Genomic DNA, 71,348 nt, shown 5'->3' with positions numbered 1-71,348 from the left:
TCACTTTCAATACACACTCAAGCAAGGATCAAGCTCTCTACAAAGTTAGTTTAGTAGTGTTAGTGGAGTAGAGTTAGAATAGTTCCAAGTCCGCGGAGGCTTCGGGGAGTTCGGTAAAGGTTTTATAGCTTTTCCTTTCTTCTTTGTAAGACTTCCATTTATCAATATAATATTTTTCTTTATACAAGTTCGGTGCTTTATTCCAATCATAGAATATGAGTACCAGTCTTAGTTTATTCATGAGTAGTATAATTTGTGTAGTTAAACCTTCTGGGATTTGCATTGATGCTGGTATAATGTCTAACTACTGGGTCATTAGTCTGCTTAGGCTAAGCCAAGAGCTATGGCTTCAGGACTTAGTTGCTCTATACTGATTGCAAGGCTGTAGAATAGTAAGTCGTAATTTAAGCATGGAGCTTAGGTTACAGCTTATCATTATTTGGGGGTATATTTTCTGGGTGATTTGCAGGCCGCTAATGGTGAAAGCTCAGTACGGGCGTCTCCTCCACAGTTTATATCCCTACATACAATTTCCTGGGGTTGGATACTCCTCCGTATCCTACTTCGGTTGGAGGGTTATGACCGGTATGCTGAGTTCCGGCATAGCTATGCTGCATTGTTAAAGGGGTTATACTACATAGTGTATACTAGTTAGAATATACTAAGATGTTGTACACTAGAAGTACAGGAATAGAACATATCTAAACTACTACCACTTAGGTATAATTAGGAGATATATGAGTTAGCTAAATCCTTAGCTGTGTGTCACTCTACCCTTAAGCTTGACTTACCCCTGCATAGACCTTGATGTATACAAGTAATATATAAACTGTTAGCATAGTACACTCTTATCATATCTTCCCTTGGGATAAAATAAAGAGTAAAGTCCATCACCAGCCCCTAAACTTATACCGCCGTGTCATTTCGGTCCCTAAACTCGCAAATCGACCGTTCAGGTCCTCAAACTTGTTCGACTGTGTCATCCCGGTCCCTAAACTTGCAGATCACTCGTTTAGGTCTTCCAACTTGTTCAGTTGTGTCACCCCGGTCTCTAAACTTGAATTTGAATATCATCTGAGTCAAATAGGACGGTCTAAAGACTTTATATTTAAAACTAATTCATAACTTTTTCATGTGAACTCTAATGAAGACAAACTTTATATTAAACTTGTAGCCCTCGACGCGATCCACAACTTTGTAGTTGGTTTTTTTTATTTTAAGTTATTTTTTTGTCCCAAAATGTAATTTTAAAATTAAAATTTCAAAATCTATAAACATGCAACAATATTTTGGGACCCTAAACAGTTTTAATTCAAAAACTTTTCAACTACAAAGTTGTAGGTCACGTCGAGGGCTACAATTTTGATATAAAATTTGTCTTCATCAGAGTTCACATGAAAAAGTTATGAATTATTTTTTGATATAAAGTTTTTTGAACGTCCTGTTTAGGGACCGGAGTGACACAACTGAACAAGTTGGAGGACCTAAACGAGTGATCTGCAAGTTTAGGGACCGAGATGACACAATCGAACAAGTTTGAGGACTTGAACGGTCGATTTGCGAGTTTAGGGACCGGGATGACACAGCGGTACAAGTATAGGGACCGGTAATGGACTTTACTCTAAAATAAATACGATACCTTGGAATACTCCAGGGTGAAATGCTACAATGGTATATCCGTGCGCTTGCGGATCACATCTGTAACTGTTGTAACAGGGAGACAACGCCCTCCCTCCTATCCGATCGAAACATCTAAGATGGTTTATGGAAAGTTCCTAAGTGTAAAACAAGGAAAACACTCTCAAGTGGGAAAACACTCTCGAGTTGGAAAACACTCTCGGGTGGCTTCTTAACACTTATATGTAACTCATCTTGATTGGAGATGATTTCTGACTACATGGCAGGTGAATCTGGTGATCGGGAAGTTGATGAAGGATGTGCGAACCCTTAATCATAGAAGACATTCGGCTAAGAGAGCTCGAAGGAAAAACCTACTCGAGTAAAGATCCGGTCGAATGGAAGATTCTGTGGGGGGCCACTTCTCAACCACCCTTGCCAGCTGGAGCCAAAAGACTATCATGACCCTAAGAATGTACTGTAGTACCCCTAGGGTTGCTGACATGGTAAGGGCATTATAGGAACTTCACTAAAGCCCATGAGAGTAGAAATGTAACGTCACATGTGAGACCGTAGGCTATAAAAGCCGGTCAAATCCCTGTAGCAAGACAAGACATTTTTTAATACAAAAGTAATCCTCAAAGGTTGTGTTTGCTGTTTGAGCTCATTTCTAAGGATAGGCGGGAAGACACTTCTTTCCGGCCTATCCCCGATCTTATTCGTGACCTAAGGTCACAACAGTAACCATAATATACCAGGACTATTTCTTGTGCTATTGCTGGGAATTATATTTCTAGTAGTGTCGCTAAGAAATACCAACAGTGTTAACAGCAAAATTTTGGCAACATAGACTTGGATTTGGAGTTGGATATCGAAGCAGAATCAAAGGAGATTGAATCTTACAAAAACAGATTGTGCATCGGCTGGATAGCACATCGGCTGGAAACAGAGTCAGATTCTGATTGAGCCAATACGGCAAGTAGCCGGTATAGCTTCACTTGGGCTAGGTGTGAGCCTAGATTGAGATAACCGTCATTGTCATTTAGAGATTGAGCTCATTTAAGGCAATTGTATCTACTAATTAGGATATTTAATATCGGTTTGAATTAGAGATATGGTAAGAGTCTGCCATGTGGACTTATTTGTTTCTATCTTTAGGAAAGTTTGAGAGGTGTCCATAATGGACTAAGTTTTGTACTCGGGGTATAAATATAAACCTCATATCATTATAATAAGGGACGACAATCCAATCAATACAAGTTTCGGTGCATCGCCACCCTTTTCTTTTACTTTTCGACGAGTTCTTCCTTCAAGTCGGGGCATCGGCTGCGATCTCTCGATAAGAGGTAACTTGTCTCGATGGCTTGCGTTATCGGGGCTATTATGTCGCTTTAGATGTATTAGTCCTTTTATTGTGACCATTGTTATCATATATCTTGATTAATCTAAGTCTTAGTATCTCGATTTAGTCATATCAGCCGATTCTCATTTTAGGGTTTATGCTTGTATCGGATAAATTGGACCTTAGAACTAAATTTGTACATGTTTTGAAAGACGACGAGAGATGTGTTGTAACTGATTTGGGGACTAGCCATGCATGGTTACCAGGCATGGTTGTATGGTGCTCACCTTAATTACCCGTGTCATTAGGTCCATTTATTTATTTGCAGAGCTCAAAGAAGACTTGCAGTCAAGGTCTCCTCACAGAGAAGTCGTCTCTCCCAGCGGGAAGCCTGTCCAAGTGGTACCACCGTACCAGGATGTCTGGAGGACTGGTTCAAACTGGAGAGTACAACAGTAATATGCAAACAACTAATTCTTGATGTACTTACATTTTCCTTGATTTTTCGGATATCCCGTGTCAATCTATCTTGTCATTTATGTTTAGATTATAGTCTAAATGAACCGTACCAATAATATTTAGTAGAGTAATATGCTAAATTTTGGCATACTTTGGTGTTACAGAATCTATTAACTTATTAAAGGAATAGAAAAATGAGTCTCCACGTTCGCTCTCACGGCTTAGAAATTCTCGTATTAATCGGAGAAAAAGAAAAACAAAGTCCATATAGAAATACAATCTAGAAATAGTTAAAATTCGGCATTCAAAAATAAGAAATATTTGAAGAAGAGACTAGAGTCCATATAGTAATACAATTAAGAGATAATAGAAATTAGAAATTAAAATAAGAAATATTAAAAGTAGAGTATAGAGTCCATATAAAAATACAATTAAGAGATAATAGAAATTCGGAATTAAAAATAAGGAATATCAGAAGTGGAGTATAGAGTCCATATAGAAATACAATTAAGAAATATTAGAAATTCGGAATTAAAAATAAGAAATATTGGAAGAGGAGACTAGAGTCCATATAGAAATACAATTAAGAGATAATAGAAATTCGGAATTAAAAATAAGAAATATTAGGAGTAAAGTATAGAGTCCATATAGAAATAAAATTAAGAAATAATAGAAATTTGGAATTAAAAATAAGGAATATTAGGAGTAGAGTATAGAGTCCATATAGAAATAAAATTAAGAAATAATAGAAATTCGTCATTAAAAATAAGGAATATTAGAAGTAGAGTATATAGTCCATATAGAAATTTAAAACTAACTAAAATTCAGAATAAATATAATAAAAGTAAAAGTAGAGTTTAGAGTTCGTCTAAAATACAGTTTACAAATAACTAAAATTCGAATTAGAAAAACATGGGAAGAAGAGTCTAAAGTCAATATAGGAATACAATTAGAAATAACTGAAATTCGAAATTATAAATTAAAGAATATTGAAAGATGAGTTTAGAGTCCACATAGAAATAAAATTAGAAATAATAAAAATTCAGAATTAAAAATAAATAATATTGGAAGAAGAGCCTAGAGCTTATATAGACGTACAATTTACAGATAACGAAAATTCGGAATTAAAAAAGAAAAATATTGAAAGACAAGTCTATAGTCCATATAGGAATATAATTTACAAATAAGTAAAATTTGATATTAAAATAATTAATAAGTAACACGTATATAAAATACAATATGAATATCACACATTGGTAGTTTTGTAAAGTTAGTACAAAATTTAAAATTATGTTGTCATTTTAATATATTTAAATAATACATTGAGAAAACATACATGTTATTATGCGAGAGAAAATATAATGATGCTAGCCGCACAATCTGTGCGGGCCACCATGCTAGTTTTGGTAAATTCAGGTATATTTGGTTTAAAACCTTTTTAAGTAGCATTTGGTAAAGCTTTCGGAATTACCAAATCTATGTAGAGCAGTACTGGCTAAAGAATGTTATAGTCGAATGTGGCAACGATCTGAGAATAGGCCTATAGTATTAAACCATACTTTACTTTATGTTTGGCAAATTCGTTGGGATATAACTTTGAAAAAGCCTGTCTTAGAAAAGGACTTAATGCATATACATTGTTATTCGTATGATTTATCTCCACGACTTATGAAACACTTTTTAAGCACTTGATGGACATCCGTCCATCAACCCATTTATTGCATATCAACTAAATAGTCATAAAAAATTCAAAACAAAATAAAAAGAAAGATAAATGTGTAATATATTGCTCCACAAGTACAAATTTAACTTTTACAAGTTATAAAAAAATAACTATGAAAATATGTATACTATTTAGAGTTTAATTTGTTATTTTTTCACAATTTGTGGAGGTTGAATTTGAACATGTTTGCAAAGTAATAAATTACATATTAATCTATCTTGATAGTTTTTTAAAAAATATTCATAACCATTAAGTTTCCCTTGTTAAGTGGCTATTTACATGTTATTTCTCAAAATGTAGATAGCTTGCGTAAGAGTGAGTGGTCGCCACTAGAGACGCAAGTTGGTAGTCTCGCTACCCGCATAAAAACTCGTTTGCTAGTTTATTTCTCATATGGTAGTACAAAATTTTATTTAAAAAATGAGAAGTGAGATAAGAGGACTAAAAAAACTCACTTGCCCGCCCCACTTGCATCACTAGTTGCCACCGTGGCTAACACTCCATACTGAGGATGAGTGAGTTGTGTGGGCTCTCACCAGCGACTTGCTGACTCGTTGACTGCTCCACTTCATTTTCCCCGTCACACTTAATTAACTGCTGAGCTCCCGTTTGCAGTCGCACACGTTCACACATCGGCTCAGCCCAAAAAACATGTCGAACACTTGCCTCCTCCCTGTTGTAATCGGCGGCGTCCTCCTCCTGCTCGCCGGCGAATGCAGCTCCCAGCTTTCCGCCGGCGAATGCAGCTCCCAGCTCGCCGCCGGCGACCGCGACACGCTCGTGGCTATCAGGAAAGGGTGGGGGAACCCCAGCCTCCTCACGTCGTGGGATCCCGCCTCCGCCAGTGACCACTGTAGCTGGGACGGGGTGACGTGCTCTGATGCTACCAGCGGCGGCGGCGGGAGGGTGGTGACGGAGCTGTCCTTGTATGACATGAACCTCAACGGGACGGTGCCCGCGGCGGTGTGCGACCTCGCGAACCTGACGCGGCTCGACCTCTCCAACAACGACCTCTCCGGCGCCTTCCCCGCCGCGACGCTCTACCGATGCTCCCGGCTCCGGTTCCTCAACCTCGCCTACAACGCCCTCGACGGCGCCCTCCCGCGCGACATCGGCAACCTGTCCCTGGCGATGGAGCACCTCAACCTGTCATGGAACAGCTTCTCCGGCACCGTGCCGACCGCGGTGGCGGCGCTCCCGGCGCTCAGGTCGCTAATCCTCGATACCAACCGGTTCACGGGGGTGTACCCCGCCGCCGAGATAGGAGAGCTCGTCGGCCTCGAGTGCCTCACGCTGGCCGACAATGCGTTCGCGCCAGCGCCCGTGCCGGTGGCGTTCGCCAGGCTGACCAAGCTCACCTATCTTTGGATGTCAGAAATGAATATTATTGGTGAGATTCCGAAGGCACTCTCCAGCCTCACGGAGCTTACGCAGCTCGACCTGTCATCGAACAACCTCACCGGTGCAATTCCGGCGTGGGTGTGGCGGCATGAGAAGCTCGAGTACCTCTACCTGAACAAGAACACCCTCATCGGCGAGCTCCCACGAACCGTCACGGCGGTGAATCTGATTGAGATTGACTTGTCTACAAACCAGCTAAGAGGAGAAATGTCGGAAGATTTTGGTAACCTCAGGAACCTCACTTTCCTTTCTCTTAACCGGAACAATCTCTCCGGCGAGCTGCCACCAGACCTCGGGAAGCACTCACCGCTCAGCAGCATCGATATCTCCAACAACAACATTTCCGGTTCGCTCCCGAAGACGCTATGCGCCAACGGGAAGCTCAAGTACGTTATCGCCAACAACAACAACTTCTCTGGCAATCTCCCGGCTAACCTTGGGGACTGTGTTATGCTGATCTACCTCGTGCTCGACAACAACCGGTTCTCCGGCGACTTCCCGGAGAAGATATGGTTGCTCCCGAAGCTGAACACGGTGATGATCCAGATCAACGACTTCACCGGAGCCCTGCCAGCCGTGATATCACCCAATATCCAGTGGATTGAGATGGGGAACAACAAGTTCTCCGGCTCTATCCCGAGGACAGCGATCAAGCTGCTTGTGTTCAGCGCGGAGAACAACCAGCTGGACGGCGAGCTCCCGGCCGACATGAGCAAGCTCGCCAACCTAATTGAATTGAAAGTGCCTGATAATCGTATAACTGGTCCGATACCTGCATCCATCAAGCTGTTGCTGAATCTAAAAAGTCTTAACTTGTCTGGTAACCAACTGATTGGTGCCATATCTTAGTGTTCCTATGTGAGCCATAACAAAGTGGGTCCACATGTTAGCCAACTGATTGGTGCCATATCTTAGCTGTTGCTGCACAGTTTGCATTTGTGTCACTGATATGTGAGCCATAACAAAGTGGGTCCATATGTTAGTGACTCAACTGCAAAATGTATAAAGTCAGAGGATCCACTTCCGAGTCCAGATTTATACTTTGTATACTAGGTCATCAACGAGGGCAATATATATGATGATTATGTTTTCAACTTTTTCTCAAGCTTCCAAATGATTGTACTATCAAATTCAAAATAATAAAAATACAAGTTAATTTTTACTTCGAGCCATGCCTTCTAAGGGTCCGATCATAGCTGAGATACTCTGGACTCTAGCTTTCGCGAGTGGATGGACTCAAAGTCTGCCATCTTTACTTTGAACTCAAAGTCCAATCCCGATGAGGTTTAGTCCATGAATATTGTTATTTAGTCCCACGTGGCAGAGTCCAACTAAAGCAATTATTCAGTTAAAAAGCTTATTAAGAAGGACGACGGTGCGTTGCAACGAGAAGAAAAGACGCAAGAAATTGAGGAAAGGTGGAGAAAGATTTACATTATCTAATTAATTGAAATAAAAACATTCCGGAATATTAGGGTATTTTTTTAAGTAGGAAGGTATATAATTAAATTAATTTACAAGTAAAGTAAGTGTGAGAAATAAAATAACATGGTTGGATTTAACTTTTATTAAATTCTCCATATTAATTACACTCTTTGAATTTTTCTTAAATTTCTAGAGCTTAATTGCTAATTTTTCATAATGCAAACATCATTTCAGTATTTATTTAAATAAAAATCCTCCTTTCTCTACGGGCCATTTTCAACCCATTTTCTTCTTCAGCCCGCAACAGAGCCGACCCTCTTTCCTCATGCCACAAGCAAGTGTTCGGCCCAGGAAGCAACCAAAGTCTAATTGACCTCCCTCTACTCCTCCTCTCACTTGCCGTTTGGGCCGTAATCGAAAATCTAACCATAAACATGTTGGACCGCTGGCCAGCGCATGGCCCAGCAATGCTGTAGTCCGACGATGGAGGTCGGCCCGATGCTCGATCGATCTAAGCCGTTCGTTTTGATAGACGGCTTAGATCAGTTCTGAATCAATTAGAACCCCGGTGCCAAAAAAAAAACCCTAACCTTATATTCATTCCCACCACCGGCCACCTCCCCCACCGGTGGCGCCTCTCCCCCTCCCCTCCCCTAACCTCTCCCCACCGGCGGCGGCGCTCCCTCTCGCCCTCTCCCTCCCGTCTCGCCGACACAGCTGTTACTATGAAAACATGGCCGGTCTGGGAGATCTGCTTAACTCCAGTGCAAGTCCAAGGCTTGCCTCGAGTGTGCTAAGGGCGTGCCAGCTGGTTTGATCCTGCAACCAGCAAGGAAACAACAAATAGAATCAGTCAGCCGATAGCCGATCGGCCGATAGCAGATCGTTTGTGGTCTCAGCTGATGGAGTTAGACCAAATCGGCTATGGACTGAACAGATCAAAGAATGTAAAACCCTCAATATGACTGATCAGCAGTAATCCTGTCTATTAGGATTAATAAAGAGGTTTAAGACAATATTATGAAAATAGCCGATGCAACAATATTTAGAGCAAGAAAGCTAATGTACAGGACTAGCTAATACTCTAGGACAGACTTATACAAGCAGATCAATCTATATAAATATATTGAACTGTGATCGGTTAGTAGTTTAGATAGCCCAGCCGATACCGATCTAACTTGATATAACTATATAGGGTGATCTGTCTATATAAGTGGCAAATATACATGAAACAAATAAAGAAACATGTATATTAGGTAAGATCACCTGCTCTATCTTTGCCTTTTGTTCTTCAAACATATCTTCAACCTTGGCGGGTATGACGTTGTCTTTAACAATGTCAGTTACTGAAGGTGACGACATGGTTGAATAATGAAACTCGGTCCCATCGGACATGCCAAAAGTGTGTTGATGTGAAAACACGATAGCCTAGGAGATCTGCTTAACTCCAGTGCGGGTCCAAGGCTAGGCTCGAGTATGTCAAGGGCGTGCCAGCTGATTTGATCCTACAATCAATAAGAAGGAATAAAAGTAGAATTAGTCGACCGATAGCCGATCGGCTGATAGGCCGATAGTGTATCGTTGGTGATCTCGGCCAATGGAGTTAGAACAAATCGGTTATGGACTGGATATATCAAAGAATAATAAACCCTAAACACGCCTAATCGGTTGTAATATTGTCTATCAAGTTTAATAGATTGGTTTAAGACAATATTCTGAAAGTAGCAGATGTGACAGTGTTTACAATAGGAAAGATAACGTACTAGCTAATACTCTAGTACAAACCTACAAAAATAGATCGATCCATATAAACATATCAAACAAAAATCAGGCATGAAGATGTAGGAATCTAGCCGATACTAACTAAAGCTTGATATGCTTGTATAAAACGATCTATCTAAATAAGTAGCGAATATACGTGAAACATGTAGTAAACACATGCATATTAGGTAAGATCGGTTAAAACCCGATTACTATCCTTATTATGTCTAATTGTAGGCTAGTTTGCATGGTTCTAAGCATGACTAGGGATGATGCATCTCAAAATGACATTACTAAAATTATGTTGAATGTATTTTCATGTGTCATGTGTTTTCTCTATTCATATATTATTAGAAAATGAAAGATCAAATATATTTTTATACCATGTCGATGTCCTTTATCTTCTACTTAGGCTTCGTTCTATCTAGCTCATTGGTTGAGCTTGTCTAGGGCACATCAAATCATGTAGGTCATTAGTGTAAGATTAATCAAGTATTAAATATTATATACTTGAAGATGGATTTATTTGATTTAAAAAACTTTTATATCGAAAATGAATCATATGAAACTTTATATAGATTGATTAATTATCAAATATTCTAAACTCGAAAATATGCACCATTTAGCAATTTGACAAACATGCTCACGAATAAAAAGGAAGTAGCCAATCCGATAAGCACTTTAAAACTTAACCATAAATTTATTACTTATGTATAAAACGCTTAATATGTAGTATATAATATACTTGGTCGATAAGGAATAACCTAATATATGAATTGGTCTTGAATCGATCATTTCATTAGCCCCCTCCTTTTTTATTAGCATGTCCTAAATTTCACTTCAAAAGCTAGGTCTAAAGTGAAGTTGTGGAGCAGCTGTGACATCTTGGCCCAATTAGAATGAGGCATGTGTGGTCTATGTGAGCTATGTATGCTTGTTTAGTACCACATTGCTAGTTTAGCAAGAGTAGAGCCAACTTATAAGGCCTCTTCCCTCCAACCATACCACTTCTGGGTTAATTCTTTTACACGAAGTGAGAACGAAGTGTAAATGGAGTGATATATGTAAGTGGGCCCACCCGTCGGGTGGGCTGACTATGCAGTTCTGGAGGGAGGTCCGTTACAAATGGTATTAGAGCCGACCCTCGCGGTTGCGCATACCGATCAGCGTGCGGGCATGTGGTGCATGCACTGGACGTACAGATGTGCGCTAAGGGGGGTGTGTTCGTGGACATTTGCCTATATGCCTATATGACTACATGGATAAGTTGGACCGATGTGGACGTCGGGTCCTCCAACCATACCACTTCCAAGTTAACCCTTTTACACGAAGCGAGGACAAAAGTGTAATTGGAGTGATACGTGTAAGTGGGCTCACCCGGATGGGCTCTTCCCTCCAACCATACCACTCCCGGGTTAACCCTTTTACACGAAGCGAGGACGAAAGTGTAAGTGGAGTGATACGTGTAAGTGGGCCTGCCTGTCGGATGGGCTGGCTACGCGGTTCTGGAGGGAGGGCTGTTACAGCAGTGAAAACACAACTCCACCTCCCACGTCGTTTTGTGAGAGTATTTCAGCCAGTTTCACTCTCTTAGGGCAATAACAGTGCAGGCCATGCACTATTGGAACTTCATGCGCTGAATAGGCCTAGTGAAGATTTGGGAAAAATTCACAGATGACGTGACGGCCGCCGACTTGGGGCCCGATTGAGATATGTAATGTTAACTCGATCGGGCCTAAACTACGGCCCGCCACTGAAAGGTGTCATCCGTGACGGGCCTGAATTTTATGCCCATCTAACATGTCTGTGCGACCATATCTCAATCGGTAACAACTAGGCCTGTCACAGATGACTCATCCGTGATGGGTTCTATACTAATGCCCGATTGAGATGACTTAGTATTTTTTTCCATTTGTCATATGAAATGTTTATATTTGTGAGTTGACCTGTAACAAAATAATTAAATGCAGTATAATAATTTATTTTATTATTCGAAATAATTTTTCGGGTAGTAAATGATTTCAAATACAAAAATTGTCAACAACAAAGTTGTATAACTTACAAAGATTTACAAATTTTATTTTGGTCATTTTTCTATATAACTTTTTTTAACAATTTGAATTTAAATTTGAAAATATGATAACTTCAAACAACATTTTTAAATATTAAATGATTTCAAATGAAAAAAATTATCAACAACAAAGTTGTATAACTTACAAAGATTTACAACTTTTATTTTGGTCATTTTTCTATATAACTTTTTTTAACAATTTGAATTTAAATTTGAAAATATGATAACTTCAAACAACATTTTTAAATATTAAATGATTTCAAATGAAAAAAAATATCAACAACAAAGTTGTATAACTTAACCAGATTTACAACTTTCATTTTGGTTATTTTTCTATATAACTTTTTTTTGAACAGTTTGAATTTGAATTTGAAAATATGATAACTTCAAAACAACATTTTCAAATACTAAATGTTTTGAACTAAAAAAGTAATCAACAACAAAGTTGTATAATTCATCAAGATCTATAACTTTTATTTTAGTCATTTTTCTATATTACATTTTTTGAACAATTTGAATTTGAATTTGAAAATATGACAACTTCAAACAACATTTTCAAATACTAAATGATTTCAACTAAAAAAGTCATCAACAACAAAGTTGTATAACTCACCAAGATCTATAACTTTTATGTTTGTCATTTCTTCATCCGACAAAGTGTTAGTAACATTGATCGCAAAATTTACATATCTGTGTATAGTTTATAAAACCAGATGAGAGAGATGTGAATTTTGTGAACAATATTACAATCACTTTGTCGAATGAAGAAATGACCAAAATAAAAGTTATAGATCTTGATGAGTTATACAACTTTGTTGTTGATGACTTTTTCAGTTGAAATCATTTAGTATGTGAAAATGTTGTTTGAAGTTGTCATATTTTCAAATTCAAATTCAAACCGTTCAAAAAAAATGTTGTATAGAAAAATGAACAAAATAAAAGTTATAGATATTGATGAGTTGTACAACTTTGTTGTTGATGACTTTTTCAGCTGAAATCATTTAATATTTGAAAATGTTGTTTGAAGTTGTCATATTTATAAATTCAAATTCAAACTATTCAAAAAATGTTATATCGAAAAAAAGAACAAAGTCAAAGTTATAGATCTTGATGAGTTATATAATTTTGTTGTTGACAATTTTTCCATTTAAAATCATTTACTACCGAAAAAATATTTGAATTTCCTATATTTTAAAATTCAAACTTTATATAGTTCAATCGAACCCGGATGGAGAAATGACCAAAATAAAAATGGTAGATCTCAATGAGTTCTACAACTTTGTTTTTGGTAGCCTTTTCATATGTGTTCATTAAGTATCACAAAATTCAATTCGAAATTCCTTTTTTCCTAAAAGGCTGATTTGCCTCCTCCTTATGATAATACTTGCTAAATATATATTTGATCCAATTAACTCAGATTTGCTGGTGAATTATTGATCAAAATGGATGTTATATGAATGTGGTTGTGTTATGTGAATGAATGCATATGAATAGGGGATGCTAGGGTGTGACATTCTGGCCAGGGCTTAATAGAATTAATAGAATATTAGTACCAACAAATTACAATTTCTTTCTCGGAAGCCAATCTCCAAAGAACTACTATGAGGTTAAGTGTGCTTGGTCTAGGGCAATTTCAGGATGGGTGACCGGCTGGCAAGACACATGAGTGAGATCAAAGACGAGGCACACAAAAAAAAATATTTTTTTTATACTTATCCGTGACGGGCTATAATCTAGACCTGTTAGAGATGAGAGTCATCCATGACAGGCTATAGCAATCCTGTTCTAGTGTCAAGACTGAATTCAATCACCAGAAGGTTGATTGAATTTTACTGCGGTCCTATAAAATTTGATGTTTTGATTATTTCAGATATTAATGTGATTCTCTACAAGATTTTGCTGTTTTAGTCACAACCTATCTAAATTCTTTTTCTTCTGCGTTTGTTCAGGATCTTTCGTTGAACTGTGATGTCCACGAATTTTGTTTTAGAGCGCAAGAGATTGCTAAGCACCAAGTAAAGAATTAATACAAAGGAAATTGCTAAGCCTGTCTTCTGTACTGCTAGAAGTAACAAGTGACGAAGACCAAACAGAAGGAAAATGCAAGGAAAGAGCATACTCATGTAGAACAGCATACACGATTATTTGCAGAAAAGGAAAATTAGGAAGGCTTCTATGCATAACATGTCCATATCTTATTCAATTTTTTGGTGTCCATCAAATAAATGTGCCAACACGGAAGTCAATTAGATTTCTAGGCCTGCATATGTAGTAACAGCACTCATGTGTTTAGGTGTACTCATCTATTATTATACACTCATGAAATTTGGCTTGCAGTGGTGTAACCTCTTTATCTCTCTCTCTCTCTCTAACTTTTGAGCTTAATATCAGTTGAATTAGACTTATTGTAAAGGAAACTTTACATGTAAATTGCATATATGATAAAAGATATTTGATTAATTGTTGTGTATTATGTAAGTGACTTGGAAAGTTGAAAATCTTATGATATTCCACAATAATCACTTGTAGTATATTAAACTTAATTTATATTTAGCTCATGACGTGTCTTGCACGTGCACGCTAACTAGTGTTTACAATTTTCTTTGAGCTCAATGGCATCCCATTTGTACCTTATATTACTCCAGATAATCAATTTTTCTCCACACAAGGTTCTTCTGAATTCGATCCCACCCCAGCCTTCCTGTTTCACTCTGAGCTTGTGTATATAGCCAAGCAACATGATCAACTTCTATGCTAGTGTCGCAAATTTCTGTGCTTTCTATTTTACAGGTTGCATTCACCTACAGCGTATCATGCTGTTGCTTTCCATTCAATACTACTTCAGAGATTGCATGTCACCATTTACATCAGTCGATTGATTGCACGGCACTCATGTTTTTTTTTTGTCATCCTGAGTCAGCAGATGAGAGCTTTTCAACTGATCATTACAAGGTGATAATGCTAGCTAAAAACAAGGTGAGCACTGGCAGTACTGCAGACCATATACGGTACTTCTGCCATGTACTAACATCAGCTACGAGGATAAAACTCATGTTTCTGAGATCTTTTCATTTTCAGTGAAGAAACGCTTTGCCAAATGGAAAATTTCTAGAAGATTGATGTTCAGTTGTGGTACTAGCAGACATATTTGTGAGATGTACAAAGCTTGATCTGCTCCTGGAAAAATCATCTTTACTTCTTCACTACCGACATTTCTCAGGTTGACAGCCTTGTACCGTAGTATGCAAATGGGACAGTAAGTAATCATTCAGAAAACTGTACAGCATTGCATTCAGGCCACCGTTTTGTTATCAAGGTTGGCCACCGAATGGATGCCAGTATGGCTGCACATGAGATAGATCCAAAGCATGTTGACGATCTGCAGTGCACACGAGTCATGCTCTTGTCTTGCACACTGTTTTCTTCAGAATGTTCAGTTGATTCCATCCAATGGATTTGTTCGTTTCTGCAGACCAACCTGCCCCCACTTTGAAAAAAACCTTCACACCATATGTCACATTCAGTAGCAACGAACCACACCAAGTTCGCTTCATCATGCGGGCGTGCAGTAGCAGCAGCAGCACTAGAGTCCAGCCGCCCATTTTATGCAGTCCATTCCAAAGACTGACGAAACTTTCTCCGGTTTTCTTCAGAACATCCAAATGTGCCCACAAGTTTCAGAGTTTCAGAAATGCAACTTGGAATGTTGGATGTGAATCCACTATTGCATTCTGCCTGACAGTGTTTAGCTTGGAGATGATAATTTACCTGTGACCTGTTTGGTCCTTGAGCACTACTTGGTGATGTGCTCCTTATCAAAACTTCTCAACTTGGTGCTATTGCACGCCACGTTGGAGGCTCAGTTGAAGGAAACTGTGGCAGCAAACCAAACAATCCCTGCAAGAAGAGATAACTGTAGCTGTTAGAATATATTACAAGGATCGAAAAAGATCCAAGATCGTCTTATGATACAGTGACAAGATTACATGTCAAACATCTTGATTATGTTACATACAGATTGCAGGACAGATATTTACCTTACTGCTGCAATCTGAGATCTGAAGGGCTCATGTTTTCTGAGCTGCCATGTCATCAGAGAAAAACTCCTCTGCAAAAGCTCCACCATGGATCATGGATGAGCTCCTCTACCTATGTACTCGCTCTACAGTGCTAGTGCACACCGGGATTGCCCCCTAAACAACGTGCACCACGAAATTGCCGCTGTCGTCGTTGTCGTCGTCGTCCCACCTGCCAGACTCCGAGCTCCTCCGCCGGCTCCCCTTCTTCGCCTCCAGCAGCGGAGCGGCGCCGTCGACATAGTCCAGCTGGCACGCCTCGGGTCCCTGAGCCGACATCCGGTCGCACCGGATGAGGTGGTGCAGGACCTCCTTCATGGACGGCCTCGCCGGCGGGTTCTCCCCCGTGCAGATCACGCCGAGCGTGAACACCGACATGATGTCCGGCAGACTGGCCTGCTCCCGGATGTCGGCGTCGATGACGTCATCGAACGGAGGGCCTTTCTGGTACCGCCGCCACGCCCACTCGGCCAGGCAGAAGTCGGCTGCGGCGTCGTTCGCGACCTTGCCGGTCGTCAGCTCCAGCAACACGACGCCGAAGCTGTAGACGTCCACCTTCTCATTCACCCTCTTGCTGTACCCATACTCTGCAAAATGTTTGAAATTTTTTTTTCCTCCGATTAGTCATTCTGTTTATGAATGAACAACTGAAATGGCATCTTGATTGGGGACTGAATTGAGGTTCTTGGTTACGTTCCAATTGGGAACAAGAACTGCAATGGCATCTTGAATTGGGAATGAATATGAGATTTCTCACCTGGCGCCATGTACCCAAACGTGCCGCCGATGGCCGACACGGACTCCGGCTCGCCTGACTTGACGAGCATCCGGGCAAGGCCAAAGTCGGCGATCTTGGCCTGGAACTCCGGGTCGAGCAGGATGTTGCTGGACTTGACGTCGCGGTGCACGATCGCCTGCGCGCAGTCGTGGTGCATGTAGCTGAGCCCCCTGGCGGCGTCGACGGCGATGGCCAGCCTCGTCGGCCAGTCCAGCGGCGCCGGCGCGCCGTCGCGGTCGCGGTGGTGCAGCCACCGGTCGAGGCTGCCGTTCTCCATGTACTCGTACACCAGCAGCTTGGCGTCCTGGCTGGAGATGCAGCACAGCAGCTTGACGATGTTGTTGTGCCGGATGTTGCCGAGCACCGTCACCTCCGCCTCGAACTCCTTGTCCAGCTTCGCGTCCAGCTTCCTCGCGTTCCAGATCTTCTTCACGGCCACCATCCTGCCGGCGGTGGCGGTGGCGCCGCCGCCGCCACGGGAGGCGAGGTGGATGCGGTACACCTTGCCCGACCCGCCGCTGCCGATGACGTTCTCCTCCCGGATGTTGCCGAGCACGTCGGACTCGGAGAAGTCCAGCGGGGTGAACTGCGTCATCTTCCAGTCGGTGACGTCCTGGCTGTCCTTCCGCCGCCGGAGGAGCAGCCACGCGATGCCGGCGCTGCCGACGAGGACAATGCCGGCGAGCATCGAGAAGAGGACGATCAGGCCCTTGGAGAGCTCGTCGTGGCCGCCTCCGCCGCCGCCTCCACCGGGGCAGGTTGGGAGGTTCGTGCCGGAGCCCGGCCTGGCGCAGAGACTGTTGCCGAGGAAGCTGCGATCGTACGCCGCGCCCTGGAGCGTGAGCGGCACCTCGCCGGTGAGCCGGTTCGACGACACGTTGAGCGAGTTGAAGTTGAGGTACCCCAAATCGGCAGGTATGTCGCCGGTGAGCTCGTTGCCGGACAGATCGAGGATGGTCAGCGCCGGGAGCGTCCCGAAGCTCGCCGGCGGTATCACGCCGGAGATCCGGTTGCTGCTCAAGTTGAGCGAGTTGAGCTTCACCAGCAGCCTGATCGACGCGGGTATGGAGCCAGATATTCGGTTGCCCGGCACTGAAAAATCGGTGAGGTCGGTGAGATTGCTCATGTCGGCCGGGAGCTCGCCGGCGAGCAGGTTGTTCTCCGCCCGGAACACGGTGAGCTTGGTCGCCGAGGTCGGGATAGAGCCGGAGAACATGTTGTTCCCCATCTCGATGCGGGAGATGTTGGTGGATATCTCGGCGGGCAGAGCTCCGGTGAAGCCGTTGTTCTGGATCATCACCGTGGTCAGCTTCTGGAACGACCAAATCTTCTCCGGGAAGTCGCCGGTGAAGCGGTTGTTGTAGAGCATGAGGTTGTTCAGCAGCACGCAGTCGCCGAGGTTCGCCGGGAGCTCGCCGGAGAAGCTGTTGTTGAAGACGACAATGTCGAACAGCTTCCCGTTGGCGCAGAGCGTCTCCGGGAGCGCGCCGGAGAGGTTGTTGTTGGAGACCTCGAAGTTGGCGAGCGGCGAGTTCTTCCCGAGCTCCGGCGGGAGCTCGCCGGAGAGCTCGTTGCCGAACAGCCGGAGGTCGGTGAGATTGGGGAGCCGCCCGATGCTCGCCGGGATGGCGCCGGTGACCTTGTTGAAGTAGAGGAACAGCAAGCTGAGGTTCTTGAGGTTGCCGAAGTCCTCCGATATCTCGCCCCCGAGCTGGTTCGACGACAGGTCGATCTCGACCAGGTTCGCCGTCGTGACGTTGCGCGGCAGCTCGCCGGAGAGGGAGTTCTCGTACAGGTAGAGCCTCTCGAGCTTCTGGTGCCTGAACACCCACGCCGGAATCGCGCCGGTGAGCTTGTTCCCCGACATGTCGAGCAGCGTCAGCTCCGTGAGGCTGGAGAACGCCTCCGGAATCTCGCCGGTGATGTTCATCTTGGACATCCAGAGGTAGGTGAGCTTGGTCAGCTTGGCGAACGCGGGCGGCACGGGCGCCGGCGCGAACGCGTTGTCGGCCAGCGTGAGGCGCTCGAGGGCGGTGAGGTTGGCAATCTCCGCCGCTGGGTACGCCCCCGTGAACCGGTTGGTATCGAGGAGCAGCGACCGGAGCGCCGGGAGCGCCGCCACCTCGGGGGGCACGGCGCCGGAGAGCCGATTCGACGACAGGTTGAGGTGCTCCATCGCCGGGGACAGCCTGCCGACGTGTTGCGGGAGGGCGCCGTCGAGGGCGTTGTTGGCGAGGTCGAGGAACCGGAGGCGGGCGCACCGGGACAGCGCCGCGGCGGGGAACGCGCCGGTGAGCTGGTTGTTGGAGAGGTCGAGCCGCGTCAGGCTCGCGAGGTCACACACCGCCGCGGGCACCGTCCCGGTGAGGTTCATGTCGTGCAGGGACAGCTCCGTCACCACGCCGGCGCCGCCGCCGCCGCCGGTGGTGGCATTAGAGCAGGTCACGCCTTCCCAGCTGCAGTGGTCCGCCGCCGCCGCCGAGGCGGGGTCCCACGACGCGAGGTGCCGCGGGTTCCCCCACCCTTTCCTGATGGCAACGAGCGTGTCGCGGTCGCCGGCGGCGGCGGCGCATCCGGCGGCGAGGAGGAGGACGCCGGCGACGAGAGCAGGGAGGAGGGGGAGATAGGTGTTCGACATTATTCTTTTCGTCGCGGAGCCGGTTTCCTCGCGAGCGGCGAGCTGAGGTTGGGGGTGGGGAGTGATGAGTGGAGTACACGGGTGGCTCGGGCTGAAATACGTGTGAAAGAGGAGTGGACTAGTCAAGTCAACGGTCTTTGGTGTGGGCCCCACGGACATATGTGAGTGGCGGTCGATGCCAGGGTGTTAGATTAATTTTGCCACTGGAGTGGATTCCCAAAACTTCTGTGACTGTTCACTGATGACGAGGTTTAAGGTTAGCCGGTGAATTAGGCCCTGTTTAGTTAAAAAAAACATTTTCCTAAAAACATAACATCAGATCTTTAGATCAGATCTTTAGGTTGCATGCATAGAGTATTAAATATAGATAAATTAAAAAACAAATTGCACAGTTAATGGGGAATTCGCGAGACGAATCTTTTAAACCATGATTAGTCATAAGTGCTACAATAACCCACATTTACTAATGACGGATTAATTAGGCTCAAAAGATTCATCTCGCGGTTTCCAGGTGAGTTATGAAATTAGTTTTTTCATTTATTTCCGAAAACCCCTTCCGACATCCGATCAAACGTCCGATGTGACACTAAAAATTTTTTTTTCGCGAACTAAACAGGCCCTTAGTGATGTTGCTAAAGGGCAAATTTTATAATAGAAGTAATAATCACTTTTAGTTTTATTCATATCATCTGCTTATTAATTTAGAATTAACATATAGCACAATGTATTATCTTTATTCACACTATCCCAATACACTTACTATCAATCCACTGCTCTCCTTTCTTTTTTTTTTCTTAAAATTTATATGAAGATTGTACTTTACATGAGAAGTGGTTTCTCCTCTCTCATCAATATCATCATAATAATCTATATGACAGCTTAGGCTGAGTGATAAGGTGCACAGTACTTGATCTAATTCTACTTGCCTGGTACTCTGTTCTTTGTTTCATTTGTTCTATGTAATGATGATTTGCACAGCACGTGAGTTAATTAGGACTTGGTGTGAATCCGTTGTTAGTGGCATGATAACAGAACAGGTAAGATAACATTATCACTCGCACCTCATATGATAGTGACCAGTGGTTTATCTTATTATCTACAAAAGATGTACTAATTGAAAATCCTTTTCATTAACCATGAACTGTATTACTAAAATCATTCACCGACAAATTGCGGATATCCGTTCTAAACTTCAACCACTACTACAAAACATCAAATAGATGTCGTCACTATAAGTGTCGGCAGTGCTAAAACCGGCACCTATAAGCCTTTTTCCACCTCCACAGGTTAAATCGTAAAAAACCGGCACCTTTAACTAATTATAAGTGTCGGTTCTAAATAAAAACCGGCACCTATTATATTTTGTGCCGGTTTTTCTAAAAAAAGCCAGAACCTTTCACACGTATATCAGCCCGCTGCCACCTATTATAAATTATAGGTGTCGGCTTTTAAAAAAAAACGACACCTTTTAAACCGAGCCGAGCCGAGGAGCCGATAAGACCGAGGGAGAGGATAAGACCAAGTCGCTGAAGCCCCTCTCTCTCGGTCTCATCACTTCACATCCGCCTCTCTCTCTCTCTCGCTCTCTCTATCTCTCCACATGGGCGGCGGGCGGTGCCCTCCCCTCCGCCGCAGCCGCCGCCTCCTCCCCCTCCGCCAGATCCGGCGGAGGCGGCGGCTGCGGCGGAGGCGGCGGCTGCGGCGAAGGCGGCGGGAGGCAGCGGCGGGAGGCGGGTCATAACAAGGCGGCATGTGGCAGGAGGGGTGGCCCAACGGCGGTCGTGGAGAGATAGCCCGCCGCCCTCTCTCTCTCTCTCTCTCTCACTCTCATCCAGTCCCGCCGCCGCCTCCCTCTCCGCCAGATCCGGCGGGAGGCGGCGGCTGCGGCGGAGGCGGTGGGAGGCCGCGGCGGGAGGCGGCTGCGGGAGGCGGCGGGAGGGGCGGCATGCGGCGATCGCGAAGAGGTGGCTCGCCGCCCTCTCTATCTCTCTCACTCTCATCTAGTCTCGCCACCGCCTCCCCCCGCCAGATCTGGGGAGGGGCGGCCCAGCGACGGCCACGGAGAGGTTGCCCAGTGGTGGCAGCGGTGGGAGGTGGCCCAGTGGTGGCAGCGGCGGGAGGTGGCATGCGGCGGGAGGGGAGGTGGTGGCATCCCGGCGGCGGGTTGAGAGGCGGTGACGGCGCCCTCCCTGTTCTTCAATGTTCTTCAATGATTTATGTGTTAGTGAAAGATCTCTGAGATGTTCTTCAATGCTTCTTGTTATATGATGTGTTTGATTGGGGATTGGGGATTGTGATTGATTTGGGAGTTGGGGATTATGATTGATTATGATTGTGATTCATCGCGGGGTGGATGAGCTCGATGCCGATGGATCGAGCCTTTTTTTTTGGCTCGCAGTGGTATCAAAGGTGCCGGTTTTCAAAATGGGATTGGTGCCAGCTCCCTAATCAGTGCCGCTAGCATAGTGCCGATTGGGAAAACCGACACCAAAGGGGGTCTCCCAACCGGCACTGAAGTGCTTTTCTGTAGTAGTGAACTTTCTCATTTTCTATTAGCACGCTTTTAAATTGCTAAATGATATTTTTTAAAAAAATAAATTACGTAAAAGTTTCTTTAGAAATTCAAATGAATCTATTTCTCAAGTTGTAATGATTATTAATTAATTAATTATACATGAATTGCTTTCTTCGGTTTCAGTGCTGAAGAGCTCAGCTATGCAGGAATGAACTAAGCCTTTTAGTGGAGTACTCCTTTTCTTTTTTTCTTATATTCCCGCTATTATTAGTTCGCTTATAATATACTATGATGTTATACGATGTTGATGACTTTTAATTAGGTGCGCATTTGATTATTTTCTTGTTAAAACAAGTATCATTTGATTTGCCGTGACTTGTTTTATTATCAAATATATATTTTTATATATTTACACTAAATTTTTAAATAAAACAAATAATCCTAGAGTTAACAAAGTTAATTGTTTTTTTTCCAAAAAAGCTGGTGACCCTACGATCATTTTGCTCTATTAAATAGTTCTGCTCAAGGTAACAGATAGTACGTGAGAAATCAAACAATAACCTACGTCACAATCTCATTGGATAATAGAGTAGTCAATTTTAACAGATCATCATATGCTGTATGAAATTCATCATGCACTTGTCAGGACCCTAACTGACTACTAGCTCAATCCTAAAATATAAGTATTTTTAGACTGTGTTCACCATTCATGGTTGGGAACCGGAATAGTCACGCACGAAAAACAGTGCGGTCCATTAGCGTGTGATTAATTAAGTATTAGCTATTTTTTAAAAAAATAGATTAATTTTATTATTTTAAGCAACCTTCGTATATAAACTTTTTTTTTAAAAAAAACGCACCAATTAGCAGTTTGAAAAGCATGCACGCGGAAAACAAGAGAGATGGGTTGGGAAAAGGGTATTCCCGAACATAGCTTTAGCTATTATCCAGATTTATAGCTAAAAATGCTTACATTTTGGGATGAAGGTAGTAATTAAGTGTTCCCTCCATACTCACAAAGGAAGTCGTTTAGGACATCGACACGGTCTTCAAAATACAACTTTGACTTCTTGTTTTCTATAAAAGTATTCATTGAAAATGGATATATGTATACTTTTATGAAAGTATTTTTCAAGACAAATCTATTCATATAATTTTTACATTTTCAAACTCAACAATTTAAGAGTTATTCATGATTTATATTCCCAAAGGTTTGACTTAAAGATTGTCTTAAACGACTTTTCCTTTACGAGAATGGAGGGAGTACTGTTTTATTATTTATTATAGTTTATTTATGTCCGAGTTATATATTGTTCTTGAAAAATGACGGCAACTCATGACATAAGAAAGATTTGTTTAAATATCAATATTTTTAAAATGTGGCATCCCATCCACCAAGCGCAATAGATAAACATGAATGGTCTAACAGTCAAAGAGGTTGGGTGGTGAGGATTTCTTTGGAATCGCTGAGGGATTTGGATCAAATTAACAAAGTCCCACCTGTTCCAAGAAGCCTATAATTAATTTACGGCGTGTTTAGTTTTAAACTTCCAACTTTTCCATCATATCGAAACTTTTCTACACACACAAACTTCCAGCTTTTCTATCACATCGTTCTAATTTCAACCAAACTTTCAAACTTTCAATTTTGCTGTGAACTAAACATGTACACCCACTAGTTTTGTTTTTACTGTTGTTCAGTAGGAATTATTGGGTATTTGACTTCCTATAACTTTGAATATTCGTGTTGACTACACGTATTTCTGTACACTTGTACAGTAAAAGCTCGTGCGCTTGACTTAAACCAAGAGGCAGCAATAGAGAGGTCACACATTGCTATGGAGGATTTGTTTGGTAAAACTTCAACTCTTAAATTAAACTTTAGGAGTTGATATATGAAGTGGAGTTATGAAAATCTAGTTTTCTTCATCTCTCTAGTTTATTTTATGATAGCACTATAGACTGTTCCGCTCCTTTTTAGGTGAAGCTAAAATCATTTAATTAGGCTTCAACTCTATGGCTCCATTTGGCTAATGGGTTATACCCATTGGGAAATAGATATAATATCATGGTAGGATGTGGTGGTAGTTTATATGAAGAGAAATTTTATCCCATGTTTGGTTGGATGGATTGGAAAAGTAAGTTTCTAAAAGAATGACCAAAATACCCCTTCAAACTATGCTAAATGAGTAAACAAACAGCACAGCTATAAGTTCAAATGGTGAGGGTAATTCAGTAATTTTCCCTAGCAGTCAATCCACCCTCAATTAAGCAGGATTCTATATCCCACTCCCATCCACACCTAAACGGTGGAAATATGAAAAATGGAAATAACATCCATTTCCCACACTTATCATCCCATTTGCCAAACGGAGCCTATAAGTGATTGAGCTAGAGCTGGTGTTGTACCTAACAGATCTAAAGTTTAGACTGAGATATTAGAGAGATATCTTCGCTAACATATGGATCCCACTAGTCCCAGATACATGTGAGTGACCTGATCATATCACTAGGAAGTTCACGTTAGATATATCTGTTCCCTAAAGTTCACCTTTTTGTTTGAATTCCATCGAAATTCATGGTGTACCCATGCATAACTCCTCAGAGCGCTTGGTTTGCACTAAGTTTCACTTAATCCTTTATTTCATTGAGACCCACATTTCAACCCAAAACAAAAACAAGAGCATCAACAAACAAAATCTACATATAAATTTTACAATTTCAATAAATGTGAGATTTACTTCTTAAGTTAATTGTTTGCAACTTAAGTTTTCTTATTACTCTATTTGACAAGTTAAGAGCAAGTTTAATAGTATAGTTAACTACTTGCTCTCTAAAAATTGCTACATCAACTATAACTAATCTAGGTGCTTACCCATACAATACTCACATATAAACATAATATTATTGCATCATTAATAAATTGTCTCTCTTATACACATATTTCATCCGTTTCAAAATATTTGACACCGTTGACTTCTTAGTACGTGTTTGACCATTCATCTTATTTAAAAAAATTAATTATTTATTTATTTCTTTCATATCATTTGATTCATTGTTAAATATACTTTCATGTACACATATAATTTTACATATTTAACAAATTTTTTTTGAATAAGACGAACGGTCAAACATGTACTGAAAAGTCAACGGTGTTAAACATTTTGAAACGGAGTGAGTATCATTTTAAAGCACGAACTATAACTGGCTACAACTTTTTCTTTCTCTCTCTTCTCCATGCTAAACATAAATCTAAAATGTGATAATCTTTAGAGTCTACTCGCTCTCATTCTCAATGGAGAACCGAGGACTAATTTATCACCAACTAGCTAGTTCGGTCGTATAGCAGGTGACAGCCCCAAGGTCATCATCAATAAGGGAGAGTTTTCCAAGAACTTTGCTCGGAGTTAAGTCGCCAGTTCATCTCCATGCTCCTTGCCCGTACCAATCCCAGCTTCCATTGCATTGAACTTCAATTTGCTAACTGCTGCCACTATGCAAACTACTGCAACTACTCTTGCATTTCGAGTTGTTTAACTGAGGGGGTGTTTGGGAGAAAGCCCATCTCTCAAAAATATAAGTCCCTCCTCTAGAGACTTATTGTCTTGTGAGAGGGGCTAAAGTTTAGCCCCTCCCTCCCAAACACCCCTTGAATGTTTTTCTTTTATTTTGCCGGTAGTTGTTTAACTGAATGTTGATACGTCAGAGATTTGGTTGGTTCGGTGGTTGTTTCGATGGGGATGTGTGAAAGACTATCTTCATCATTCCGTTAAGACTGATTTATGACTATTCCCAAAGTGTTGGTGAAATATTGCGTGGATGACTTCACTGAGGACCTATTCGTTTTGGAGTAATTTCGTAAGAATTGAACCGTCTCCTATAAAAATCTTATAAATTTCTGCATTGCAAATGAGCCCTCAGTTTTCAATTTTTGTACGTATAGTTATGTACCCATAGGTGCGTTTTGAGTAGAAATTTTAAAAGATTCCCGAAACTGATAAGATGCATTTGTTGTAGAGTTATGTACCCATACCCGCAGTGATGTGGAGTAGCAAGCTACCAATTCACATGGCAATTGCGAAGAAGTGCTGACAAGATGTATCGTACACAACGCATGCACACGGACACCTTGAATTTTGAGATGAAGCTAAGTTTAGTTCCTAACTTTTTTTCTTTAAACTTCTAACTTTTTCATCACATCAAAACTTTCCTACACACATAAACTTTTAATTTTTTTTTCAAACTTCCAATTTTAGTCAAACTTCTAATTTTGACGTGGAACTAAACACAGCCGAAGTGCCCGATCCGTAAGGTTGCTGTTATGGCACATACGTCAAAACTGTATCGAATATGTGTACAGACTTGAAGTTGTAATAGGTACTTAGGACTAAAATAAGAGTCAGACTCTATCCTATAATTTCTCTTAAACAGAGGGGTGGATCTGTTGTAACCGCAAGACAACAATAGCATATAGATATGGGTACGACTGGCCGGCGACGTAGCCGGTGGAGGGTCGTAGATACTTGGATACATTTTAATATGTTGTATCGTGGAGGAGCACCCGTAATCAGTGCCCTGGAGATGTAGATGTGACATCCCAGCCTAGGGCTTACTAGGATTAATAGAATACTCATATCAACAAATTGCAACTTTTTTCCGGAAGCCGATCTCGAAAGAACTTTAAGGTTAAGCGTGCTTGGCTTGAAGCAATTTCGGGAGGAGAAAAGACTTGTATTGATCTGTGAGGGCAGTCTTATGGCATTTTTTCCGTGTTCAGCTTCCGAGGTATATGTCAGACTGGTTTTGTAACCAAAACAATAAGGAAAAATAAAACGGAATGGATAAATCGTTTTCGACTAAAATTTTGGGGTGTTTTTTCAGAATTGCTAACCTTAATATTTGCTTCGTGATTCGTGCTCTGATGATCCTGATGAACCGCAACGTACTTAAGATTTAGAGTCTCGAGTTGTGTAGGGGTAAATTAAAATTAGGGTGAGGGGGATTATCTGGGCTTAAAGTTAAAAGGGATATATATATATACATATATATTATATATATATATGTGGTAAGTTTTGTCTAACTATTTAGAAATAATTTGCCTCTTTCTTAATCCTATTTTTGACTGGATTTATGTCGTGCCAATCCAACATAAGCCTTTATTTTTTTGAGTTTTTCTATCTAATTTTTTTCTTACCATTGTATTTCCATTGACAAAGGTCCATTTAACATCTAGAATTTGTAGATGGATAAGTCTCTTTATCCTCACTCCCTATTAGGTTTTTTTGCCTACACTTTGCTCAAATGGTAGGGTTGTCCCTCTTGTTTGTAATCTCATACAAAATTTATTTATTTATTTAAATAAAAATGCTAAAAAAATGACAATTTTACGATCGTGATTGGTGCCACTTTTATCCTTAGTGAAATTTAACTAGACCCGTTCCTTTTGGATTTCTAATATGCGCAGGTGCGCTAGGAGAGGAAGTCACGCACGAGCCGGTCCGAATTATGAAAAACCAAGTTTTAAGTTTTCAACCAAAAATTTCAAAACTTCCAATGTAAATTCATAAAGCTTTTGATTCATACCGGAAACTTTCAACTGAAAGTTCAGAAACTATCAAGTTGTAGGTAGACTTCCAATTTAAAATAAGAAAATTCCTACATATTCCTGAAAATCCGCCCAATCTCTTCTGTACCTCTTAATTATATCTTATCCTATATATGCACTTAAGTTTTTATTTGATATCCTATGTCCCCATTTTGTTAGTTGACAAGAGTTGGCCGTTATATTTTTTTCCAAAATATCTATAGCAGCCGTTTCCTATACTTATGTGCTACCTACTTCATAAATCTCAATGTGAGATATAAACGAGAATTTTCGGTAAATCATATTCTAGGAAAAGATAGATGAAACGTTTGGTTGAGTGCAAGTTATTGCCTTTCTAGATCGACATTTCCATGAGAACGCTTAGGTGGAATTGGCACGGCTTCTAGCCTAAATTGTACTCCCTCCGTCCCATTTTAAGTGCAACCAAAAGTTGCTGCGCCCAAATTTGATCGTCCGTCTTATTTGAAAATTTTTTATAATTAGTATTTTTGTTGTTATGAGATGATAAAATATGAATAGTACTTTACTCGTGACTTATTTTTAAAATTTTTATAAAAAATTTTCAAATAAGACGGACGGTCAAAGTTAGACGCGAAAAACCATGGACGGAGGGAGAAAGAAGCTGTAGGAATAAAACACATTGACATTGATGACGGAATTTGCACATAGGAGCTTATTAAGTGTACAGCCGATAATTTTAAAATACATATAATATGAAGGAATAACTTTTTCGATAGAGACCTTATGAAAAATATAGAATTTTAAGAAGATATTTCCATGGGTTGGACCTCCCTAAAAAAAATTCTTTCATACGAATCGAGTTATTAGCCTAATTAAGAATTATTTCATCTAATTTTAAGAAGAACAACGTATCTAATATGAAATGATTGTGACTCACCCGAATTTAGATCTTAGACTTAATACATGTGCTCACATTTACGACTTACTTTTTTAGTGGTAGGCAATCTACTGTAGACAGCAAAGGTAAGGTGTGCGTGTGTGCGTTCTAGGTGAGTGTGCACATATTATGAGCGTTGTGTTTGTAGCACATGCTTTTTTTTAAAAAAAAAGAAACGCAACCTTTACCAAAAACCATATGTGACCCCATCATTTGTCTATCAGTTTATAAGCCACTTCTAAATTTTCAAATTTTAATTTTGAAGTTTTAATTTCTTATCATGGTTTATTTTCAGCATTGGGACATGTACATAAACTTTTTAGTCACGTATTATGTTATTGCTAATAAGTCATTATATGGCAAGCCGAACAAGGAAGAAAAAAAAAAGTCCCCAACTAAATCCTACTGCAAAAATACCCCTCCAGTCTTCGTCGTTTGTAAGAAAAACGGAACTCTTACCTTTTTAATGCTTCATGAGCATGGGAATGGGATATTGAACCTCTGTTCCATAATAAAAGATATTTTTGTACATATATATAATCATATGATTTTGTGTTATTTGCTGGTGACCATCATAAAAAATATGCCACGATTGAAGGACATCTTAAAAAACTAATAATTTATTAGAAGATATCTTTAATCTAATCATAGAGAAAAAATCTTAAAAAGACCGTAGAGCCAAAAGATTATAAGCTATAGCACATGCTAGAGTAAAGATAAACTATGATGCATTTTTTTAATGTGCTTTTGGGTTGATGATAGATTTAAAGTTGTGATTTGGGATGATGATAATTTAGAGTTACATAATTTCTAAACTTTCATTCCAATGTCAAGTTAGAGACATGTGGCTCCAAAGATATTTTTGTTTACTTGAAATATTTCTCTCTCCAACTGAGCAAAAAATATTCTTAGTAAATTACCAATTTTTTGAATTCTTTTTAACTATGACATGTTTTGTTCGATGTGTATAAGCAAATTATATAAATTTGCCTTACTGTATGAGTATAAAATTTCTTATGTAATGAGACAAAAATACTCCATCCATTTCATACTATAGGTCGTTCGATTTTTTTCTTAGTTATATTTCTTTAAGTTTGGTCAAGTTTATATAAAAACATAGTAACATTTTCAATACAAATAAACATATTATCAATATATATTTAATGCTAAATTAAATGAAACTAATTTGGTGTTATAAATGTTAGCTAATTTTTCTATAAATTTAATCAAATCTAAAGAACTTCGACTAATAAAAAAGTCAAACGACTTATAATATAAAGAGTGAAGTGCATGTGCGGTCCTTAAACTTGTATGGAAGTGTCGTCTAGGTCCCTAAACTCTCAAAATGTATTTTTGGGTTCTCGAACTTGTTACGAGTGTCATATAGGTCCAAACGGGTTCCAACCCGCTCCGTGAGATGACGTGGCATACGCCACGGTGACGCTTATGTGTTAGTGAGATCCACATGTTAGTCACATAGAAAAAAATAAAATTTAAAAAGAGAGAAGAGAGATAAAGGAGAAAATGATCTCTTTAATTTTGAAAAAAATAAATGAAAAAAGAGAGGAGAAAAAATATGTTCTTAATTTTTAATTTTTTCTATATGTGACTGACATATGGGTTCTAATGACACGTAGGCACCACCATGGCATGCCACGTCAGCATACGGAGAGGATTGGAGCCTGTTTGGACCTATATGACACCTGGGACAGGTTGAGAGACCTAAAGATACAATTTAAAAGTTTAAGGATCTAATTGACACACTGCTACAAGTTTAGAGACCGTCCGTACACTTCATTGTGAAACGGAGAGATCAATATCCATGCAAGGTGCGGATGGACACATCAATCACCAGGAGTGGTATGGTAGAGAGTACCAGTTTCCTCAATCTTGGCAGCAGTTATGTACAGTTGCTTTCATTTCACCGCGTTGAGTGCACGGGCCACCACCGATCTCACCGTGTAAATTCCCTGCTAGCAACGCAATCGATCGATGAGTCCCCTACTAACATCGAATCTTGTTAGGTAGCAGGAGGAGCTAGCGGTAACAGTACTGTTTTGCAAGTTGCAAACACGTAAACGTGAAGACTGAAGAGGATACAAGTACAACACGCTACACAAAAAAGATCACAATCCAACAACACAACAGTAGCTTAGCACAGGCCGCTCGCCCGTGTTCTCCTTAACAACGGAAAAACAGGAATGATGCGCTGCAAGCATCATGTGTGGTGGCGCCGCCTCCCTGGTTGCCGTAGTACTATATCAATCATTCCACGCGCACAAATTAACCATGGATCATTTTTTCTTGGCGATGTCTCGGATGCTCACGGGAAATTTCCTTATTTCTTTCTCTTTTTTTCCTTTCTTGAACAGGCTGGAAATTTCACGTATATTAGGATTTCAAATTTAGCTGAATTTTATCTGAAGTGCTTTAAGTTCGATTCAATTAGAATTTGCTTAGATTTTATTTTCCTCTCAGTGAGATCTACGTGTCAGGCGGTTCTGTTCGATTTAAACTATTATCGTGAATTATCTAATCTATTATAGAAATAAATTAAATACTTTAATAAATAAATTTAACATATGTAGCTTTAAACAAGTTAGCCTAAGAAATATTCCATCCGTGCCGAAATATAAGAACCAGTACAATAGAAGAAAATTATTTAACATATAGTATTGGAACATCATCATTAATGGAAAACATTTTACTAAACGCCAAAATGTAATAAAGGAATTGCACCAAACGAGAATCTATTGCAACAACAGATCATCGAGCCAGCCACCAAACGAGAGAATCCACGGCAACACCAAACGAAGCCATAAGAGCATGTACAATATTAGCCAGCTGTAAACATATTTTAAGAAAATAAAAGATAAAAGAAAAGAGCAGTTGGCTACATATGTAGCCAACTGCAGCACGGACTTCAAGACGTAATATGTATAATAGGTGGGACCATATATTAATAATATAGTAACAACTATTGTATGAATTGGCTATTAAATTAGCCATAGATGAATTGGAGCTAGCAGTAAGCTATGTAATTAAACTTGCTCTAATACGATCGAATCGCTTTTGACTGATGATCTGCACGTGCAGGTCAAGGACGGTCTAATTTGGCCGTAATTGATCACTCCTGTTCAAGTGGGACTCACCAAACACAAATTGACCCCATTTTAATCAAACTTAAACGCTCGATCGGCACAGATCCATAATCGATCGATCTCGGACCCGCCAGATTACCATTGACCGATAAATTGATGATGCTCTGCGTCGATCCTAATCTACCGCTGTTTCCTCACCTTTTGAACTTTCAGCAGCTCACCTGATTATTCCAATTAGCACTAGCATAGCAGCTGATGAATTCTTTAGAGTTATTTAGTAGCCCATTTGCTAGATTTGCGACGATCGATACGGCCTAAGTTGTTCATCATGGATTACCTGCTACTAGCTAGTTGTGATTAGTTTTGACTAATGGTTGTTGAGAATGAGAATAACTCGCTGTGGGGACCCGGGGACCCCTAATGAGAATTTTTCTTTTGCAAAACAGCAAAAGTTGTTCGGCGAATTTTTTTTTTTTGCATAATAATAACCTTCGGTGTAACAGAATTATTGTCTTGTTTGCATTAACTAAGATTAGGGCATCTAGAAAAGACCCTTTAGAGCATCCCAGCAGATGCTCCATCTAATCACTCCATCTGAGAAATAGCAAACGGGAGTGGAAAATCGGCCTCCAGCGGATACGCCAAAAGTAGCGCATGTGCTAAACATGAGAGAGGAATGCTGAATTTGGCATTCCTCTCCTCACGCCAAATTGCAACCACTGCATATGGGTCGAGCTCCCTCCATCCGGAGTTCACAGCGGTGGTAGGCAAAGCAGGCAGAGGAGGAGAGACAAAGAGGATGAGGCGCGGTTTCAACAAGATTGGTGTTGATATTTCTTAACGATATTACTAGAAATATAATTTCCAGCAATGACGCAGAAATACTCCTGGTATATTATGGTTACAGAGTTCATCCGCAAGCGCACGGATATACCATTGTAGCATTTCACCCGAGAATATTTCAAGGGTATCGTATTTATTTTATCCCGTGGGAAGATCATGTAGAGAGAGCTTGACTAATAATTTATATCTTCTGATAATCATATTCTAAGTAGGGGTTAAGATAATCCATGGTAGAATGACACACAAGTATTACTACTCATTCTCATAATATATTATCTTAGCTAAGTGGAAAGAAAAAAGAAAGAAAATCTATTCCTATACTTCTAATATACATAGTATACATACATTCTAGTTAACTGGTATACTAGCTAATACCCTCTATCCGATGCCCTCCTGGTACTTCAAGAAGCCATCCTTGACTGCCGAGTTCCTTACGACAGCCCGTCATGACCATACAACCGGGGCTAAATACGGAGGAATACCCTCCCCAGGAAATTAACTTAGGATTATATATCAGCTCGGAGGAATACCCGTACTGAGCTGTCACCATCAGCAACCCACCTCTCATCCGCAATATATAACCCCAAATAATGATATCCCGTAATCTAGACACCACGCCTAAACTACCAGATACTACTCTAATATCATCGTCATGACATAGAGTAATTACATAAGCAATCATTATACCCGCACCAAAGCATCACCCAGATAAGCTAACTGTATATTGAGTATAACATGAACATAATGTAAAGTAGACATTCATATACTTGGAAAGTATTTCAATACCATAAATGTATTTAGAAGAGTATTCTAATAAAAGTACAAAGCTTATAAAAGAGAAGAGAGAAGCTACTAGAGCCATACCCGAACTCTTCCGAAGGCTTCCGGACTCCTGATTTCTACTCTATTCCTATTCCACTAGCTAGATACTACTAAACTAAACTTGAGAGAAATGGGAGAGCTATTGCTTGAGGTGTGTGAGTGAAGTGAGAAGGTAGAGTCCTTTTATAGCTGAACTATGATGGTTGTGACGGTTGGAATGGTTGGTAATACCCTCCAACTGTCATTGGGGCTTCATCTCAACCGTCCAGCCAAAACCTGGATCCAACGGAGGCGAGGGAGGTTCAGCCGAACCACCAGGTTCGGCCGAACCTGGGGCTGACCTAATCCAGCCCAATTTCGGCTGGAGGCCTTCTCCGTTGTTCTTCTCCGCAGACTTGTGAATTTTGGCCCAATTCATCGTGTCAATTATGAGTTCTTGGCCCATTCATACACAAGTCTGGTTCTCGACATCGTCCAATTGATTTATCGTCTGAGTTGATGTCGATTCTTCTCCACTTTAGTGTCATTCCCTGCAAGAGGTTAGTATACCTAATACTAGTGGAAGTTTATTATTCTAACAGATATATGCATTGCAAGCATCACTAGTTCTCCTCTATTTTGGTAATATTGACGGTCGAAACTGATCGATAACGACCGTCAACAATTGGCTATCGGAGAAGGAAGAAGGGAGGTAGAGAGATGGCACCAACTGGATCTATATTGGGGAATTTATTGGAGAAGAAGCATCGCCTCCGCTCATGCCACCCGCGCCACTCCTACGGCTGACGACTGACCGTGTCGCCGCTCCTCCGTGCAGCGACCGCCAGTGCCGCTCCTTTGTCTGCGACCCTGCCGCCCGTGCCATCGCTCCTCTGCCTGACGATCGCCAGCGCCCACCCATGACCCCATCGCCCGCTCCACCTCTCCTCTGCCTGACGACAGCCCGCGAATCGCCCGTCGCCCCTCCTCGTCCTCCCAGTCGAAGCAATGGTAGACATAGAAGAGAGGAAGAGGAAGATGAGAGATAAATATAAATGTAAATGTATGGTAGTTGAAAGATATAGTAAAATATATATAGAGGATGTAATATAGATAATCTGTTGGAGAACTTAAAAAATATGGAGTGAGAATCTTTTTGGATTACCATCTAAATGGGAATATAGAGAATGAAATTTGGATGAGTTCCTGAGGATGCTCTTTTCCATCCTCCAAGATCAGAGTCATCTACAATAACTGCAAAGGGTACCGCAATTAAAATAAATTTAAGGCCTATCCTTTCGTCCCTAAATAGTAAATAGCTGTAGTTTTAGTTGGTAAGGAAACAAAATAATCAAGAGATTAATAAGACTACTATGTCATTCGTTAATACAGAAAGATAACAAAGTGTCGATTTCTAGGATCGACAATATAATTTATAGGGTGCACAAGATCAAGGAGAGTGGTGACACAGATTTATACTGGTTCAGGCCCTCGATTGAGGTAATACCCTAGTCCAGTTGGTGTAGATTGGATCTATATCAAGAGGTGTGCAGATTAGAAAGGGAATGGGTGATGACACGTGTAATGGTGTGTGCAACCTCTCTAGGGTTCCTACCGAGGCCCATCATATACTGCTAGGACCAACGACGACATGAATGGTGCAGTATTCCTTATAATGGATAGACTTTCTTATCTTTCTATACATCAAAGATAACCGCATGGACCTGGGCCACTCGGCTTATCCTATACGACACGGCCCAAAGGCCTCCCTTGGGGCACTCAGGTACCGTGCACCTCACACAAAAGAAAGGGAGAAAACAATAATGATGAGATACTACTATTGGTTCAGTGACTAAAAACGGAAAGATAAAGACAAAATAGTATTAAAAAGGTCTAATAAACCACTCTAAAACTTATACTACCATTGTTCCAAAATAATTATAATTATATATTGTTTAGCATATATTAAGGTTTAAAAAGAAAGACTATGGTGCCCCTCATTAAATAATGTATATGTAAAAGTGGTAGGGTGGTTGAAGGTAAAATTGAGAGAAATTTGAATGAGAAGTGATCGATGGGACAATTAGTATTGTATTGTGAAAACTATTTTGGGACGAATTTGAATCCTAGAAATACAATTATTATGGGACATAGGTAGTATTTACCTCCGTTTGACTGTCCGTCTTATTTAAAGTTTGTGTGTAAATATAAAAAATTATAAGTCATGCTTAAAGAAAATTTGATGATAACCAAGTCACAATAAAATAAATAATATTACATAACTTTTTCTGAATTTGATAAATGGTCAAACATATCTAAAAAGTCAATGGTGTCATACATTAAAAAACGGAGGGAGTAAATCTTCAGGCTAAATTACACTTATTTACGGACAGGGAAAGTATTTGGGATGCTTGAGATTCTCAGAAACATCTAGTGGTTGCTAGCAGGTGTAAATTTGGAAATTTTGCTTAAGGCTACTAGTTCATTTTTTGTATTCTATAGCTACTATAATCCTCAGAAGTTAGACAAGAATCTGGATTGTATGGGAAGTTGAGTTTCCGAAAGAAGCTACATTTACTAGAAATACTTCAAATAGCAAATAATTATGAATAGTGCAAGAGAATGCACTACTATGAAACTCCGAATATGGGACACCATCATATATGCCGGTTCATCTAGAAACGGCACATATGAGGCGTTTCCTATTATCACAATTCCTCACATAGGTCCAAAATTAAAAATAACCTATAATATAAGTATAGGTTTAATAAAAAATGACAATAATAATATAAATATACTTTTTCTAATAATCCAGCACTTTTATACACGATAAAAGTGCAAAAATCCAAGACTTTTTAGATGGAGCTGAGCCGAAGCAACATGCAGTCGAGCATGGAGTGGGAGATTGAGGGAAAAAGTTCTTTTAAGTCTTATCGCTCTCATCGCTCTAGTCCATAGCTCTCATCGCTAGGATGAATGTGATGATTCTATATTGTGAATTAAGTTTCCGATTTTATGATTCTAATATCGGATGTTGTTGTGATGTTTCTTGGATGTTGATTTCGGGGGTGACCTTATTCTTCAACAGATGTTGGTTATGTTGGTTAATTTGTTCTTGGATGTCAATCGATCTCGAATTCTGGAGGGTAACAAGGGTGCTTGATACATTGGCTCGAGCCGATGCATCGAACTAGATTTTTTTTTTGATTCATTAACTCAAAGGTACTTGTTTAGGAACCTAGTTGATTCTTACCATAAATGCCGCTAATGGGGTTTCGGTAGGAATTTGGCACCTAGGAATTCTTACCATAAATCCTTATATGTACTCCCTCCATTCCAAATTGATCTACATATTTCATAGGTACACCAAGACCAAGAAAAGCTAATAACTCTCTCATACTATATTTACTCTAGCAACAAACTCGATGCATGCACCATCTCCACTATTTCCTAGCCAATAGAAAATCAAGATATTGCATGTGGGTTATAAATACTTGTGTGCATAGATGTATGCATCAATGTCCATTTACTCCAATGCACAAATAACGAATAGACTTAATGAATGAATATAAATATGTAGATCAATTAGGAATAACCTCAAAAAAACTATATGTAGATCAATTTGGAATGAAGAGAGTATCATAGTACATCAATGAATCTTGAACTTTAAGTTACAAGTGAGTGGTGGAGATTAGAGCTAGTGAATGTCATTATAGCCCTCTAGGCCTCTATCATATCAGCATGCCAATAGCATCTCCAGCAGCTTCTCTAAGGGCATGTTTAAGGAAGCTTATGGCAACTTCAACTTCTCCAGAATCAAAACCTCCCCCAAACAATCAGACTTTTCATCTAGTTTCTGAAAGCTTTAGTACATAAGCTATAGAAAATGAAATAGGGGCCTATTTGGGGAGCTTCTGCAGCTGCAAGCTGCAGCTTCTCCAAGAATCAAAAGGTCCCCCAAACAATCCAACTTTTCATCCATGTTCTGAGAATCAGCCGGTATAGAATCCAGAAGGCTGTCAACCAGCTACTTATCATAATCTTAAGCTCTCCAAACAGGGTCTAAAAGCCATGTCTTCTTAGAAGCTAGCTACCAACCAGCCGCTTCTCAGAATCTTAAGTTTCCCCATGTAGGACCTAAAATCCACCCCCTACTTCTCTATGCTTTGTCTCTAAAAATAAATTCTCTTTTATGTATCTTCAATGTCCAACATATCTCCTACATCAAATTGAGCGATGTGAGGGTGTGGATAGGGCACCGTGAAAATAAGGAAGCACATACGGTATATGTTGGATCTATTTTTTCTTTATCTGTCACTAAATTTAGCTATGGGCACCATGTAGGTGATGTCGCCTAACAACCCACACCCTTCCCCCGCAGGTGAGATGATGGCGCACGTGACGGCTATGCAAGAACCTTCTCATCGCCTGTCGCTCGGTCACACATCGAGTTGATATTAGTCACCTAGCATATAAAGCAAGGCTTACTTTGTTGGAGATAGCTACAACATATTGCATTCCATTGTGATTAATGTGCTTCCACTATTCTGAGCAAAGCTTAGACCCCGACCTGATGTTATAAGAATGACCTAGGGCAAAGGCCCTGAACTTAGTTTCTAGCCAGTGGCCATAGCTATGACCCCAAGTTCATCCCTACAAGGGAGGTGCGGCAGGTTCTTGTTCTATTTCCTTTCAGGTGCATCTCAGCCAATCCTCGCAACATGTTGATAATTGTGTGGGCCTCCCGGTGCATCATTGGGCGCCCTGACCAGATGGTGGTGGGCACCCTGGTTCCTACTTTACCAACAGCCTGCTTAATACCGAATGCATCATGGCTTCCAGTCACACGGCCCCATGGGTGGATGGCAGTGTCCCTCTGGTCTCCACCTACGTTGACCGAAGATCTCAATGCACACCCTGCAAGCAATGACGAATCTAAAGGGTGGTCCGGTTGGTTCTCGGACCACCCAAATATTTTCTGACCGAAAGGCCTAGGTAGATACATATGGTAAAAAAAGAAGAAAAAAAACTAAAGACTCAAGCTGAAGTGACATTGTTTGCTTCCGCTTCCTCTCCTTATATCCGTGACTCTGCCTTTTGCCCGTCTCATGGGGTCGACTAGCGACTAATCATAGATATATTTTTCACATGCGTAGCACCTATGGTTAGGGCTCCTCTCGCTCATGACTCTTGGTTGGCTCGGCTGCTCCTTCCCTTCCTGAGTTCCGGCGATTGAGTGGTGATGGCAAGTCAGGTAGCAAGGACGGCATACGGGTGTGGCAGCCGTCGACGAGGTGCGGTGATCGGTCGGCACCAGCGTGCGGGCAGCTGGGAAGTTGCAAGAAAGTATGGCAAGGGCATGTGATTATTATTGATTTGCCGATTAGGTCTTCTAGGCTTGATTTCTTCTTTTCAATTTTCAGTTGAGATATAAGATGGGTGATGCCTTTTTTCTTTTACTATTATCTTGTCATATTTATTGAGCTGGATATAATATTTTCTTTAAACTGAATAAAGAAGATATAATGGAAAATTTCATGGCAGTTAGAAAGCTTAGACCTGACGAGAAGTAGTTTAGTAATATTCTTCTAACTTTTGTAGCCATATATACTTCTTTATATATGCCAATATATAAGCTGAAGTGACATATTGGCGTTGTTACATTTACGGTGTTTAAAAATATTATGTACGTAAGTCAGATCACCTATACCAGAAATCCTAGATACGCCACCACTTGGCTAGGATCAGAATTGGTTAGGGTTTTTCGGTAACAAGATGATGGTGAAGTGATTGTCGTCACTTAGTGATACTGATGCTCCCTTTTTTTTAGGGAACCTGATGCTCCCTTTTTATTTAGCACGTACTATGGGTACTACGGGCGATCCACAGGGAATGATTTGGGCACTATCGATCAATATGCGTCGTAAAGGAATCAAACACCGTGTTAAATCAAGGTGATCGCACAGGTAATAGGTGGAAAACACTGTGCATGATTTTCTCCCAATTTCATGTCAAGGGCTAATTTCCCAATATGTGCAAGCTGATATAGTGATATGACAGTCTAAAATATATAAAAAAGATTATGGCATTATTAAATGGCTATATTGAGGAGTGTTACAAACTTTACTTAATCGTATAAATTAATTCTACAAACTATCGCAATTTTACATAACAATAATAATTATTACTTCCTCCGTTTCACAATGTAAGTCATTCTAGCATTTTCCACATTCATATTGATGTTAAAGAATCTAAATATGACTTACTAGCATTTTCCACATTCATATTGATATTATATGTTTAGATTCATTAACATCAATATGAATGTGGATATATGTTTAGATTTATTAACATCAATATGAATATGAAAAAGCTAGAATGTCTTACGTTGTGAAACGGAGAGAGTAACAATAAAACAACAGAGGGGAATTTCTCCCCGGATAGAGGCTCTTATGACCTTTAGGTACTGTAGGGATGTCAAAGACTTTGACGGTCTGACCTGACAGAGTGCCCCTTTCTTTTGTCTTTTGACGGTCACGTGCTGCTCACATGCTTGTCAGTCAACAGTGACGGCGTTGGCATTGACTTCAAGGTCTCCGCGTCGTATGCTAGATTACTCGTATATATAGACAGGATCCCGCACTTATTGAGTACTCCCTCCTTCACACCGTTGACTTTTTTAAACATATTTAACCGTTCATTTTATTCAAAAATTTTTGTGATGTGTAAAACTATATGTATACATAAAAGTATATTTAACAATAAATCAAATGATAGAAAAATAATTAATAATTATTTAAATTTTTTGAATAAGACGAACGATCAAACATTTTTAAAAAAGTCAACGGCGTCAAACATTTTGGGATGGAGGTAGTATAAGATATAATCATCCAGTGGCGTAGCAAATTTTCCAAGCCTAGGCCTCAACTAGTATAATATACATAATTTACCTTTATTTTCCATGTTTTGAGATTTTTAAATGTAAATTTTAATAGATATTTAAGCGTAGGAGTAGGCCGGACAGCAGCCTTAACTGCCATACCCCTGTTTCCACCACTGATCCATTTCATTTAAATATTTAATACAAATATATAAAAGTATAAATCACCTTCTATGTGTCTTGAATAGTAAAATACTAAGTGAACAAAATTAAAAATATATTTAATAGCATTTTATGTTACTTAAAAAATAAATCGTTAAATAACATACGTAAAATTAACCGTGCCATATATTTAAAATAGAGATGATACTTGTAGTATAGCGTGGACATGTGCGTGATCCTGTACGTCACAGCTAGTGACTGCCGTATCGATGACGGTAGTAACGGTAAAACACACGTGAGAAATCACCAGAAGTCGATATCATTTACCGACGGTGTGGTCGTTTTTATAGTGGTGCTAGTGGCTATTATAACTAAATAGCCGGAGAAAACGTGGAATCCAGGTTTTCATGGGAATTGACTGAAAAATACGAAAATAAAGCTTTATTTTTCAGGTTTTCTCCGGCTATTTTTCAGTCGATGACATTATGGCTTTAATCCATTTGGTAAGTATATATGCGGTTCTATGAGCAACGACCGAAATTGTGGCTTTCAAAGGGTGTGAATTTGCTGTGTAAAATTGTGGCATTTGAACTGCATATATGTGTTGTTGGGGATCTGTGATGTTTGAGATAGATCTGTGATGTTATATTGGGGGGGGTGATGTATCTGTGATGGATCTGTGACTGAAATATATCTGTGATGTATCTGTGTTTCAGCGGGCATGGCTAGCAAATCCTGAGGCTAGTCAATATTTAGCATTTATTTTTTTTCTGGAATTAACTCATCAGTGACAGGTCGGAACAAAAATCCGTCAAAGGTAACCTAACATGTGACGGACTAGCAAGTAAGACCCGTCAGAGGTGACCTACCTGTGACAGGCCTTTACTTTTGGGGCCGTCACAGGTAGATCACCTGTGACAGCTTCTAACTATGGAGACCACAACCTCTGACGACCTTTATTTAAAGGACCGTCAGAGATGAGTCACCTGTGACGGGTTCTAACTCGCCCTAAGCTAGCGGAGACCAACACCTCTGACGGCCTTCTAATAACTTGCCCGTCAGAGGTGGGTGTCACCTGTGACGGCCGGCCACCCGTCAAAGGTGACTGGACTCACAAGTGACCACTGATCACTGACCATGCGTGAAGCCGTCAAATATGAGGGTTTGGGTTCGTCACAGGTGACCTTGACCAGTGTAGTGAAGGCTAAACGATGCGTCCATTAATTCATGGTATGATTAATTCCTACAGTCCTAGCCACCTGGAGTCGGGAGTTCAGCCCAAATTTTTGAAATTCCGGTGAATTTTATTTTTAAAAAATATTACTTTCCGTTCTTTTTTTTATAGATGGCTTCTTTTACTTTTGAAACAAATTTTGACCATTCGCATTTTATTCCAAAAATTAGTGTCAATATGTTGACGAAGTATATATAAGTTACTACTTGAAGTTTCTCACTACTAAAAACATTTTTTTACTAACGCAAACTTTTTTGAAGGGCTAAAGGAAAGCTCGTTTGTAAAAAGAATTTAGAAGGTGCCAAAAGACCCAGCCTGTGATAATTTTGGCACCCATGCATATTACTGTTCTTTTCTCTCGTCTATTTAAAAATGCTAAGTCCTCGTTCTAATCCCCTCATTAATTCTCTCCTTATATATCACCTCTCCTCTCCCTCTCTCACCCCCTCTTCACCTCTCGACCAGCGGGCAACATCAAGGGCAACAGCCACGGTGACGATCGGCGGCGGGAGTGGTGTCGATAGTGGGAGAGGACACGATGGAGGGAGAGGCCAGCGGTGATGGAGGGAAAGGCCAGCCACGACGACGGAACGACCGACGTGTGTGGATCCATCACTGGCAGCTCCTTCATGGGTGGATCTGTCGTCGGCAGCCCCGTGACCACGATGTCCCCGCTTCATGCACTGACGCTTCGAGGGGTGGAGGTGGTGGGCTTCGGGTGACTTGCGTCGGCGCTTCGAGGGGGTGAAGGGGGTGGGCTTCGGGCAATGGCATCGATCTCGTTGGCGACGGGCTTTGTGCGGCAGTGGGGGCCACGAGACGGGTAGATCGGCCGCCGTTGGCCTTAGGAGGGGTGGATTCTCCTGTGCCTACCTCAAGAGTTTAAAGGACGACGGTGGCGGCCTCAGCAGAGGTGGATCCGCCATGCTGGTCTGGGTGCGGTGTGATGGATCAACCACTGGAGCTACGGTTTCACATGTTTGGAATTTTTTTTTCAGATGGACGGCATAACTTACCATGTGGGAAAATCACTTTTCGTATGTGGTTGTGCCACTCGTTTGGGAAAATATTGATTTCTGCAGTCACCTGTTTGCGCATGTTGTACGTCCTGCTTGTTTGCCGAACATACTATTTGACCGCTCGTAAAAATCCTTTCCGGATTAGTGTATTTAGTGATAAAAATATGTCACAATAGAATAGATAGTATTTGTATTTTTTTTAAAATTAGACGAATGATCAAATATGTTAGGAGTTCTCACTGCGTCATAATTTAAAAATCAAATGGAATACTATAAAATGCTTTGTAGTGAACCTAGAAAGGCATAGCCTCGCCTGCCAACAAGGCAACAAGTGGGAAAGAGAGATCATGGTGAACAATTTGCACGAGATCATATGCAGTATAATGCCACCGAGCGCTCGTTAGTAGTGTGATATTACAGACGAAGATGCACGCAACAACGCCGTTGTTTCAACGGCTACCAGAATTAGCTCGATCGGTTTGGAAGCTTTCGTCATAATAATCCCATAAGAATACTGAATACCTTGCTTTGGCGTCAAGTGAGGAATTAATACTGTGACCACAAGCCATGCATACTAGCTTTTGTCCATCTGCACGCATGCATGTGGTAGCAACGGGGTCATTCACTTTCATGGTGTGGGGTTATATAACTATTTGGAACACAAGAATATTTTTCTTTTAGGAAGACGATGGCAGGAGCTCTGCCAGAATTTAAAGAAGGCCTAAAAGCTGATCTACGATGGTCTATGTCCTGTTTAACTAAATAGGCTACCTCCCTCTCCGAGATGATGTTATGGTTAAAAATTCTTCAATTTCTCAATAACCATACATTCCACCACGTAGTAAGCAAGGCTCCTCTAACTATAAGCTTTTGATCACAAGAATAATAATATTGCTAGAATCGAAGCTAGTATTACTGTAAAGGAAAATTTTGCTATAAGATACCCAAAGTTTACGTTCTTTGCTGGATCCCACTGTAAGAACGTGTTTCTGCTAGAGGACACGATAAAAATGTGATAATCAGTTACTGGATATCCGTGACATTATTTTATTATATCAAAAGGAAATGGAGATAGAAATATACAATTAAGACAAGTTTTCCCATGGGAAAACTGCTTTCATTATCGGGGTTATTCAATCACGGATGAATTACCCAAGGCACCGCCGCCGGATTTGGAGAGCACCCATTGCCTGTCCTGTCCTCCTTGTTGTCGAGCAAGCCCAGGGCTGGCCATTCCTCTCCGCTTTCCCGTCGTCCTTGTCACTGTCGAAAGCCGCTCCCATTATTCCTCTATGGCGCGCTAGATCTTGTGACCTTCATGGCGTGCAAAGAGAAGCTAGGAGCAAGTGATGGTGGAGAGGAGGGGAAGGGGGTGACAGAGAAGAGGAAGAGGAGGCGATGAAGGGCTTCGAAGGCTTACTCATAGTGGACGTGAGAGATGGCGAGCTCGTCGTGGAGGTGGCCCGGGTGGCTTCAACCTCGCAGTGGAGGTAGAACGACTGATGATGAACTCCACGACGTCAGCATGGCTCGCCTCCACTAGCTCCACTGCCGCACATCCCTCCCCCTTGCCTATCGCAAAGCGTCGCTTGCCTCGGGGCACACTGGCAATCTCGGCGGAGAACAAGAAAGCGAGAGAGGGTAGGGAATGGGGAGATGGATTTGGCTGGGGTAGCACGGCGTGCCCCATGGCTCATCGCTGCCACAGCCTCGACTCCCACGGCTCTGCTTCCTCCCACGCCAGCATTGGCTCCATCACCCTCACCTTGGGCTTGTCCAGTCCACCGCTCTTCGCCAACGTCACTCGAGCTCTGCCGCCATGCCCCATCCCTATTGATCACTCTTTCTTCCCCATATAATTCAAGGCACAAGGGCCTGACAGGCGGCTGCAGCACCCACCTGATTCCTCCCCTCCACTCTTCAATAGGGGCAGTTGCATACTTCCATCACCGTTTTTCTCTCTATTTTCTTCTGGTATAATAAAATAATATCATCAGCCACTACTGGAGAAATCATCTTTGGTCGGTCGACCCAAATCCACAATAGTCCTGGTTCCATTAAAAACCGGGACTAAAAATGATTTTTAGTCCCGGTTTATAAGAGGAATAGGACTAGTTGATCTTTAGTCCCGGTTGTTGTTACCAACCGGGACTAAAAATCATCTTTAGTCCCGGTTGGTAGTCCCGGTTGATTCCATGTCAGGCCCTAGTATCGTTAGTCCCGGTTAGTAATACCAACCATGACTAAAAACCTAAATTTAGTCCCGGTTGATGTTACTAACCGGGAATAAAAATCAAAACGCACTATATAATCCCTAGTACTTATCCTCTTTTCCCGTCCACACAGTAAACTCCTCCATCTATCTCATTTTTCCTCTCTTTCCTTATCTCTAACTCCAAGCCTTCTCTTTCCTTTTTCCTTCACATCGAAGAAGAAGGCGGAGCAGCACGAGGAGGAGGGTGGGCCGGCCAGGCGGCGTGGTGGCGGCAGGAGGCGGCGCGGAGGGCCACGCGGCGGCGGCCGGCCGACGCGGAGGGGAAGAGGGGAGGTGGCAATGGCCAGCCGGCTTTTTTTTTACAATTTATGATTTATTGTATGATCCTGTGATGTATTTGATTTGTGTGTGATGTGAATCTGTGATGTATTTGTGATGAATTTTTTAGAAGTTGTGATGTAATTTTTTCAAGAGTTTGTGATGTATTTGGAGATGATCTATTTGAGAATTTGGTGATGTTCTGTGATCTGTGATGATTTGGATTTGGGATTTCTTGGTATGATTTCGGGATGGGGTGAAATCAATATTCAATGTTAAAAACAACGAAAAAGGAAAAAAATGAAAAAAGATCTTTACCAACCGGGACTAAAGATGGCTCCATCTTTAATCCCGGTTGGTGTTACCAACTGGGACAAAAGATCGATTTTTAGTCCCGGTTATTTGAACTGGGACTATCTTTAGTCCTAGATTCATAGTCCTGGTTGAAAAACCGGGACTACAAAAGGTTACCAACCGGGACTACAAAGTATCTCTCCACCAGTTAGCGTCGAGTAACTAATTATAACTTTTTTGCGGTGTCCTCCAGCAGAAACGTATTCTTCCTGTGTCTTTGAGCAAAAGCGTAAATTTTGCCTTAATTTTACATGGACAAGAAAATCACTTTCAGGAGAAGTCTACATCATCGCAAAATCGAACTGGTATGAAAAAAAAAAAAAAGAGTCCGGTACGGTGAGAACAACACAGCACTTCCATTTCTTTTAATTTGGACGTAACTACGTACGTGTTACTACCCTAATCATCACTCAAAACACTATATATATAGCCAAGGAACGCAATTGAAATAGTAAATGCATAGAACGCAATTGAAACAGTGAAGGGGCTATTTGGTTTGTTAGATGACTCAATTTACCTAGCCAAATCTTTGGCATGTCAATTTTTTTCGCGAACGCGCAAAAGGATTGTATGCACGCCAATATATTAGAAGAAAAGAGTTATAGTTACACAACATACTCAGCCAGACCAGCTTATGTTAGGGGAAGTAAGAAAAAGCAAAATAAAAAGCTGAAGCTTAGAAAACTACGGAGGCTAAACTTGGCATGCCAATTTCTTAAGGAAATTTCTGAATCATGCAAAATAGATGTAGCTTAGTTATAGTTTTGAACCATTTGACCCTACATGTCAGAGACGAAGTTTGTCTAAGGTATATTGTGGCACTTCACACCTTGGCTATAGTGAGGTTTTACTTTAACCATCAATCAAACATCAAACATCATGAGATACAGTTGATAGGTAGATAATAGCATATATGCACCAAACTAGATAGGTCATAGAATTAGTCTCATGAGGTGACACAACGACTGATATCTGATACTACGCATGTCATGGACTCATGATCAGGGTCAGTACGTATGGATGACTCATTCAAGCATATATATGGTAGGGTAGGCAGGATCCACGTTGAGAGATAGTGCCGATATACTTGCCCATGATCGTGCTTAGTTCGTGTAGATTTTGAACGGTTCGATAATGGAATAGAACATCACAGCCTTTACTCAAAAGAGCTACATTTAATTATTACAAAGTAACACACTCTAAAACGAGTGAAGTTAAACAAAAAAAATGAGGACACCAATTTAAGAAGAAAAATAATCCATATAGGATAAGGAGTACATATTTATTGAAGTTTATTTGTGAATCTCCATCCATAATTGGTAAAAAGTTGCATAACCGTCGTCTCAAGTTTACGACATGCAACTTTTAGAAGCTCTCAGTCTTCATAACACATTTGTAATTGTGTCTAAAATCGGAGCTAATATATTGCCCTTGAAAATTGCATGAAGTGTTTCCGAACCAAGTTAATTAATTACGGTTCTTAATTAGAGGCCGTACCAAGTTAATTACCCATCACCACCTAGCTAGATAGTTGCAGCTTTGGAGAGAAGAGAACTAGACATGATGCTCGGTGGAAGACTGAGGGGCTATTTAGTTGCCAGCCGAAGTTTGTCGTTAAATTTTAGGCAGCGTATCAATCTTTTAGGGGGCTAGCTAGGTTTTTTTTTTTCTTTTGTCACGGTTGAGTTAAACCACAATTTATTACAATATATTGACTTAGGTTATACTCTAATTTTTTAATTTAAAGTTTGCCATACTTATTGACCAAATTTTCTGTGGCTTACTACACTAATGATAAATTGAGTTGTGGCAAAGATTAGTCTCTAACCGAACAGCATCTAAAGCCCAATAGTTAGTACTTGGGCGACCAACTTACGTACCTGAATTGACCGCGGTCAAAGTAAACAATCAGCATTTGCATATATAGTTGCATAGTGCCGGTAGGTAATGATATGATGGTTGAATAGTTAATTTTAAATCAAAAGAACGCAGTGGATTAGACTCCTGAGTCAAAAACAGGTTGTTCGGCGGATTGACCTCCCTCAACCTCACGCGGGTGGCTCTCGAGTGAAACCCTAGCTGCCCACGCCGCCACCTCCATCCTCCTCTAACTGCCTCGCCGCCGTCGGAGTCCGCCGCCGGAAACCGCGCGGCCGGCCGGAAAGGTGGCGGCAGGGAGAACATCTCGGCGGCGGAGCTCTCCCTCGGTGTGGGAGGCGGAGTGGCGCGCGCCGGTCGTAAGGCCGTGCCACGGCGGGCGTCGGGGCGATGGGGCAACGGATTTGGACGCACTGGTGGTGAATCTTGCCCACCCAGGCGCGGATCAGGCCAGCAATGGTCCACTGCGACGACGGACGGTTGAGGCGAGGGGCGCAACAGCTGTGGCCGGCGGGCGGAGGTGGCCGATGCCGGAGGAGCGCGGCGGAAACCTGCGGCATCGGCGGACAACGGAGGCGCATGCAGAGTTTGTGTGGTGGCGGCGGCACTGGCGCGGCTGCGGCTGGGCAGCATAGGCAGCGACGACAGAGCACGGCGCGGTGCGAGCGAGGAGGTGAGGCTGGCAGTGGTGGAGGTTGCCACGGTGGCAGCGTTGCGCTGCTATGCACGAGGAAGAAGGAGACATCGGTGACGCAAAGGAGGCGTCGGCGGTGCGAGGATGGAGGTCGCCGTGGCCTTGGCGCCGGCAGGGGCGCGGCACGACTGGCGGTAGCTAGCCGGCACGCCCTCCCCTCCACCAGAATCTGGTGGGAGGGTTGTCAACGGGAGGGGCGGTGGCGGCGGCGCCAGCGCCCTCCCCTCCACAGATCTGGTGGGATGGGACGCGGTGGCGGCGGCACCTTCCCGCCGTCTATCTGGCGGGAAGGGAGGCAGTGGGAGGGAGTCACGCGCTCCCCCCCCCCCCCCTCTCCATTGGGCAATAGCGGCTTCCCGTGGCAGCGGTGGCGGTGGCATCCTCCTCTCCATCCGACGACGGCGATGGTGGAGAATGATGTTCTTGAATGGTGTACGTGTTCTTTATGTATTCTTGAATGATGCTCTTGATGTTCTTGATGTGCTCAAAGCCGACTGGATTCGAGCTGAGCTGGTATTTTTTTTTGGCTCGTTCATCCTTATACGTGTCGGCTTTTGACTAAAACCGGTATATATAAATTATGATAGGTTTTGGTTCTACAACAGCACTGATGAAGAAGTGCTGCGTGCTAGGTGCCAGTTAGAAAATCTGGCATCTTTGACCGGTTCACAACCAGGATCTTTTCTGTCGTTTTACTGGCAAACTACTGTTCTGCTCCGGCGTTTTAGTCAGCCCATGCGAAGCCCACATGCATGCGGTCTCCTCCGAGCTTCATCTTGATTTAGCCCATGTAAACCACTCTTCGTCTTCTTCCACCTGCAGCACAGCGCCCCCGATTCGAGAAGGCTAGTTGGCGATCAGTCGCGCGGGGAGGCGCGTGACTGGACACGTGTCGCGCGCAGAGAGGGGGCGGCGGACGCGCCGCGCGGGTGAGGAGGGAGAGCGAGTTTCGAATATGTATGTATATAAAGTTTGTATTTATCGTATACAAAGTTTTATATGTCCTATATAAATCGTATATAAACTTTGTATATAGGTATATATTTTTTATACATTAAAAATATATTTATATGTATATATACGTATGTATATACCTATATAACACATACGTGTGTATATATAGTATATACATACGTATAGAAGTAGTAGATTAGATACAGAGAGACTAGAGGAGGGGGCAACTGACCCCCCCCCCCCCCCCCCCCCCCGCCCGCGGCTAATCGCGTATCAGCCGTCCCCCCCCCTCCCCCGCGATTTGCTCAGATGTTGAATGCACGTATTCATCTCGCGCTACCTCGGCTATAGATGGCCAAACGGGCAGCATGGCCCGGCACAGCCCAAACTCAGCCGTGTCTGGGCCGAGGGTATCGGGCTGGCACAGCCCGACCAACACACCAGGCCATGCCGTGCCAGCCCACGGGCCGCACACATGCCCCGGGCGCGACCCAACACGACTCGGGCCGTGCCGGGCCGGCCCAAATGCACGATGGCTCATCGTGCCTGTCCATATAATAAGTCTAATTTTCCTCCCTCCTCTTGGGCTGTGAGATATGCTTAGCTAAAAAAGTCTATTTTCCTTCCTCTTCTTTGGGTTGTGAATATAAATAGATAAAATAAGTCTATTTTAGGTCTCTATTCTTTGGACTATGATATTAAGATGTCTATTTTTAGTCCCTATACTTTGTGTGCCGGGCCTAGCCTGCTAGGCCAACGTGCTGGTCGCGGGAGGCCCAGGCACAGCCCGGCGGTCGGGCCGGGCCGGCACGGGTCCGACCCAAGTCAAGGCGTGCCGTGCTTGGGTCGGCCCAAAATGTCATGCCGTGGGCCGGGCCTTTGGGCCTTGGGCCTTATGGCCATCTATAACCCCGGCCCCCAGCTGCCCCTGCGGCACACGGATGACGGTGAGGACCGCATCAGCGCCCTCCCGCGCGCTCCCGGACGCGTGCACCTCCACCACCTGAATTCGTCGACAAATTTCTGCATGCTCCACCGCAGCCGGCCCGTTACCCCTGGACGAATGCGAGATCGAATGCGATGACGATGAGGAGTTGCAGGACAGCAGCTAGCTTGAGGCGTTCCGGATCGAACCTCTGTCGGTGTATATCCAGTACGCTGTATCGTCCCTAGTCGGATGCTTGCATGCTGATACCTGTGGTAAAAGACGACTTCTCATGTCGAGTTAGGGGACTCCAATCCTCCCTTGATTTCTCTTCTATAAATTTGATAAAACAAAAATCCGTGTTTGAGATGCAACTTGAACTTGCACGATCAAGTTCTCGGATATGCATGTTTTGGTGATGGCATTGTCGTCTTTGGCTCCTCACATCCATTCCCATATCAATCTTACATTCTTACTCAAATCGAAATTGGTAATGCCTCCGTTTTTCTTTTGATCTAGCATAGAAAAAAATTATCACCATCTACAACACCAAATTAGTTTAATTAAAAGCAAAATTGTTTTTTTGAATGTTACTATATTTCAGCGAACTTAGTGACTTAAAAAAAAAACAAAACGACTTAGGCCCTGTTTGATTCAGCTTAGGATTATTATAATCTAGCTTATTAGGAGTAAGCTGAAACAAACAAGTAGATTATTATACTAGATTATTATAATCTATAAGTCAGATTATTATAATCTGATAAGTTGCTCTAGAGGAGCTTTTTTCAGATTATTGAGTGGCTAAAGACCCACTACCCCTACATACTTGAGAAAAATTATCCACCTATGCCATCAACCGAACAGATAGCTGAGGGCATTATAGACTTTAGCCATTCAAACCCAATAATCCATGCCTTCAATAATCCAGACAAACAAACAACTCACATCTTATTCTATGCCAGCTTATTATAATCCAGCTTATAGTAATATGGCTTAATAATCTAAATTATAATAATCATAAGTTGAAACAAACAGGGCCTTATAGTATGAAATGGATGGAGTAATTAATGTGTGTCACACAGTTACAGCAATGTATATAGGCGCCCCCCGCAGATCGACAAGTACTTAGTAATAGTGGAGTAGGTAATTACAGAGCATCAAGAGGAGGAGGATACAATCACACACAAAGACTCTTGATGAATGAACAAAGAATCACATCAGCGTCTCCAAATTACTTAGGTACGTACAAAACAGATCGATCGGCAATGTAAACTCCGTTATTGCATGCTGCAATCGTAGATTAATTTACTTCTACACGGGCGGCGGCGGCTCCATCTTGAGCTTCGGAGAGGCTCAAATTTGAAGGAACGTTTGATGCACTGCTAAGGAGAAACATATATATGATGATGATCATGGGGTCTCGGGGGCGTCCTGGAGGTCGTACTTCTGGAGGATGGAGCCGCAGTCGGCGAGGGGCTCCTTGCGGAAGAAGGCGATGGGGTTGGCGTAGCGGATGCCGTTCTGCTTGAGGCCGTTGTTGCTGGTGAGCGGGACGCGGGACCGGTCGCGGGTCTTCTCCGTCTCGGAGCACGCCGGGTCGCTGCTCTTGTCCAGCACCACCTCGCAGATCTCCTCCTGGTGGTCCTGGTCGATCTCCACCTTGTACCACCCCTTCTCGTCCGTCGTCGCCTCCGCCTTCAGGCTCTCCCTCCCCGCCCCGTAGTGCCTGCACTCCACCGACACCGTCGCCCCTACGCACGCACGCACTCATTTCCTCAGTCACCTCGCCTGCACCTGCCTTCTTATTGCTTCTTCGATTCGATTCGATCTCTACGCACCTGGGATGCTTTTGGAGACGTTGGTCTCGAAGCCGGCGCGGCAGGGGTCGCAGTAGACGCGCCCGGTGACGACGAAGCCGCCGGGGTCCTTGCCGGCGGGAGCGGTGGCGACGGCGACGGACGCCACGGCGGCGAGGACGGCGAGCGCCAACAATGGCGCCGTGGTGGCGAAGCGAGGACGCGCCATGGTCGTCTCGTACCGTACGTCGATCGGTGCGATCTCTCTCTCTCGATCGGTGTCGGGGATGGGGATGGCGTGGAGGGGGAGGAGGTGAGGGTCCATGGCAGCGGTGCGATTTTATGGGCGCGCGAGCGGCGGGCCTCGTTTCTTGGCGCCATGGGCGGGGGCGCGCGCGACGACCCCTTCGTCCACTCGCCACAAAGCGCGCGAACATTGCATGTTTTGAATGGTTTGAGACTATATATAGCGTGTTAGGCTTAAGAATTTTATATGGGGGATTTATATATAGTATAATATATACTAGTAATATACTACTTCCTTCGTCTTTAGAGTTTAGTTAGATACTTATAAACGGATACGGCTCATCTTCAAAATTTGACAACTTATTTTTTTAATAAAGTGCATGATAAAAATATTTACGAGTATGATTAACGTATCATACTCATAAGTATCTAACGTGTTTCGGAATATAAATCGATAAATCCATGTTAGCCTTCTCGCGACGTGACAGCGTTATTTCGTCATGTCACCAACCGACACTGGCTTTTGCAATGTTAGCAAGGTCAGCATAGCAAAACATTAACAATGTTGGCTCGTGTCCACTATGGATAGCATGCAACGTTGTTTTGTCACTAGTTTTGAAAATAACTTTTAGAGAAGAGTCTACTTTTAAAATTAAAAGTTAAAAATGTTAAATGAAATTAAATTCAGTTCAGACACAGTGGTTCTTGTCGAACCATGTTAAGCCTACATACTTCTTGTCTAAAACAAACCCTTTGAACTCTATAACACACCCTTAAACTTTTAATCCCATTTACTTTACCCCTTAGCGTTTTTTCAGCATGTGTTTTGTCTACGTAGTGTTGATGTGGCTATCAAATAAGTCAATAAATCAAATAAAATTACAGCATGACATGTCGGTGTTGCTCCCTCTTCCCTCACTCTCTTCCTCCTATCTCAATCTCACTCCTTAACGACTAGAGATGGTAATGGTCCCGTGACCTAAGTCCCTATGGGTTTTACTCCATTATAAGCTACAAATGGGCATAAACCTCACCAATGAGTCTACTAATGGGCATAAACATCATCCATCAAGCGGGTCGTGTTTAAAACGTTCACTATCCAAAAACGTGGGTCAAAAATACATGTAGGCCTAGCACATATGTGTAGTAGTGGCCCAATGCCATACAACCAATAAACCCTAAGTATAGAATCTCCCCACCCCTTCCCAGTCCCTACCTCTTCCCACCCTCGCCCGCTCCATCGCATGCATGGGCGTATCTAATGGCAGCAGCTAGGGACGTGCTCTTCCCACCCATCTCATCATCCCTTCACTAGACCTTCATGGACCAAGACCGCTGCACGCACGGGCGTATCTCACGAAGGCAGCTAGGGAGTGTGCTACCCTCTAATGTCGCGCACCAAGATCACGTTACGCCAAGGAGTTGGTTAGGATCCACCCGTCCGGGGTGTTGAGCAGGACACAAGCATGCAAGCTGACACCAAACGCCGAGCACACATAACTTGCGTTTTCAGCTCGAGGCTCAAAATCCTATCCTTTCCCTGCTCTCAATCTATAATCTCATGTTCCCATCCCCAATGTTGTGTTTGCGCCCCTCTCAATCCTATCCTCTCCCTGTTCCTCTCCAGTGTTACAGTATGGGTACCCATTACCCACACGAGTGCAGGTACGGAGAAATCCTGCACCCGGCCGATAGTGGTTGTGGTTGTTGAAATGGGCATATTTAGTTTACACTGGGTGCAACTATGGGCTGAATGAACCTGATGGGTACACACCCCATTACCATCTCTACCAACAACAAACTTGTCGGGGACCTCACTGCACGCGCTGGGCTCGAACAAGAGAGTGGCAACGGTAACCTCCTCAAGCTTGGCTTGAAGTTGACCTCTCTGAGCTCGATAAGGAGAGCGGTAGCGGTGGAGCATGGAATTCTCGCCACCCCAATCATGTCGAGCTTGCCACTAACCCCATCTTTCCCGAGCTTGGCAAAGGGGGCGGGCTCCATGTCCTCATCAGTGGAGGGAGGAAGGAGGAGAGGGGTAGCACAATGTCATGGTGGACGGTGGGCGGCACAACGAGTTTTGTGGCTAGCCGCCACTCAGAGAAGGGGCTGCTCGGTGAAGAGAGCAGCTCAAGGAGGAGGAGCAAGGCGGATGGTGGTGGTGTCACCATTAAAATCCGCGTCCTTCAGCATCTCCTAGTTTCTTCACTCCTGAGCCTTGATCAGCTTGGGCAGTAGTGAAGGCGCTCTAGCGAGCTCCATCTCTCTAGCTAGGTAGTCGACAATGAGCTCCTCGCCCCTTCACTACTTCTAGCTGTTGTGCCAAAGAGGACTAGCACCAGATCTGTGCCACCACGACATCGTCACCAACCTTTCCATTCTATTCTCCAGCATTATTGGACCTTCTCTCTGTCGTGGCTACAGGACCCTCTCCACGACTGTGCGTCACCGCCTTTACCTCATCCACTGACCGCCGCATATCTTCACCCACCATTGCCATATGCCGTGGAGCAATGCCAATCTACGGCCCGAAAGCAGAGGGAGAAAGCTCATAGGGGGCGGAGAGAGTGAGAGCTATGGAGGCCGGGATGGAGAGAGCTTGCCAGTACCTTCAACTACTCCGCCGAGCTTATTAGAGATGAAGGAAAGAGAGAGAGAGAGAGAGACAGAGGGGGGAGAAGAAGAAAGGGTAAGGCTGATAGGTGGGACCCTCCTCCTCCTCTCTGTGCTAACATGCATGGTTTATTTGTAGAGATGGCATCTAGCTTTGGGTAAAGTGTCCAGTTTTAGTAGTTCGGGATTGTTAAATACCCAGTTTTCATGTTTAAAGATGAATTTTAGATCAAGCGAAGAGTTGAAGTGCGTAAAATGGAGTTTTTCCAAGGTAAAAATGGCTTGTAAGAGTGGGAAATAGTTAATTATTCTGTAAAGGAATAAGTTCACTGGAGGTCCCTCAACTTAACAGCAAGATTTTTTTGACGTCCCTTAACCACAAAACCAGAAATCTCCACCCCTAATCTATACAAAACCGTTCACTCAAGGTCCCTAGGCAGTATATATGCGTGGTTATCGCTGACGTGGCATCCTAGTCAGCAAAAATAAATAAAATTAATATGTGGGGCCCACATGTAAGTGAGACAATGGTGTAGGTCCCACATTTCTCCTTTTTCTTTATTTTTCTCTTCTCCTCTCCGGGTTCTCTCGAGTAGGCGCGGCGACAAAGGGTGAGAGAGGTGGCCGGCGGCGGAGCGTGGACGGTTGCGGCAAGAGAGGGAGAGAGAGGTAGTCGGCGCGACGGCGGCGGCGGGAAAGGAGGAGATGTGGTGGCCGGCACGATGGCGAGCTCGGGCGCGGAGATGTTCGAACGCGCCAGGTGCTCGACCTCAGGCCCTGCCGCCGGCGAGCGGCGCGCTTTCCCCGTCGACCCTTTCTCCCTCCCTCGCCTTCTCGTCCTACACCGCCATCCTCTTCGCACATTCCCGCCACGGCCGCCACCGGGAGGCCCTCTCCCTCTTCTCCACCTCCGCGGTCGTCTGCCCCAACATCGCCTCTTTTCTCTCCTCTCTTCTCTTCTTGTTCAATGAGGGAGGCCGACGGCCAGCGGGTGGAGCCGCGACGGGCCTGCGGTGGGCGAGCGCGCTAGGGCGGCGAGGAGCAACGGAAAAGGCAAGTGAGGTGGGCGGCGACCTTGCTCCTGTTCACGTGCGGCATCGGCGTCGTCTCCGTCCTTTGCAGCGATTTCCCTGACGAATGCAGGCGGCAGATGCGGGCATGGTGGCGCGTGGGGAAGAAGCGGGAGAGGGGGCCGGTGCGGCGGTGGGCGGTATGGAGATGGGGAGAGGAGGCGGGCGCGGTGGTGGGCGGCGCGGAGAGGGGGAGAGAGGCGGCCGGGACGGCAAGAGTGGCAGACGGGGCGGAGGGCGGCGCGGAGAGGGGGAAAGGAGGTGAGCGCGGCGGCAGGCAGCGCACGGATTAGGGGAGAGAGGCGGCCAGGACGGTGGGACCAACGAGCGGGGCAGAGGGCGGTGCCTCTCCGCCCGCCGCCGCCCATCGCCGCTCTGCCCGCATCCTGCGCTGCTCTGCCCACCGCGCTCGCTCGTCATCGCTCCGCTGCCACATGGGCCCGCCGCCGCCCATCGTCGCGCTCGCCTGCCGCCCTCCCATCGCCGCTCCGCCCGCCGACTGTCGGCCTCCCTCACTGAAGAAGAAGAAGAAGAAGAGAAGAGAGAAGAGAGAAGAGAGAAGAGAGAAGAGAAGGAGAAGAGAAGAGAAGGGAATGAAATGTGCAGCTGACATGTGGGCCCCACGTACTTTTTTATTTTTTTTCTGACTAGGATGCCACATCAGCAAAACCACCCATATATACTACCTAGGGACGTTGAGTAAATGGTTTTGTATAGTTTAGGGGTGAAGATTTCTGGTTTTGTGGTTAAGGGACGTTAAAAATCTCGCAATTAAATTGAGTAACCTCTGGTGAACTTATTCCTTCCGTAAAAAGGACCTTGATGACTAAGTGGGCTCCGATTCTAGGGCCATACCCAAAACCCAGCCCAAGATTCGTTTTCTGCGTTGTGATTTAGCCCATAAAGACCACAGGCAGACAGGCTCCCACTACCACTAACGAGAAGCTACCCTCGAGTCCGACGGAGAAGGGGAGAGCTACCGCCTTCTGCGCCGCCGCCGCCGCCGCCGCGGCAGGTTGGCCGCCTCCGATCGAGTCCCGCTGGGGTTAGGTGAGCTCAGCACTGTACTTCTTGTGCAGTATTTTTGGTTTCCTAGATTTGCCCGGTTCTCGCTTGGCTCAAACTCGTTCTATCCCTAGCTTGCCCCGGCGCCCGCCGCTTGTTCGACAAAATGGCTGACCGGAAGAAGTGCAAGGCGGCGGCGGTCGCCACCACGGATGGCGGTGGCGAGGACCGCATCAGCGCCCTCCCGGACGAGGTCCTCCAGCGGGCGCTCTCCTTCCTGCCCTCCCGCGACGTGGTGCGGACGTGCGTGCTCTCCCGCCGCTGGCGCCACCAGTGGAAGTCCGTGCCCGCCCTGCGCATCTACGCGTTCGATGATTGCCGGGACGTCCAGCACCTGAGTGATTTCGTCACCAACTTTCTGCTCCGGCGCAACCGGTTGGCTCTACATGAATGCGACATCATATGCTTTGACGAGGGAGACGGTTGTGAGGTGTTCCGGGAGAACGCCAGACAGTGGATCCGGTACGCTGTATCGTGCCAAGTTCGGGTGCTTCGTGTTTCTGTTGAAGCGCACACCCGTCTATTTGGTGCGCCTCTCAAAGCCCAGCGTTTGAAGAGATTAGAACTTTTCAGCGTGGAGTTGGGGGCCTTCTCCCTTGATTTCTCTAGCTGCAGGGAGTTGGAGGAGTTGGAGCTGGGAGGTTGCATCATCAAAGACAAAGTAAAGCGGATCTTATCAGAATCATTAAGACGTCTGAGAATCGAAGGATGTGATTTTTTCCGAAATCGCACTCGCATTTCTTGCCCAAATCTCATTTCCTTGGAGATTACCGATTTTACCTTGTACACTCCAGTGCTCATGAGCATGCCTTCCTTGGCATCGGCATTTATCAGGTTTGGTGAACACTGTGCTGATTCTTGTGACTGCTACTATTACGGCGAATTTGGTCCCGATTATACTGGATGCCATCACAGTACAGTTAAGGGCAATGGCACTGTGCTTCTCAATGGTTTATCAGATGCCATCCAATTAGAGTTGATAAGTGGTGCCGGAGTGGTACGCTTGAGCCGCCCTATAAGAACTCCTAGTGTTTTTTGTTGTCAGCTACATCTTGTTGACTTTTCTTATCCATCCAAGAGAACATTAAGCTTTCTACAAAACAAGCTATCTAAGTGTATTGCCTGTTTGTTGCCAATTAACAATTGCGGATTATCATTATATTAACACGTAAACATCCTTTACAGTTGTTTCTGACATCATACTATATTAAACTGTGACTAGCAGAGCTTAACTAGTTATCCATGTTAATTTTCAATACCTGGTATATCATGTTCTTGTTTACTATGTCTTGTTCATCAGAAGATAGCAAAACCAAGTACAGGTTATAAATCTCTGCATCTTCTTCTACCTAATAATTACTTGAAATATAAAAAAAACCCCTACACACAGCTCCTGTTCAATCCAGTATTTCCAAATCTGCTATTATGAAGTTAGACCTTGAATTTATTCTCATCAATTTGTGCATTGTCCAGTTCATTTTCAGAAGGGATTTTAGATGTTGCCCTACATTTAACAAGCTGAAAACACTGTTGCTCAATGAATGGTGTATGGCTGCTGACTCCAGCGCACTAATTTACTTCCTCCAACACTCACCGGTTCTAGAGAAGCTTACTCTTCAACTTCGGAAGGTAAGAAAGATTACATGTAATTAGTATAGCTTTGTTTTATTAGAGTTTTCTTGTATAGTTGATTGATTCAATTTTAAAATTACTTTGTTTGCTACAGAGCCCACGTACTATGGTCAAAAGAGGTAGCATGAACAAAAATCAGAATGAAAAATTCTTGGTGTCAAAGCATCTCAAGTTAGTTGAAATTAAATACTGTGAGGATGAGATGGTTCAACAAGTTTTACATGTCCTAAGTGCTTGTGGCATACCATCCGAGAAAATTATCATCCAACGGATAAGCTCATGGGCTTCTGGAGGTAAGTCGACCAATCTGCAATCTTGCTTGTTTCCATTCATAAATTTTGACAATATATAAGATTTTATCAGAAAGATGGATATTCGTATGAATAATAAAGAAGACAACAGTCTTACATTGTTACATTGCGTTCACATAACTTTGCACAGAGAGATGGATATTTGTATGAATAATGAAGAAAACAGCATTCTTACATACTTGCATTACATCCATATCTATACCCCTTACAAAAGGGAGTAGTGGTGGGGGTTGTTCTGCCCCCCCACCCCCCACCCCCCCAAAAAAAAAACCACCACCACCACCAACTCCCAACTTTCTTTTAGAGTAAAAATGACATGCGGGGCTAGAGGACCCACATGTCAACCACTCCCACTAACCCTCTACTCTTTATAGCAAGGAAAAAGAATAGTGTGGGACCAAAGGGCCCACATGTCTGTAACAAACATATACAACAATTAAGAGATGGTAATAATAGGTTAAAGATAATTTTCTTTAATTAATTAAAATCCCGTTGCAACGCACGTAAAATATGCTAGTAACCTATAAATTCTTTAGCTAAGCCTTAGCAGCATTGTGTACCTACATTTTCATGCATCTTTTTTCTGTGATTGTTGGTTGCCAACCCAACCATGAAAAGAGAGGACGGTGTCTTGTGCAGCCCATCAGGGCCCCAAGAGTAGTCCACCTCTCTAGGGCCGCCGGTACTGTACATGAACAGTACCATGTGGTTACTGTCCATGCGTGGTACTGTTCAAATTGGGTGTTGCAACAGAGATAAGATTACATTTATTTGTTATCTATTTCCTTAATCTGAGACATAGGTTTCCTAAGGGTCAAGTTCTCCCATCTATGTAAGGGTGGGTATGTATCTTATTTGATAAGTTTGTTATGGGCTTTGATTAATGGATAGGGTAAAAGGTCCAAAGACCGCGATAAAGGTGGGATTGCACTGGTTGGCGTCATGTTTGCCTGTTGTGCCAGGAGCCCAGGACCTCAGGAGACTCTGATCAAGTTAGCCGAACTTTATGGTTTTTTGCTTAATTCCCGATGGGGTACATACTAGCCACATAGGGCCTGTAGGGAGAACACTTTACATCCAAGGAATTAATGTCTACTATCAGAGAAACCAATCCGATCTCTATCTCTAATTTGCTAACAAACCTCATCCATTGGCTAACTAGATAATCTCCTATCTTTATTTCATTTATTCTTAATTTGCTAATTGACCTGCTAAGTATCCGTAAGGGGTTACCACAAGCCCATTACAGGGTTACTGTAATCTTGTTGGCCCATTGGAAAGATTGGCTTGTTTCAAGCTGACAAGTGCTAGTACCATTCAAATGATAACCCCGTACTATCTGCAAAAAAAGAGAAACTTGCATGATCTCTAAGGTCAAATGCACTATCTGTAGCTTACAGTTAGATTAGATGGGTGCATGTAGATGATAATACCTGTGAGCGACAATTAGAGTGAGTACACGTGAGAGGTGTCTGCATGTGTGTTTTCAAGCCACAGATGATGGGATTTGACCTTAGAGCTAGCACACCACTTCAACAAGATTAGCTGTTAAAATGAGCAGTTACTTACATTCACCCAGTTAGAAATTTTTTAGACCCAGTGATGATATATTTATAATACATCGTTAGGGCTTATGTTTTAGATCAAACTGATTGTTGATGGCAAAGGGAACATCCTGTAAGTAAAATGCCCTAGCCAAAAAAAAAAAACTGTGAAAATGAAGGATTCCTGCATTTCAATGTCCGTTTCCATCAATAGATTTTTCTTATTACTTTTATATGGACCTTTTTCGGTGCTTATTGTATCTTGTTCATGTTTATACAGGTTTTAGTTTCGAGCAGAGGAAATAGGCTCGTTGATTGTTGAGAATTGTGCCCCTGAATCTGGCGCCACGAAGCTGCTGGCTTCCACGTTTGTCTATCAAGATCATGGGTAGAGTGACATTCTTAGGAACTAGTAGTAGTAGAATGAGCAGCCTGACTTGCTTGTTGGGACTAGTATGTTTCGTGTGAATATCTGATGGCACATGGCATGTTTCTTGTGCTTCCTTCTGATTAAACTCATTCATGTTTGGTAATGCCTGGAGAAATTGTGTTAATATGTGCTGTTCTTGAGTAGAAGCTGAAACTGCAGCCTGAACTGAAACACTGCTGAAACTTGTGTGTCCAACAGAGCTCTATGTTGCCTTATTTTGGACTTTATTCGGAATTACTATGTGGCTAAGCAGAGCATTAAATTTGACCCTTATAATATCGTCTAAAATTACCCAGCTGTTAATTAACACCATAATAATACTTATACGAACCACACTTAAGCTAAATCCTTCTCATAAAATCTTCAGATAAAGCTGCACCTCAGAGAGTCCAAAACGACTGTAGTAAATCATTATTCCCCCATATCCATATGGAATCAAACCGAGAGTATACACTAACGCACTACGGCGAGGTCGAATCAGGACCTGGTCTTGAAGGGCACGTAGGTCTTGAGCGAGTCGAGGACGCCCTGGATGGAGGCGGCGCAGGCGGCGACGGTGACGAGGAAGCAGACGAGGCTCAGGCTCTGCAGCGCCACCCACTTGGCGCTGAACCGCGGCAGCTGCCGCTGCCGGATGTACATCTCGACGGGGAAGAAGACGGTGAGCGGCCAGAACGCGATGCTCCCCAGGATTCCCAGGATGCTGTTGAAGAAGGGCATCAGGATGGCCAGCAGCGTGATCACCGCCACGAACGCCGTCCTCCACACAAGCCGGAACACGTTCACGCCGCTGGCGCGCCCCGCGCCGCCGCCGAGCAGCCCCGGGCACCGCCGCGCCACGCCGCCCTCCACGGCGGCGAACAGCGGCTGGCAGAACACCTGGAACCCGCCGACGAGGTGCACCACGATGCAGGCGTTGGCCACGTCCACCAGCCAGTATGGCTCGTAGAAGCCGAAGCCGGTGAGGATGTTGCCCGGCGCCGCGTTCCCGAAGGCCGAGTAGCCCAGGCAGCCGCACAGCAGGTAGAACCCCGTGGTCGTCGAGATCCCCGCCGCCGTGGCTCGCCGCATCGTCGCGTTCTCCGGCGGCGACGACCGCAGCGTGTCCTGGATCTCGATGAGGATGATGGCGTAGGAGTAGGCGAAGGCGACGTTCCCCAGCGCCTGGAACGTGAGCCACACCTTCTGCGTGGCGTCGACGTCGACGCCGACCACCGTGCCCGTCAGCGTCGTCCTCCCCAGCGGGTCCATGATGGTCTGCGCCAGCGACAAGCCGACGGCGATGGCGGCGTACGAGAAGGACATGACGGCGGCGATGATGGACAGCCACCAGAGCTGGTGGAAGTTTGGGAGCTGGCAGAAGAGGGCCTGCAGGACGCCGAAGCCGATGATGTAGGCGCTCGTGTTCTGGCTGCAGTCCGTGCCATGGCCGCGCCAGTGGTAGCAGTTGGACTTGTTGATAGCCCTGCACACGCGCGCCACGCCATGACATTGTACGTTAATTAAGCTCGATGCAAAGAACATGACGTCATCAATGGCGGGAAGGAAGGGAATTTTTTTGTTTGAACTTTTTAAATTTTCTTTTATTTTAAAAAATAAACCTTATAAAAACTTATTTCCAAAATCTGGCATGGCGTGGCAACTGTCAAGCTACCTGTAGTGAGCGTGATAGTTTTGTCCCAACTACCACGTCAGCCAGACCAGCATGATCAAATAATGAGGGTTATTTTGTCACGTTAATCCGGCTAGCATGATCAAAAGGTTCAGATCTTAAAAATAAGTAGTCTTGAAAAGATATATTTTTAAAGTTATTCTTTTAAAAAAATAAGAAGAAATTGAAAAAAAAAAGGAGAGTGGCTAAGCTTACGCGGCGGAGATGGAGGCGGTGATGGTGTAGCCGATGCCGGTGCCAAACATGTTGACGTACTGGCAGAAGCCGCAGAACCAGACGTGCCAGCCACCGAGGTAGGACTTGACGGCGTCGGTGTAGGTGTAGTTGCGCTTGCCGGTGGCCGGGTCGCCGACGCGGTAGCAGTCGGAGAGGAGGCCGCAGGTGTAGAAGGTGATGGCGGCGAAGAGGAGGAGGGTGATGGGGCCAGCCACCCACCCCAGCTGTGCCATCGCCCACGCCAGCGACAGCACGCCGGACCCGATCACCGCCGTGATTATGTGCGCCGTCGCCGTCCACACCGTCCCTGAAAATTGCATTTCATATGCGCCCAAAACACATCACTTGAAATCGATCGAATATTTTGCACTGTCCGTTCAAAATTCAGAAGAATTTAAAACGAACAAATTATTCATCAGAAAATAATGCGATTGAATTGCAGGCCAGGTTTGCAATTTCTAGAATTTCAGGCTACCGGCACGAAACTATTACGCCTGGAAATTTTATTTTCGTTCTTTCTTTCACAACCTAAGTTAGCTCTGTTAATATATAACTAGTTTTTAGTTTTCACAATCTACAATTCATTGCCTGACCTATCATCTACCAGTAGCTGGTTCATAAGTTAAGAGCTAGTATGTTAATTGTGCATATCATATCAGATTCCTGCTCTATCAATAGAATTTTGCACCGTCGTTAAAAAAAATTGTGCATACCAGATAATCAGATTCCTCGTTTTAGATTTTAGGGGAATTTTCGAATTCTCAAAGGCAAACAAGCATTCAAACAGCAGCTAGCTTAACACAACAATGTCGCCAACCTTTTCTTTCCCCCTTTTTGTAAACAGAATGTCCTGAAACATTGATTAAGAAAACAGATGATCAATGATGCCAAAAGAATTCGATGCAGACAAAACAGTCGCAGTTCTTGACTTGGACATCAAACGGCCGGCTGCATATATAACAGAATCACCACAGGACAAAACCTAGAACAGCAAAGATCAATGGAATATCGGATTGGAGTTGAACACGGAAGGACCTTCCCATCCGGTATCTCCTTTTGTTTTCCCATGCACTTATATATATACTACTTTTACTCGCAGCGCGTGTTTAAGATAATTTTTTTAAAAAAAAGAAAACTGTATAATAGCATCCTACAGATACGCGAGTTATAAAATACCATTGTATTTTTATAAAAGGGCAGTATATAAAAGGGTAAGTTTAGTATTTTTAAAAATTTAATAAAGGGCTGTCAAATCATTTGAAGTTGAGATTTATTTCCATTGGGAGTAAATTATTTTGGATCTCGTCGTCCGTTTGTGCTAGCGCTTTATTTTTGGACAGACCGAGTACGTAGCTAGCGTACATGCAGACCTATCGACGACGAGACGAGCAAGAGACTAAGACTAGAGTGGATTTCATCTGAGCCACTCTCTCTCGAGCGGGTTCTGGAAACACAAAAATACAAAAATACCCTCACGCAAAAAGATGGAAAGACAAATATACCCTTTCCGATTTATACTGCAAAACTAATCTGAAGGAAGATCAAATAAATCTACACCATCTATACTGTTAGATCATTACTTGTAGTATAGTGTACCATAAAAATCCTCTTCGACTAAGCATAAGCACAATCTGATTGTCATGCATCCATAACTCTACTACTATATCAATAATGTTTTTCAAAGTTCTCAAGTGCAATGTATCTGAAGTCAGGAGTATGTCTTTCTACGAGAAAGGTACAGGAAACCAGCACAAAAGATCTCAAAGGCTAGCTAGCTAGCTAGAGCAGCTGCTAACTGAACTAGCTAGACTGCTATATGATCATGTATGAGCAGGAGTCAATGCATGGTGCAGCCGCCGCCGCCGCCGGATTCGGTGACATCGCCGGCGTCGGCTTCCATGGAGACCGTTCTTTTTCCTGCTGATCATGATCTCCTGTACACCTAGGAGGCTATGGCTAGGAGTGGAGTATATGCCTATCCCTGCAAGAGGCAACTTTAGGGAGATGTGCCAGTTTTTATGGGCAAAAAACCCAACCCAATCACAAGGACCTCTATTGCATAGCATAGGCGGCGATGCTCTGTGGCATGGTGTCCAAATATCTAAACTTGCAATGACATCCTCAATAATCAAGATCAATAGAGTTATACACATTCTTGTATTCTTTGATGTCACTACAATGCATATAGCCTCTTCTTGATCTTTAAGTTGGAGCCCACAAAGGAAATAAAGACCCTATTCATCCAGGATTCAAATAACAACATGTATGTTGCATAGGAATAAAATGTTTTAGCCTTAAGCTTAAGATTGGCCATAGCAATATTCTCTCCTTTACTCATCTCCCAAGACAAAAAGATAGAGCAAATATACTATTTTATTTTTGGCTCTCTCATTTGTTACAAAATAAGTTTATTTTTAAGCAATTATCGTATCGGAGCTTGTGAAACTAGGAAATAAAATTGTGTGAGGAGTAAATAATGCGGAGAATAATTGTATTAAGATTTAATAGAGTAGAAGTATTCTAGTCTGTTTTATTTTGTATTGGCATGTATGGGACATGTGAAAAATGAACTTATTTTGGGATAGAGGGAGTACAATACTACATCTACAGTGAATTATTTTTTGTGATAACTTCAATTATGCTAGAGAGATTTGAACTCTAAAATTATATTTTTTGTGATAACTTCAATTATGGTAAATCTATAATATAGTTTTGTGGCAAATTTATTGCTAAATGCATAGTTTTCTGATATAATGCGTTGTATTGTTCAATCAAAGTATGTGTAAACTCTTATAATGCCTTGTATTGTTCATCCAACTATGGACAGGGGACAAGTAAGTGTAATTTAACAAATTCCATCTGTTCTAATAACAGGGTCAATTAAACCAACACTAATATTTCCTCACAGACAATTAGACAAACATCAATAGGTTAAAAAAAGTAGTAATAAATAAGTGAAAAACGTGAAATTTTGTTCCTATTTTTGTCATCGGTCCAAAATTAATTCTGAACCAACTCATGCATGCGGGGGCATAAGGAAGGCAACAAATAGCCAGAAATTCTTTGTTTTTTTTTTCCTTAGCTAGCAAAAGATTCAAAATAGAATCATTAATTCTCTCTAAATCCAAAGGATCATGGTGAGCACAGCTACAGTTGGAGGCAATCAATACTAGCCAATTCGACTGATCGTGCAACAAAGTAAAACTAGGATCAAACCATATGCATGACCTGGACACAGAGATTATTACATGCAGATAATGCAAGGTTGGTGCAATTAACGTAGCATTAATTATTATTTGATCATCTACATCTACGCAAAGCAAGCTTTGATAATCCACCAATCTGTTGCGAGAAATACATAGAGGAAGGAGTAGCAGTAGCTCGGATATCGTAGGGAGGAAGAGGGGGCCCGAGTTTAATTCCCATGGGGAATCTGCATCTGCTTTTAATGACCCCCGTTTCACGAAGCCTGACGGCCTCAGTCCCAACAATTTCAATTCAGGTTTTCACCAATTATTACTGGATATATATCAGATGCAGAATGAATCTCCAATCAACATCGACCAGAAAGAGGATCGATTACCATGCATGATAAAAACAAAAAGGATCTTTTCCATTGCATGGCCGGTGATCATCATCAGCAAGAGGAGGAAGAAGAAGAAGATTGAAGTCTTGAAGAGAAGAGTATGTACCTGTCCTCCTCTCCTTGCCGTCGTCGTCGACGTCGCCTTGGGTCCGGGGAAGGTAGACGTCCATAGCTGACGCCGCTCCGCCGCCGTTGCCGTTGGTCCCTCCTCCCATGCGAAGAGAGAGGCTTCTTTGTCTCTCTCTCTCCGAGCTAGAGAGCTAGCTAGCTATTCGATCGATCGTACGTCTCTCCGGTTGATGCGCGGGGTGGTATATTGATCCCCTCTCCCTAGCTAGCTCGGCGCAGGGTAGCGAAGCAAAGCTGCCTCCGACGAAGGCGGTGGGTTGGGGGAGTGGTGGTGGTGGTCGGGAGAGGGAATAGGAGAGGCCAGTGAATGCCCCCATATATATAGCGAGGAGGGACACCATGCATCAGCGCTCTCTCGCTAGCTACTCATAGAGAGTATAGTAGGCTACGCGTGGAAACAGGGTATACCCCGGCGCCAGTGCGTTCAAATTAAATTAAATCCAATCCCCGTTTTTATATCCATATAAACAGCTTAATGAAGTAGTAGCATGGGTTATCTAAAAAGGTAAAAGAAAAAAAGTATCCATAAAGAGCACAACTCGTGTTTTGCTGTTTTTATCTTATCTGCGATTAATTGTATAAATGTGTCAATTCGCTTTGATTTAACTCGCTGGGTTTCTGTCAGATATTTTTGTTCAAAATTATTTGAAATTTTAATGAAATTTGGTCAAAATTTAAATAAATTATGCTAACTTCAAAAAAAATGGAAAATTTGGACGAAATAGTTTCAGGTGGGGTCCGATGGACTGTTATTAAAGCATGACTTTAGCTATTGTTTCGTGCGGTTTCTGATAATATACGGTACGGATGGATTAAACAAAAATTAAATAGCCATTATATGTCCAAATTTGCCATGATCATTGAATTCTATATGTGGTGTAGGATGCCATGTTACAAGGGGGTACACGGGCCATGGTCAATTTCATACAGAACCCCTTAGGATCCAAATCCTCTTCACAATCACCAAGACAGAACTAGGACAAAACAAAAATATCAAACGAAGTTTCATACCCCTCCGTCCTCCGCCGCAATCTTGATGATGATGAGCTGAATTCACTATTCATGCCACTCATTTTGGGAATGTTGTGTGCATAGTATAAGCAGATACAAGGAACTGTTATGTGTGGTAGCTTCAAGGAAGAGAAGCAACTTTAGACAACTGCAAAGTACTGTGGGTGACGAATGGCAACATGGAACTTTAGTATGTTGGATTCACAGGAAAGAGAGACGGCTGCGAACAAAAGAAAAGGGAAACCGTCGACGGTGACTAGGGGGACAAGGTACCTTCGAGGAAGATCAACAGGTGTGCTGAAAAGCATAACAGCATGGTGGCAAGGAATGAGGCACACGTAGTTCACCAATACAAGGGATTTGGGAATATTAACAATTGTGAAGAAGATTTCGATCAAGAGAGATTTTTTGCGAAATTGGCTATGCCCAAGGACCCCTTGCAATGAGAATACACCTGGCATGCCACATCTCTAGACTCTAGGATACAATCATGGCAAACTTGGACCTTCAATGGTACATTTAATAAAATTAGAACGACTAAATTTGCAATTTTAAAGATTAGAGATTAGGATGAGACCACCAAACATTGTCGTAGCAGGGACCCCGCACCTCCTCCGATCTAGGGAAAGCCGAAACTACCATGTATGTCCTATTTGATTTGAATATATATTCAGGAGTCAAGCTAGCCATCACACACACTCGAATCAAGAAGTTTTCGAATATCATTTGGAAACCTAGTCATTCGAGAAAGCCAATAGGGCACAGTTTTGAAGGAGGTACTTCGAGGAGCCAAGCCTAAGTCTGGGGAATCAAGCCGGCTCAAACATGTGTTTCCAGGGACCACGACAAAAGGAGCGGCACCAGCTTGCAGGTGTGGCCCTGAGCTCGACAGTTGGATAAATGGGTCCCCTCATAAAGGCCAGAATATACATTTGTACCCTTTGCATGTGACGTCCTTTCTAGGCACTAATGTAACTTCCTAAAGGGGGTTGGATGGCCTGTAAAAGGGCAGCTTGTCCTATCAGGAGGCAGATGCATTCTGAACTGAAAAAAAGTCTAGAAGCAATATACTAAATATACCCATATACCTTTCGGATACATTCATTACTCAAGATAGGTAAGGTCACCTTATTTCCTCCTCTATCTTCTACTTGTTAACGAAATTTTGTCACAGCATATATTGGCATCGTTCGTTGGGAGCGTGAGTGGCCTCGAAAGGTAGATGAAACCAAGACCTCAACGAAGATAAGTGGTAATAGCGAGATATGCTGAAGTGTTCGGAAAATCACCTTAGTCACCTGAATTCAATGTTGTAGAAGCAGAGGAGCCGAATTTGAGAACATGAATGATTTCGAGTAAGGTGCAACTGTCAAAGATGAAGAGCAGAAAGCTGAGGAAGCAAGAGTCACAACTGAAGTGGCAAGTGGAGTGCTAGCATTGAGAATGGAAGCATTAGTTAGTATGGTGCAAGCACAAAGGGCTCTAATGATAAACACGACATGGTACAAAGCAACGCAACAAGAATACAAAGACTTCAGTAGTTACGACAAAACATGATTTGTGCAAGTGCAGATGTTGATGTGGCTACACGTTCTTGACCAATCGACGTCAAGCCTTTGATCTCTTAGCAGAATGCCAATGGTCTACTAAGTTCAATTTAGTTTGTTCAGTTGAACCTTCTGAACTCAAACATGAATAGTGCTTCGGCTCCTGATTTGAATACAACAACCTAATAACAACCATTCACTGTAAACCCAAACCATTCTATTCCATTTCAACCCACCCAACAACATTCAAACCACAATAACTCAATGAGCCAAAATCCAAACATAGTCAGCAAAGCAGTCTTTCATGCACATCAAAAGAACATCAGCCCAATACCTTATACAACCAACCTAATACCCCAAATACAAATACTAGTCAATATACCTCAACCAACCCAAGCTATACCAATACAAAACCAAACATCACAATAGAACATACAAAATATCATCGCTCAGTTAATCCATCAACAAGACAAATCGAGCTTCACAATACAACCCATCCCACAACAAAACCCACAACTAGTCTCACATCAAACGTATAAAACATTGAACTTTGCAAAACAACTTTATCACCAATAGTATCAGTACACATTGTTCCAACCTTGTGTGCCAACATTTTTGAACCAGCAACAGTTTGTACAATCACGAGGAGTTCGATCAATCAATGAAAAATACTCTCTAAGTCCAGCATTGCAAATGAAACCCTAGCCAATGAAATTCAAACTTTCAAACATAAGAAAGCTCAACAGCAACACAGGCCCAAATGAATTCTTGAGAGTATATGAGACAACAATAAAAGCCACCGGTGAAGATGGCAACACAAATGCAAAAGTCTTGCGCACGGTGCTCAAAGAGATAGTTTTGTCCTAGCTCTTCACAATACCAACATTATTGGTACACTCATGGGAACAATTGAGGGAGATGTTTGAAAATGGATTCCAAAGAACTTGTGAGGAGTTGAAAGGGGCAGAAGATTTGATGCAATGAAGTAATTAACATGGCAAATGATTAGAGAATACATCACAATATTCTTAAGGGTTCGATGATAGATTCGAGGGGCTTGTCATAGTAGGGACCCCACACCTCCTCTGATCCGATGAAGCCAAAACTAACATGTCTATCTAATTTGATTTGAATAGATTTTCAAGAGTCAAGCAGGCAGAGCCAGGCTCCCATGGCTGGTCGATGGCGGATCTGCGCTCCCGTAGTCGGCCAGCGGCAGACCCGCACACCCGAGGCCGACCAACGGCGGATCCAAGCACCATTGCAGTTGTCCAGCCGCTGTAGTCGTTAGCGGCTGACTACGAATCCGGGTGTCGTTGTTGTCATGACCTGCATGAAGCTCGAAGGTGGAGGAAGGCTGGAGGAAATGAGAAGAAGAGATGGATGGGGACCTGTGGGACTTAGCCAAACTTTAATAGCGCCTCCACATTTTGCAGGCGGACCACTGAAGGTCCCACCTTTGAAAATCGTATTTTTCCAAGCGGACCACTTAAGGCTCCGACCATAGTTGATTTTCATAGGTGGGGCAAAAATCTAGGGGGTCTCTAGATATTTTTGCAAATGGTTATATGAGGGGGTTTTTTTTGGGTTCTAGAAAAATAAGAACTAGAGTTAGTAAAAATCATTTTCTAGTAGTGCCTACTACCCCCGTTGCCTCCCCTCCACCGCGTTGTTCCGTTCCACCAATTGTTGCACGGCTTTGGAGGCGGCGGAGCCGACACTGTCGCCGTCTTCTGCTACGACATCTTGCCGCGCACTGCCGTAGCAGCGTCGACAATCATGCACGGCATCGACAAGTAGTATGCCAGTGCGAGGGGTGGGCGCGAAGCTGCCGGTGAGGTGTGGGGCGGGGGACAAAGCAACGGCACAGCGAGGTCGTCACTGCGGTCAGGCAGGATGTGGATCGACCGATTTGATTTTTTCCTTGAGAGAAGCAGTCTATCTCTCTTCCTATCCTGACATGTGGGCCTATGGATAAATCCGTCTGGCCAAGTTGGGAAGAGGAAAGAAAATATGAGAAATTTGAGAAACCCGGGAAATAGATAAAAGTGGCAAGGAACGAAGGAATTCACGCTTCTGATTGCATATTCTAAAAGCAGTCAAATTGAGTGGCATATCCTGAAATAGTGCGAATTATATGGCCTTTTTCACCCACTAATGTAACTTCCTAAAGGACCACACTTATTACAGTACAACATTCTTGCACTTTTGTCAGCGCATCTGTCACGCCCAGAAATTCACGAACCAGAATTTCTAAGCTGAATGTGCATTAAACCCCTGTCCAGGACCAGCCAGGGTACACAAACGACAATTGTTGACATACAGATCAACGTCTTACAAAAATAGAAAAGATTACAAATGCAGCGGAAAAAGATAAAACGAGCTAGACTTGGAAGCTTGAATTCTGCAGCGGGGCGACTCCACTCCACAGGCATCCCTTGACGGCAGCGACGAAACCAACCTCAACAAGACGGCTCCAACTATGAAGATCTTCAGCTCTGGTGTGGGGGAAAAGAGAGCAAGACTGAGTACTACCCACTGTACTCAGCAAGTCATACCGGAAGAGGAGGTATGATGCAGGATATATCCAAAGGAGGCTAAGGGGTTCCTTTGCAATAAAGTAGTCATTTAAAAGAAGTAGTTGAAAGCAGTAAAACAATTGCAGTAATTAAGCAGTATTAACCAATCACTGTCCAACGCTACACCACGTTGCAACAGGCCCAACCAACCACCTGAACTACACCATTTCATTAAGCTAAGCTAGGGGTGAGACTAATCACGGTGAATCTGGTT

General features: G+C 43.1%; 5 protein-coding genes across 6 annotated transcripts; 2 read left to right on the top strand and 3 right to left on the bottom strand.

The window, feature by feature from the left end:
- The first annotated feature begins 5,792 nt into the window (after window positions 1-5,792).
- On the top strand, window positions 5,793-7,571 carry LOC127777923 (receptor-like protein 52). The gene has a single exon (XM_052304546.1). The coding sequence runs from the start codon at window positions 5,793-5,795 to the stop codon at window positions 7,389-7,391; it is 1,599 nt and encodes a 532-aa protein (XP_052160506.1). The 3' UTR covers window positions 7,392-7,571.
- Window positions 7,572-14,310: 6,739 nt separating this feature from the next.
- LOC127776619 (receptor-like protein kinase 5) lies at window positions 14,311-19,347 on the bottom strand. 2 transcript variants are annotated; one of them, XR_008018201.1, is made up of 3 exons: window positions 16,633-19,347; window positions 15,837-16,462; window positions 14,311-15,696 (listed from the first exon to the last, which is right to left on the bottom strand). XR_008018201.1 is itself a non-coding variant. In XM_052303097.1 (2 exons), exons 1-2 carry the CDS (start codon window positions 19,289-19,291, stop codon window positions 15,993-15,995), a joined length of 3,129 nt encoding a protein of 1,042 aa, XP_052159057.1. In that variant the 5' UTR covers window positions 19,292-19,347; the 3' UTR covers window positions 15,728-15,992. The 2 variants fall into 2 exon arrangements, 1 of the variants encoding a protein (XP_052159057.1); XM_052303097.1 differs by lacking the exon at window positions 14,311-15,696 and having other exon boundaries at window positions 15,728-16,462.
- A 31,379-nt stretch (window positions 19,348-50,726) lies between these two features.
- Window positions 50,727-51,823, bottom strand: LOC127776122 (pollen allergen Phl p 11-like). The gene is made up of 2 exons (XM_052302463.1): window positions 51,526-51,823; window positions 50,727-51,438 (listed from the first exon to the last, which is right to left on the bottom strand). Exons 1-2 carry the CDS (start codon window positions 51,806-51,808, stop codon window positions 51,098-51,100), a joined length of 624 nt encoding a protein of 207 aa, XP_052158423.1. The 5' UTR covers window positions 51,809-51,823; the 3' UTR covers window positions 50,727-51,097.
- Window positions 51,824-56,346: 4,523 nt separating this feature from the next.
- Window positions 56,347-60,656, top strand: LOC127777771 (putative F-box protein At1g49610). The gene is made up of 5 exons (XM_052304388.1): window positions 56,347-56,462; window positions 56,552-57,474; window positions 57,951-58,106; window positions 58,204-58,402; window positions 60,245-60,656. Exons 2-5 carry the CDS (start codon window positions 56,584-56,586, stop codon window positions 60,268-60,270), a joined length of 1,272 nt encoding a protein of 423 aa, XP_052160348.1. The 5' UTR covers window positions 56,347-56,462; window positions 56,552-56,583; the 3' UTR covers window positions 60,271-60,656.
- Window positions 60,657-60,715: 59 nt separating this feature from the next.
- On the bottom strand, window positions 60,716-66,276 carry LOC127777770 (amino acid permease 3-like). The gene is made up of 3 exons (XM_052304387.1): window positions 65,975-66,276; window positions 62,262-62,589; window positions 60,716-61,859 (listed from the first exon to the last, which is right to left on the bottom strand). Exons 1-3 carry the CDS (start codon window positions 66,081-66,083, stop codon window positions 60,872-60,874), a joined length of 1,425 nt encoding a protein of 474 aa, XP_052160347.1. The 5' UTR covers window positions 66,084-66,276; the 3' UTR covers window positions 60,716-60,871.
- Window positions 66,277-71,348: the final 5,072 nt, after the last annotated feature.

The sequence above is a fragment of the Oryza glaberrima genome, chromosome 6 (assembly GCF_000147395.1).
Source record: "Oryza glaberrima chromosome 6, OglaRS2, whole genome shotgun sequence".
Lineage (NCBI taxonomy): Eukaryota > Viridiplantae > Streptophyta > Magnoliopsida > Poales > Poaceae > Oryza > Oryza glaberrima.
Note: the sequence above shows the minus strand (reverse complement) of the source record. Positions and strands in the feature narration are given on the sequence as shown.

What these genes read in the sequence shown, in the direction of transcription:
- LOC127777771 (XM_052304388.1), top strand. Translation starts at nt 56,584, where the DNA reads ATGGCTGACCGGAAGAAGTGCAAGGCGGCGGCGGTCGCCACCACGGAT. An exon ending in TGATAAGTGGTGCCGGAGTG is followed by an intron (nt 57,475 to 57,950) that starts GTACGCTTGAGC and finishes TGCATTGTCCAG; the next exon opens with TTCATTTTCAGAAGGGATTT. An exon ending in AAGCTCATGGGCTTCTGGAG is followed by an intron (nt 58,403 to 60,244) that starts GTAAGTCGACCA and finishes ATGTTTATACAG; the next exon opens with GTTTTAGTTTCGAGCAGAGG.
- LOC127776619 (XM_052303097.1), bottom strand. Translation starts at nt 19,291, where the DNA reads ATGTCGAACACCTATCTCCCCCTCCTCCCTGCTCTCGTCGCCGGCGTC. An exon ending in GTTTGGGTACATGGCGCCAG is followed by an intron (nt 16,463 to 16,632) that starts GTGAGAAATCTC and finishes AACATTTTGCAG; the next exon opens with AGTATGGGTACAGCAAGAGG.
- LOC127777770 (XM_052304387.1), bottom strand. Translation starts at nt 66,083, where the DNA reads ATGGGAGGAGGGACCAACGGCAACGGCGGCGGAGCGGCGTCAGCTATG. An exon ending in CGGCAAGGAGAGGAGGACAG is followed by an intron (nt 62,590 to 65,974) that starts GTACATACTCTT and finishes TGCAATTTTCAG; the next exon opens with GGACGGTGTGGACGGCGACG. An exon ending in ACCGCCTCCATCTCCGCCGC is followed by an intron (nt 61,860 to 62,261) that starts GTAAGCTTAGCC and finishes GCGCGTGTGCAG; the next exon opens with GGCTATCAACAAGTCCAACT.
- LOC127777923 (XM_052304546.1), top strand. Translation starts at nt 5,793, where the DNA reads ATGTCGAACACTTGCCTCCTCCCTGTTGTAATCGGCGGCGTCCTCCTC.
- LOC127776122 (XM_052302463.1), bottom strand. Translation starts at nt 51,808, where the DNA reads ATGGACCCTCACCTCCTCCCCCTCCACGCCATCCCCATCCCCGACACC. An exon ending in CGTCTCCAAAAGCATCCCAG is followed by an intron (nt 51,439 to 51,525) that starts GTGCGTAGAGAT and finishes GTGCGTGCGTAG; the next exon opens with GGGCGACGGTGTCGGTGGAG.